We start from the raw sequence: 72,089 nt of genomic DNA, 5'->3' as shown, positions 1-72,089 counted from the left end.
ACAATAGTAGTTAGAGTGACAATGGTAGCAACAAGATGGTGAGAAAATGTCAGATACATTACCCACTGTATTTTGAACTTGTTCCATTTTACCCTGACAGCGATGTTACGGTCCGCTGTCTAGTATTCTTATACGGGAAAACGGCGAAGTTTACATGACGCCTCGGTATTTCGTCCCATCCGAACGACAACACATTCATACAACGGGAAACCACGCTGTAAAATTCCAAGGGTACTTTCTCGGCCCATCACCGGATGGACTGATCCACCGTGAGAAATGATATAAATGTATTTATGCTAATGAGATGACTGTGGCCAAATTAATGGATTCTTCGTGTCTTTAACATACAGTCGGTAGGGGTGGAGCAGATGTTTTAATATGTGTGGTATAAATCATAAGCTCAATCACTAAGTCTTGGTTTTGACCCACAGACATATGCGTGACAAAGAATGGGATCGCTTGCCTATCCTCGTGGGTGTTCTCCGGTTTCCTTCCACTGCTAAAGACCCTGTGATCGTTGAAATAAAGATATATCATTATATTAGTCACAAATTGGCATGGTTAGCGTCAAGAGATTGCGTGTATGTTTCTCTCTGACCCACAAGGATAATTTTTCATTAATATTTCCCAGGATGGGTTAGAAATGTATCCTGTATAGCATGAGATCACTGACCCATCCATCATAGTGTTGTCTGTACAGTATAATGCCATTTAATACGCCCGTAATCTGTATAGAGTTCCTTATCTTCATTAGCCCAGTCAGAGCAGAAAAGTAGGACGTTAAACCCCATTTCATTTCATTTTTGTATAGAGTTCAGTGGAGCAGTGAGGAAAGACACTGGCTCACTCGCCGGGAGGTCATGGTTTCGATCAGGGTGCGCGGTTCCCCTTGTCAGTGATTTAGGACGAAGGGTCAGGTAATGAAGAATGTCTAGTTGTTTGGATGATACAAAAAACGAAGTCCAGTGTATACATTGGCGTGCACATAAAAGAACCCTTGACAGTTGGAATTCGAAATTCCCCTCATAGCACACTGTATGGCATAATCCGGTCTTTATTAGCACAATCGGTGCAGAACAGTAGGATACTAAACCCCATTTCTTTTCATTTGGTAGAGAGTTCAAGGAATGCTTCATATTTAGTCAATCCTACAGACTTTGATACACAATAATATAACCGAATTGTAACACATGTAATATTAAAAACTCTGGATTCAGTTTGGAGGATTGTTAATCTATTGAAAACAAACAGTTGAATCTCTGAAATGAATATCAGTCCAAAAATGGTTCAATTCTCTTCATCATTTAAAAAGATATGATAAATAGAAAATATAGTAAACACAAGCCAGTGTCACCTATGAGTTTCGCTGAAATTGTTTTAATTGAATCAAAGTCGGGAGGTTATCTACCTTTGATATTTTGATTTCGTTTTTTTTTTAATTAAATGTTAGATTTTTTTTTTATATAAACAATATTTTTATTCAGAATGTCTGAATGGGATTGGGGAACAGGCTTAGTCTATGTAAAACCCCTCTCCCTCTAACCCCTCAAATGTTAGATTTGAGTAGCGTCGATTAAGTCATCATCAATTAGATATTGTCCCAAAAATGCAAATAGCAATTGATGAGTGACTTTAAATTCTTATATATGTGGGAAGGAAACGGATTATATGTCCGACTCTGGTATTGGTTATTAAGTTAAGAATTAATATGACGAAAAATTGAATTATTGTCGTCTGTGTGGTTATATAAAGTGGACTTGTTTCAAGATAATACCAGTGTCTAGTGGTAATTACTAAATGTATATTCTATGTTAGAAGCGGAAGTCTGGATTTGAAAGAATATTTCCAGATGAACGAGTTAGAGATAGATGGATATAAAAACATGAAGCTTGTTTTACTGTAGATCTGACACAAAATTGAAGATTATAACATACGACTCAATTTAGTATAATAAAAATAGAATCGTGTTAACATCTGTGATAGAATCTTATGATAGATTCTTATTAACATTTATAATAGAATTATGTTGACATTTATGGTAATTATAACAGAATCTTGTTAACATCTATGTTATTATAATAGAATCTTAAATGGTTCAATTTTACTTGAATAATTCGCTTGCGTGTAGGGGTCTTTAGCAGTGGGCGGAAACCGGAGGACCCGGAGAATACCCACGAGGTTGGGCAATCGACCTTAATCCTTGTCACTTACAATCCGGGAATCGAAACCATGTCAGTTGACTCAATGACAGATCTTATGATACAGCGCGCACGTACTAACCATTCGCCCCCCGCCCCCCATTGTGCATTAAAGTAGAATCATGATATTTATGATAATAGGACCATATAACAATAATTATAATGACTTTAATAATAGAACCAGGTTGACAATTAAAACATAATCATGCTAATGATTACGTTAATTATTATAGAATCATGTTACCATTTATAATATAGAATCATGTTACCAATTATAACAGAATAATGTTTTACATTTATAATAGAATCAGGTTACCATTTTTAATAGAATAATCGTAGGTGTAGAAAAGTAGGACGTTAAACCCCATTTCATGTCATTTCGACCTTCGATGTTTCGGTCACAGAGGGTTTCAACCGTAACAATAACCAGTTAGCTCATATTAGCCTATTTTACCTTTGTGTGGCCTTAAAACGTCAGTCTACCCCACTATTCATCTAGGCATTCATAGAAATTTAAGCATAAACAACGCTGCCAGAGCAATATAATAGTATCCTTTTTCGCATCGGTCATTCCAATCGTAGAAAGGAAATAACCGTATCGTTTTACTTTTAAAATGAACCCGCACTGATCCGTTACGAAAGAAGATTTCCTCGGTTGCGGATTAATTCACCTATTTTAAGTTCTATTTCCTGCTCACGCCATTTATTCTGGTAGTGGTAGATCTACCATTTGACCACTGACCAAGTTTCGTCTCTTGTATGTCATGTCCTCTCTTTGATTCGATTGTGGATTTAATCTCATTTGTCAATTTGGCCACTAGTGACGGAGGCGATCAAATTGGTATAAACCTAATTAAACAAAAACATGACCATTCTTACTTCAACGGTTCGTAATATAGTTTATAGTATCTCGAAATCAAAAGCGGTTTAACGTCCTACTTGTCTGCACTAGCTGGCCTAGTGAAGATGGATAGGGCCTACGCGAAGCCTTGTGCTATGACAAATAAGTTTGCGCGGGCAGCGGCGTCAATCTGATTAAAACACAGATCCTATTTCATTTCGTTTTTATAGTTCAAAATTTAGCTTTAATTGTCTTGTAGGCCATCGAAAGTATAAAAAAACGAAACGAAATGTAGATCTGTATTTAAATCAGATTGGCAGCGGCGTATCCCCCTAGGGCATACTCTTCGTCATATTCCAACTGTCATATTTTCTTTTGCGTGCCTGCCAATAGATACACTGGGCCTCGGTTTTTCGTCCCATCCGAACGACTAGATGCTTTCCCATGCAAGGTACCCCGTCCTGTACCACTGACAGGGGCAAACCACGCTGAAATATTCTGATGTACTTTCTCTGTCAAAACCGGGATTGAACCCGGAACCTTCTGGTTAGTCAGCCAGCGCTCACTGCACCGGTTTAAGGAATTTAGAGGCCCTAAACACAATCTGGTTAAAACACAGATCCTATTTCGTTTCGTTTTTATAGTTCAAAATTTCGTTTTACTTGTCTTTACTACTAGTGTTGGCCCAATCTGTTTTACAGACCTAATGCGACATCCGTCTTTTATCACTGTCCAAGATGACCGACCTTTAAAAGGTCAGACCGCTGTAGTTCTAAGGGTGACGTCACATCACACTGTTTACCAACAAAGCAAGATGGCATCGATAACGCCAAAAAAGATTACTTCTGTGGTTTGTTTTTGTTGTTTTAAAACAAACACGAGCAGGTCAATCAGATTAGACGGTAAAAAATGTACTTCTGAAAGAATTCAGAGTAAACAAACAGAAAAAAACCGTCAAATTGATGGTCACACGTGCGTTGTTTACATCGAACGTAGTAATATGAACTGGTACGGGCAGAATTATATCGTTTTACCCATTTTACGCCTCCGCGTACTATTTTCTGTACCTATTTACGCTAAATATGGAATATTTTTTATCAAGATATACTTCAAACACCTTTATTTATTTTTCTAATACTAAAAAAAAATGTTTCAGAATTTAATTTGTCGAAAGAAAAAAGTTAATATTTTGTAGTCATTAAGTCACATCGATGTCATCCTTATCAGTGATTGTAGCGGCCAAGCGAATATTCACTGCGGATCAGTGTGGTGTAGGCGAAAGTATAAAAAAACGAAACGAAATATAGATCTGTGTTTTAATCAGATTGGCCCTAAACACTGAGGGGGATCACGTGGCTAAGTGGGTAAGACGCTGGCTCGCTATCCTGGAGGTCGGGTGTTCGATCCCTGCATTGGCCGAGAAAGTTCATCCAGATTTTCCGGCGTGATTCCCCCTTGTCAGTGATGCAGGACAGCTGTCTAGTCCTTCGGATGAGACCAAAAACCGAGGTCCCGTGTATACATTGGAATGCACGTAAAAGATCCCTTGGCAGTTGGAATTCGATATAAGAGTAGGCATGGGCGCAGATCCCGGTGGGGACACCGGGACGCGTCCCCATGGACCAATATTTTGAATGGTGGGGACATGATATACTGTGTCCCCACCACTTATTTCCGATGTTTTGCTTACTGTTTATTTCTTTTTAAATTGAAATCATTCCAGAGCTATTATTGACATTTCAGAAAGTGTCGATTGGTCCCAGGCACTTGAGGCCAGGGTACTTGAAGTTGTACAGCTGCATCCGGTGACCGATTTTTATTTAACAGGGAATAAGTGATAATTCATATTATAACAGTAAATAATTAAAATACTCATGTATGTCATGTATGTGTGCATATCTGATACGCTGGGTATTAAAGGGTTAAGGAATAACTAAGATTTTGTTTTTATCTGGTATACTGGATGATAAATCTTCTAACTAAAGGATTTAGTTTGTATATCAGGAGAACGATTCGTTGCTAGATGTGCTGCCATACTAATTATATACGTATTTTTAAAGACTGATTTCTATCTCTCTTTGTGGAATATAGGCAATTAAATCTAAAATTTAAGACTCGAACCCTCTTTTTTTTGGAGTACAGTAAGCTGTACCAAGAATCGTGTAAAATTCTTACAGAACAATCCGGATACAAGAAGAAAAGTATTCGGACGTTGCAAGTGATCCGGATTGCTCTTCTGGTTCTTTTATAGCTGTAATTCAACATCGGCTTCTTTCAGGGCACACGCTACAAGTGATTGCCTCTTTAAACCTCTGAGCAAATTATAAAATTCCAAACACGTAATTTTTAACATAACATCACTACTGTCACATTCAAAATAGATAATATAATGCAACTGGTACTATGTGAATGATTAAAATGGCTATGGGAACAATTATAAACAGCTAGATTTAACTTTAAAAAAAGCGAAAAGTTATTATTTCAATGTGGTCGCCATTTTTTAATTTTAACGTGGGAAAATTCGCCTTTGCAATCGGATTTTTAATCACCAATTAATGATATTGGGATTGAATATTGATATGTTTAGCTGTGTGTGTGTGGCTTGTTTTAGTTTATATAAATTAAAACATTTGTAGGCCTGGGCCCTGTTTCACAAAAACTTAAATCCCCTTAAAATTGTCTTAAACTAAAATTCCATCCTAACTTAAGATAGATGCGTTTCACAAAACGATCTTAAGCATATTAGGTAAAATCCACTAAAATAATATTGTAAGTTAAAATTGTATCTTAAAGCGAGAATTTCATATTTTCTAAGAAAGTTAAAACATAATTATTTCTATGTCTTTTGCTCAATAGGTTGTCAACTCACTATTATACGATCATAGGCATTATTTCCCACACTTAAAATTCATTGACACCGGAAATAATAACACAAGTACCTCCCTTGTTTTCCTATTCCCCCAATGGAATAGCTATCTCCAAACGTTTGAATTTGAGTTGAAAATGATATTTTTGCCAATTTCTCAACTGGCAATAGTGAATTATAGGATAAATAGGATTATTCTTTAACAAGGTAGGACTTTTTATAGATACCATCTATTTTAAGGCTTTATTTTAATATATTTTAAAAATATAACTTAAAAATATGAAATTGCAACTTTAATAACTTACAATAGTGGCGTTTCACAAAACTATTTTAGAGACAATTTTAACTAAAATATATTGTAACTTAGGAGAGCCGTCACCCTCTCCTAACTTAAAATCACGACATTAACAAACATTAATAAGAGCTACCGTGTGAGATGTATTGCGACATATAGATATATTTGGAATAATGATAATATTGTCAGTGGCCCGGGTTATATAATTTAAACATACTTTCATTCATAAAAATAATTTTCATTCAATTTCTTTTCATTGCATGGGAAATATAGCTGCGGCCCACCCGTTTATTTTATTGTAGTTCAATAAGCAATTAGATGACGCCCCAAATTAAAACCCCAAGAACAAAAAAAAAACCCTCAAAACCCCAGTAAACAAAACTCTTAGTTACTATTTTATATATTACCATACGATTCAAGTATAAATTATACTATTTTCAAATAATTAATAGACCAAAAAAAACCCCTAAAAATATCTTTGTAAGCCTACAATTGTTTAAAATGAGAGAGAGAGAGATAGATAGAGAGAGAGAGAGAGAGGTGGGGTTTAACGTCCACTAGACACACACTAGGTGATTTCGAGACTATCACATGGTTCAATTTTATTTGATTAATTCGCGTAGGGGTCTTTAGTAGTGGGAGGAACCGGAGAAAACCCACCAGGTTGGACGGGCGACCCTACTCCCTGTCACGTACAACCGGGGAATCGAAACCCAGTCAGTCCTATAATACTAGATACGCCTTATGCAAAGTATTAATTATGGATTTGGGGTTATGATGATTTATTTTATGATCAGTAGTGGAATACCGAGTTTTATCAGTGAAATAAAAGTGTTATTCCACTGGCTAGAAGCGGACAAAGTAGTCCATGTTGTTTTTACCTAAAATAATTGTAAAATCATAAAATAAATAGAACATTTGTCGTTTTGTCGTGAATAACATATTTTATTTCATCTCTAAGCAAGAAAACGTTTATATTTTCACTCATGCTACGCATTCGTGAAAATATAAGTTTTCTTGCTTCTCGATGAAATAAAATATGTTATTCACTCTAAAACGACAAATATCCTCTATTTATATAGGAGCCAAGTCTAGGCTATTTTATATTGTGAAAAAAATCATTTTAATTTAATAAGATAAATAGGCATTATCCAATAAGGAGTGTGGCACTTTGGCATTTTCAAATTATTATTGAAAGGGTCCATGGGACTGACATTTCAAATCTAGGCATCGGAACATTGGTTATTTCGTGTAGTATTAGTTTAAAAGTTATTAAATACGTTTAAAATTCGACAATACTTTAGTCTAGATTTATCGCTTGAGTCAGAAATATCACATGTTTGTGACAATTTCTCAATAGTTTCTGTTATCCAAAATACCACAAAACTACGAAATTAAAGCCATTTAGTTTATCGATACGTATTATTTCCATTGAGGCCTGCGATTAAATCCAATGCCAAGGTCACGAAAGCGACATGCAAGTTCAAGGCCAACGAAATGATACATTTCAAAACAAATAACACGCAATAAACTTATTTATTTCATCTCTCTACGACTGTCTGACCATGTGCAGGCATTGTTACAACGTATGAAAATCTCCTCATTGGTATTGTAACGGTTAGTTCAACCTGGCAACAGTTTTCAGTTCCGAAGCGTGTATGCTTACACCCAAGTGCCCTCTCCGGAATTGTGCACTGCGCGAGCGCAAGAAATTTTAACTGAAATCTATTAAAACTGCATTTTAAGTTACAATGGATCTTCGTGAAACGCTTAAAATTTCAGTTTGATTTTAGTTCAAAGCTATTTTAGTGATTTTAGTTCAAATCTATTTTAGTGGTTTTAGTCTAAGTTTTTGTGAAACAGGGCCCTGTACATTTGTGTATCCAATTGAATACACATTTTGCTCAAAGACTTTACGTAGTCATCGAACACTACTGGGAATGGAGGCGGAGCTGGAATCTCAGCAGTGTAAATATTTCTAGTTCTTGTAGTGTACATGAGAGAATAAATCGTGAACGGTGGCTTGAAGATTTAATCTTTAGATCAGATTTCGTTTCAATTGCCGTCTCAGGGATTAGAATTTGTTTGCCAGAAAATGAGGCTGAAAATACCCACAAAGTGCGTTTTAGAGCGTCTAGTTTTCAAAGAATTTCGGGGGAGGACACCCTAACCCCCCTCTTTACCAATAGTCGCCCGCGCATGGACTGTCCCCACCACTAATTTTTGGCAATCTGCGCCCTGAGAGTAGGCGATAGTGCCGCTGCCCGGGCAAAATTTCCCACATAGCACACTGTATGGCGTATGTCCGTCTTCATTAGCCCAGTTCGGAGCAGAACAGTAGGACGTTAAACCCCATTTCATTTCATTTCATTTCTTAAACATTACGGGGCCTCACTCAAACCATTGCGGTTAATACGTGTGGCGGTTGTCAGATTCTAATGCTATAGTCTCAAGTTTAAAATAAATCAAATTGATTAAAGTCTTTTTGCGTCAATTTAGCACAACGGTAATCCCTCGCAAGCTACAATATAGTGAACGATAAATCTCTCATATTAAATATCAGTTCAAAAATGGTACAAGTCCGTTATGTATTTATAATGTTGAATTGTAAATTTCATCGGTCCATGCTGTTTGCTATGAAATAAGCCCATCGCCATTTGGTTGTGGGCGGACAGAAATGATAGGCCTATTTTAAGTCCGATTGAATCTCGGGAGGTTATCTCACGTTGGTATTTTTATTTTGTTTTCTTAATTAAATGTTAAATAATCAATCTGAGTACATATTAGCGTGGATTAGTGAGAAATTTGATGTTTTAGCCAAAAATACAAGTGACACATCATTAATTTAAAGTAGCTAAGTCTCTAACTCAATATCATCTAAAGTCTTCGACAATTAAAACACGAATTCTTTGTCAATTTTAATCCACATTGATGTTGTGATCTTACCGGGAAAAGATGAGCTTCTGATATCCAATATTTAAGACAAAATAAACATTTACCATTGCAACAGGAATCTTGTACCATAATGCGTTTCAGCATCATACAAGGGACTCGAAGAACGAGGCTAGACCTATTCCAAGAAGGCCTCCAGAAGTCATGTCAAACGATGACGCCATATTCCTCTCTGGAAAGCATGTGCAATAAATATACTATCGGTGTACACTGGAATAACCAGACGCCAGAGGTTGCCATTCGATTGAGACTTCTGACGTATTTTGTGGGACATAACTGATTTGAAATTAGAGTAAAAACGGAAACGATTGACCCATTTGTGTCAATTTCTAGGTCCCATATATTAGCAATTTAGCTCCTTTAAATACTATAAAATACATGTAATATACTAGTAATTAATTATTAATTAATGATATTCTAGTTGTATTATATATATATGTGTATATTTGTTTTATCATTTAATGATGGGTCCCTTGTAGGAGGGGGATTGGATGGTTGAATGGTTAGCGTGCACGCGCTGTATCATAAAGTCTGTCATTGAGTCGACTGGCGTGGTTTCGAATCCCCGGTTGTACGGAGTAGGGTCGCCTGTCCAGCCTCGTGGGTTTTCTCCGGGTCCTCCGGTTTCCTCCCACTGCTAAAGACCCCTACGCGCAAGCGAATTATGTAAATAAAATTAAACCATATGTTAGTCCCGAAATGACCTAGTTTGTGTCGAGTGGACGTTAAACCCCATTTCTCTCTCTCTCTCCCCTTGTAGGATATAGTTAAGCTTAACCATTCGCATCATGGTAATCTTTGTACTGGGAAAAAAATAACAACCTCGCCATTACCTTTGTGAACGAAGTACGTGTTTATTTAGTTTAATGGTTAATCCAGGATTCACAAAAGATATATTATTCCAAAACATGAATAGAGATAAAGCAAATATAAAAAAACTCAATCGACAACAAAAACCTATTAAAGTCGAGAGGAATTTGGATTCTCTTGAGAAAATCTAACCGGTTTTATTAATCCGTTGATGTTCAACAAATCTATGGCGACTTACAGCTGGCATTTCCGTTGCTATGGACCATTTCTGGAATAAAACCAAATGCAAAACTAGTGCAAATAGAAATTCTTGACATTGATAAAGAGCAAACGATTTTATCATTAAGTCTGTAGAGTTCTGACAGTCTGTTGAAAAGCAATCACTTTCTACTCTGATGAGCAATTGACAAGCTGTTCAAGAAAGCCAATTTACTCCTTGAATTTGAGAGATATAACATCTTATGCGTGTCTTTTAATGTCATTTTTCCCTGGGAGAAACTGTTATATAACATGGATTTAACAGACAAGAATCTGTCTACTGCAGTCTACAAAGCGGGCTACTATTGTCACAGTTACTTCTACAATCATCACAATGTCTTCTAGATTTACAAATAGGGGTTGTACCTTGATTCATTAGTTCGCCTTAAAGGGACTATCCGGATTTGAACAGAGTCTCAAAAATAAAAGTCCGAGTACGTTTGAAATTTAAACGCCAAAATATAGAGGAATGTTGTATTTACCCCCGTCTCAACATTTAAGCTCAAAATATTGAGTCGTTTGGGCGTGAACTTCAAAACTGCTTATCCGGACAAGTAACCCTTTTAAGATTTCGGGTCAATTTTTCGATAGGTGACCTGATAATCGATTACCGTTCCTTGTGAGGTTCATACAGTGAATGACCCATGTGCTATACTTGATAACGAAAGGTAAATTTCACTGACACATTATTTTTATAAAATAAAAGTCTTGGTTTTATCCAGACACCGCATAATACAGCTTGGGACCACTGGTTTCCATTTCCAGATGAAGATTGAGGGGTTTAAGTTGTTTGAAAACGTATCATACATATCGAGTTAGTTGCTCGGCCCTAAGGTAGAGGATTTTATGGGATTTTAACACAAAAGTAAGCAGTTTTATTCTCCAAAATATTATCGGGATTGACCCTTTAAAGCCACTGAACGTCATTACATTAGGGGATTTCGAATCTCGTGCAATATTGTGAATGTTAGATCTTTGTTCCGTTTAGTATTTACAAAGAAGTTCGCAGCATTCCTCTACTGACGATATAAAAGTTTTGGGTAAACTGTTTCAATGGGCCCGGGTCTTCATCAGATTGAATCTCAGCCAGGAAATATCAATCGTATATTTATTGGTTTTAATACTAAGACATTTATACCAAAATGCAAATGATGATCAGTATCAAAAGTTTACATCGCTATTCACATAGACATTGACGATCTGGGGTTTTCAGCTATGTACACAAACGGGAGAATGGTGCCCCGGCAGTGCTGTTTCCAGGGATCTTTCAATAAAATATTCGAATGATCATACGGCTTATCAATTCCAATACGCCGAAAATTATCGGATTTATCGAGGAATTTCTACAGGGAATCTTTTACGTACATTGCCAACGGGTACATGATGATAGTTTCGTAAGTAAAACTAATAAAGCTGCAATAGCAAGAGTTTCGGATAAATAAAGTTTAGATAACCAGTTCGTCACTGATCTGGCATTTCGTATATTTTAAGGGGCCAAAGAATATAGCCATACGCCGCATGCTGTTATATTTGACACGGTCTTGTTCAGTGATGGATCATGGCGAGGGCAACCGAGGCAAAGGCCTAAGGGGCCCAGCGATTTGGTGACAAATGTAGGAAAAAATAATGAAGGCCCATTTCCCAAAAATCGTAAAACAAAGCGGCCTTTTTTCGATGAGTTTTGAAATTATTAGGTCGAAATTTAAAACATTTTCCCGGGGAAGGACCCCGGACCTACTCAACCCAAGGATGTCATCTTGTCAATGGGGAAGGGCAGCTACGTTGTCCCAAGGCCCGGCGACCTCATGATCCGTCGCTTGTCTTGTTGCCTTTCTCATTGAACAGGCTGTAGAGAACCAAATCCACACAAACAGTTCCAGTACCTCTGTACGTTTGTCGTAATTGTATTGATAAATCATGGCGAAGTGATCCGACTGTCATGTACATATCGTAAAAATTACTACTATACTTAAATGTTATTTATTAAAATAGAACGAATAATAAAAAGTTATTTATTAAAACTGCTTCAGTAACTGTTCGATTTAATCTTATTTATTATGAATTATATATTTTATTATGTTCATATCATAATGTAATCGCAGTTATTTTAATATATTATAATATTTTTTCCATCCAATTATCATTATTTACGCGTAATTGGCAGGTTGAGGATATTACCAATGACTAATACCTGTATAAATTCTCTATTATTTTAATGAAGTAATATTATCATGACCATAATAGTCCGTTCTATATGTATGAATCATAGTTGATTAGGCGATTAGTTGTTGTATTATTGGTGATAAATTAGCATAACATAAACTGCCAAAGATTGACCTGTCTTTTACAACCAGCTGGTAAGAATAAAATGCGATGGGGTTTAATTTCTTACTTTTCTGAACCATCTCGGCTAACGAAAACGGAGAAGGATTCTTTTAGCACCAAGATAAATTGTCAATGAGTATTCTGTCTTTTACAGTGTCCTGGCAAGAATGGAACATAATGAAATTGGGGTTAACCTCTAACTGTTCTGCGCCAACCGGTTTAATGAAGACGGAATGTGCCGCGGTGAATCATTTTTCCGAACAGCGGCGTTTCCGCCTACTTTTCATCGAATTCCAAATTCCAACTCCCAAGGGTTCTTTTATTTTCTTTCTGCTCAAATAAGATCCAAACGCCAATGCTACACGTGAATATAATGTATATCCATAAACTCCATGATGACAAATATCAACACAAAACATCTTGAAAGAGATATAGCTACAGGTTGCCAGATTCGATTGCGGGACCTATCAAACACGCCCTAAAGCCAGGAGTCTCAGCGCCCCCCGGGGGGGGGGGGGGGGTTAACGTCCACTCAACACAAACTAGGTCATTTCGGGACTAACATATGGTTCAATTTAATTTCAATAATGCGCTTGCGCGTAGGGGTCTTTAGCAGTGGGAGGAAACCGGAGAAAACCCACGAGGTTGGACAGGCGACCCAACTCCTTGTCACGTACAACCGGGGATTTGAAACCACGCCAGTTGACTCAATGACAGGCCTTATGATACAGCGCTCGAGTGCTAACCATTCGGCCATCCAACCACCCTATACAGTCTTTATTGCTTTCTTTTGCTTTCTTTTTATACTAAATTTGGTTAAATTGCATAATGGGGAGAAAAAGTAAATATACTGAAATAAATATTATAACAAGCACAATTTGGGGCAAAAATATAAATCTGAGAAATGGGGAGGTCATAATTTAACAAATATTAAAGAGGCATTATTCAAGAGCTATATCTACCTATTGCAGGTCTTTCTTTAGACACATAAATGAAATATGAATTAGACATTAATTACTAACATGTCAGGACCATAATCAACCCCCGGTCATTTAATGATTTAATTTAGAAATGGAGAAGCGAGGCCAAACCTCGAATAACCCGCACTGTGCTTACCGTAATAAACAATCAATGCACACATTTTGTCAAAACTACAAACATTGATAACGTCCCTCAGAGTAAAATAATTTAAATAAAAATATATCCATTTTGCATTATCTAGTTTTGAACTATTATAGCAAGAAATGGCAGTTCTTTATCTAAATCTTACATAATGTATCTTTAAGGCAGAGCTCATGAGGGGCCATATTTTAAATAAATCACATATATTTACTTCCTACTGTATAGGTCTTAAGAACTTTTCATATCACACTGCAACAGATGAACCTTTCTGAGAACTATAAAATGGAGCAGCATGAATTTAAAGGTATATATGTCGCTCAAATGTTTGTGTTAAGCTGGTTTATATACGTTAAGCCAGAACGCAAAAGTTTAACAAGAAAATCAGTTTACACAGATCAGCATAAAACACCGGCGTTTTTTAAAAACTAGTTTTAATATAAGTGTCTGATGGCATAATAGAAAACCGTCAAAATAGATTAAACTGTTTTAGGTCCCGTTTTCATTCATAGTACAAGACAAGCATTTCAAAAACATTAACCATTGTTTTTAATAAAGTCTATGCTTAATATCCCGTAGAGAGTTTATGTGGTATGATTAAAACTCTCTTCTAAGATGTCAACGGTCTCGTATCTGATCATTATTTTGACAACGTTTCATGATTTATTCAAAAGCTATTCTCTTGAGAGACAAACTGTTTTGATTTATATTACGGTCAGACAAATCACTGAATATAGAATAGTTAGTGTTAGCTACAGGCAAGGCTTCCTGTTTATGATAACCATCCCCTGAATAACTCAACATCGTCTGTATGTGTATGTTAAAAGAATGCATCTGTCAAAGTCATTATGACGACATATTACGCCTGGTCATTTGCAATGAAATGAGGTGTAATGTAACGTCCAGCTTGGCGGCACCAACTAGGCTAATGAAGACGGGCTTCTGCCGTGCGGTGTGCTGTGACGGAAATTTTACCCCGACTGTCAATTCAAAATTATCAATGGGTATTTTACATGCAGACCAACGTGTACAAGGGGTTTCGTTTTTAGTGCCATCCCAATGACTAGACCGTGTTTCTTGCTAATCTCTCCGTCTTGCGCCGCTGACGCCGTCATTTACAATATTTGATAATATATCACAAAGCGTCAAAATATGTTTAGTACATACGCATATTTAAAGCGAGAATTTCATATTTTCAAAGAAAGTCAAAACATAATTATTTCTATGTCTTTTGCTCAATAGGTTGTCAACTCACTATTATACGATCATAGGTATCATTCTCACACTTAAAAACCATTCACCCCGGAAATAATAACACAATTACCTCCCTTGTGTTTCTATTCCCCCCCCCCCCATGGAATAGCTATCTTCAAACGTTTGAATTTGAAGTTGAAAATGATATTTTTGCCAATTTCTCAACTGGTAATAGTGAATTATAGGATTAATAGGATTATTCTTTAACAAGGTAGGACTGTTTATAGATATCATCTATTTTAAGCCTTTATTTTAATACATTTTAAAAATATAACTTAACAATATGAAATTATCGTTTTAATTTATGTACCGTATTCTTTAAAGCACACGCGGCACTTAGTCGTAGAAGTTTGTGCGCTATAAAAATGTGGAGACAAAATACGATGAAGAAAAAAGATCTTCTGAAACCTCCAAATATTTATGTGTGAAGTTGTATCAACTTTCTGGGCAAACGTGGGTTTTTGGGCATTGACAAACAGCTTATATTTTCTGACGGGTATGTCGCATAGCTGAGAGAGGCATGGAATAGTTGGTAAAATTACTTTTTTTTAAAAACAAAAAATATTCTTTAACAATACATGAAACCTCAAACCAATGCTTCTTTATCAAGCTAAATAAGTGGACAAGGAACATCGGTTTGTCATCCCACCCGAACGACTAGACGCCTATCGTATAGAGGTGGCGTAGTGGGGCGGTCTGTGTGTGTGTGTGTGGTGGGGGGGGGTGGCCTTGACATAATTCTTGGGCTTTACGTGGCCACTTTTCTGAGAAAAATTACTCATCTATCCACTGTATGTCCAAGCAGAGAATTTGGATGGAAAACAATTATTGGGCGGTGTTACTCTGTGGGTTTTTCCCCAAGAAAAGGGGGCATATAAAATCTAAATATCATGCCAACGTTCTCTCCTATGTCTCCTAGTACGAAAGTAGTCTAGTCATTCGTTCGGGACGCCAAACCAAGTTTGAGTTGATCCTCATATAAGTATTAATGTTTAAAAATATAAATACTTATGCCAGGACCAACTACAATTGGACTCCACACATTATTTATAGGCGATAAAGTTGGTTAGTGTATTCAAATTTTTAGGCAAGCAAATTCTTTGGCCATAGGCTAGATCGGAGATAGGATTGGGATTCCAAATCCATTCTGTTTTGTCGGAAAATATTTTATATAAGCCTAGATGGTTATAGTGCATAATTATAGCGAGGATATTTTTTATATCGAATCTACTTGAAAATATATGTATTCAAGGTCCACTGGTTAACATGCCTGGGGCTTATGTATTAATGATTTCACATTGACGTCATATTATATCAGAATGCACTCAACCATACCAATTTGTGAGCTTGATGACGAACAGAAAGGTCATTGGATCTATATGGCCTTCACTTTACGATATCGGCTTCCGTTTAAAAAAAAAATATATATGTTGCAAGTCCTCAATCCACACCATGCCTACATAAAAATCACATTATTACAACAAACATACGCAACCAAAACGGTTATCAGCGTATTAATAATAGCTTTACGGTATAATATGCAAATTACACTGTATCTACGTAAATGAGGTGACTAATCAAAAATTGAAACTGAAGTTAATAGCAAATGCTGAATAAACATACTGTACATGGATTGCAAATCTAAGAATTCGTAATGCGCTATTTTTGAACTCAGTCCAATTGGATTTGACATCTTATTCGTTTTGCTAAAAGTGTCGTCTTCATAACTTGGACGCAACCCGTTTGTTTACGTTCGATTGCTTTGGAGGTTTACTGGGCGTCGTTAAAAGTTATTTGAGTAAGGAATTAGTGGTTGTTGACAAGCAAGACCCCAAAATGAGTAAAGTTGTTGGAATACCACCATATACATTTATTCATATTTTAAACCTTGTAAGTAGATTCTAAATACACATCGAAAATGATGTGCAAACATGACAAAATCAGCCATGAAGTTAGACAGAATTATCCAGTGGGTATTGCGTCGAACAATTATTAAATCTTGTCATTGCGGCAAGAATTTATTGTTTTTTTCTTTTTAGTCTCACATCAGTCCGGCGGTTCCAGTGTGCACAATTGCTTGTGGACGCTCTAAAGAATAAAGTTAATATCCGATTTACTTTATACACAGTGTTTAAGGTCTCACATCAGTCTGGCGGTTCCAGTGTGCACAATTGCTTGTGGACGCTCTAGAGAATAAAGTTAATATCCGATTTACTTTATACACAGTGTTTAAGGTCTCACATCAGTCTGGCGGTTCCAGTGTGCACAATATTGCTTGTCGACGCTCTAGAGAATAAAGTTAATATCCGATTTACTTTCAATTTATACACAGTGTTTAAGGTCATAAGACACAGAATCCTATTGTCATTGATTTTCAACGATTTCCAATAATTACTGCCAGAGTTATGGCCCTTGGTCACTTTGAAAAATCTTGTAGACGCTTAAGAGGCTATAGGTAATATCCGATTTATATTAAGGTCATCAGGTCATGATTTTATATTTATACACTGTGTTTATATATAATTGTTTCGATTGACTTTAGATTGATACACAGAGTTTAAGGTCTTAGACGAACAAGTAGGCTATAGTGATTTTCAATGATTTTTGATAACATGAACAGCTAAATCCATGATATTAGATTAAAGCTACGTTCCCATAAAAGTATTTATCGGGGGGTTATTTCCAATAAAAGTATGGCAATTTTGCTATATATGGAAAGTAGAAATGTCCAATCTTACTAGAAAAATAATGGATTCCCTGAAAAACACCCATGGAGCACAAACTGGACAAAAATGTATGGGTTTCCCTAATCGACAGCCCGACGATTAGGAGCGTCTGCACGCGTGAAGTCGAAGGTTGCACGCAGAGATTGTGAGCACTTGATGTACATGTTGATAAACTTTTTGAAGAGTTAGACGTACAACACTTTCTGAGACCAAAATCATGGAAAAGGACGCAGGCAGTGGATAATCCGAGAATTTAATTAGGCTTCGATATTTGTAATAAATAGTCAGCGATCAAGGCAACATCGTCTTGTGTAGGCCTATGTGTCACTTGACACAAACATGATCTCTTTTGATCGATTTTTTTATAGCCGGCTATTCCCTGACAATTGCAATGTTTGGAGAAGGGTTTGAAGCAAAATTATGATAAATTAATAGTTTGAATATGTTTTTAGTCCAAATATATCATCAAATCACCCAGTTTGTACCCGGGAATGTATCTTTAAATGTTTTGTACATGTATACTAAATGTTAGCATGGGCCAAACAAATTCTAAGGATTTTCTGATAATTACTTAATGATTTGTTACTCTTAATCAGAGTTTAGTGTATTATAAATGTTTCATTACCGACAAAAGTAAAAATATGCGACAACTCTTGTTGACTAGCTGCCCGGATGATTTAGCTGCTGTGGGCGTATGTTTTGTTGCCTGGCAACCTATCTTTTATACCTTATATGTTGAATTCAAAATTAATTCGTGCTATGAATAAGAATGCCGCCATTTTGTTCTTTGCGAACATAATTGATTGGCCTGTTTTAACTCTAATTGAATCCAAGCACGGAGATTATCTGGTGTTGCTGTTTTGATTGTGTTTTCTTAATTAAATGTTAAATGAATTATCTGAGTACAAATTAGTATGGATTAAGCAGTGTCAAATTTGATATTTTAGCGAAAAATGTAAATGATGCACTGGGATTTTAATCTTGTTGAGTCATATTCTTTAGAATACATTTATTATCAGATATTTCCAACAGAGGGAATAGTGCCATCGATTTTATCAGATAATTATCAGCACCTCAACTGTTACGAGGTGTGGAGATGTAAGTCAACAGCTCCTGATGAGATTTTATAAATTTCTATTTGTTCTAAGGGTAATTATCGACACCTCAACTGTTACGAGGTGTGGAGATTTAAGTCAACAACTCCTGATGAGATTTTATACATTTCTGTTTGTTCTAAGGACTTAATTAACATTTAACGAAATTGAATTAATGTTCAGATACATATGGTTGTCTGAACTTATGACAAAACACTTTTGTCTTGAATTACATTTAATTGCCGTGAAATGTGCCTACAGCAAGCCTTCACGTTAAAGAAGAATGACCGCATTCGCTCTCCTGGATATCTTTCAAGGTGAACTTTTTATCGCTCGCCTCAATAGTTTAAATTGACCCTCATCAATGAAAAATAATAGTAAAAGTATAACAAATATACTGTCTGAGTCTTCAACATTTTTTACTTCAAGTTTGGCGACTTCAGTTTAAAGGGCCAATTTTGATTATATTTTGGAGAAGAAATCTGCTTAATTTTGTGTTAAAAGCCCTTAAAATCCCTTACGGCTGAGTAACTAACTCAATATACATGATACGTTTTCAAACAGCTTAAACCTGTCAGTCTTCATCTGGAAATAGAGACCGGTGTCCGAAGCTGTATTATACGGTGTCTGGATAAAACCAGACTTTTATTTTATAAAAATAATGTATAGGTGAAATTTACCTTTCATTATCAAGTACAGAATGTGGGGTCATGCATTGTATAGACCTCTAAATGAACGGCAATAGATTATCAGGACACCCAATAAAAAAATTGACCCGAAATCTTAAAAGGGTTATGTGTCCGGATAAGCGGTTTTGAGCTGAAATTTTGAGACAAGGTAAATCCATCATTCCTCTATATTTTGCCGCTTAAATATCATAGGAACACAGACTTTTATTTCGTAGACTGTTAAAATCAGGATGGTCCCTTTAATGCGAGTAAAACGCATTGATCTATACATGTATATCATACTGCTTACAGATCAGTGATAATGCAATAAAGCTCTCCTTAAAGAGGGGGGTTGGATGGCCGAATGGTTAGCACGTGCATGTTGGATCATAAGGTCTGTCATTGAGTCAACTGGCATGGTTTTGATTCCCGGGTTGTACGTGACAAGGAGTAGGGTCGCCTGTCCAACCTTGTGGGTTTTCTCCAGGTCCTCCAGTTTCCTCCCACTGCTAAAATTGCACCATATGTTATTCCCGAAATGAACTGGTTGGTATCGAGTGGACGGTAAACCCAATCTCTCTGTCTCTCTCTCTCTCTCTCTCTCAGTCTCTCCCTCTCTCCTTAAAGACTGTACCTGTATGCAAGATTTTGATATGTATAGAATAGCTTGCAAAATACAATATTATGAGACTTAAATCTCTAATATAGGAATATCAGATCGGTCCATTGATTTTTGAGTTAAAAATTCCATTGATCTATGCTGCTCCCAATGTAATGAGATGTCCGATATCTTAATTTGCCATGAATCAAATTGATGAAACCCAGTCGGGAGATTATCTGGTGTTGGTACTATGATTTTGTTTTCTTGATTAAATTTGAATTCTCAATCTGACTATATATTAGTGTGGATTAAACCATAGAAATATGATCTTTTTCGACAAAATGCAAATCACGCATCAGCAGGCCTGGAAAAAGGATTTTAGCAGCATCTGACATTACTGAAGTTAAACCTGACATTTTTAACTTTGTGCCAGACATGTATTGAAAATATTATATAAAAGAGAAACTGTACGGACAAGACCAAAGTAATGCATAGTGTCTGACAAAGGCTGAATTTGTGCCTGATATTGTCACTGACAGGTGTCTTATTTCCAGGCTTGTGTATCAGGAGAGCCTTTACAGGAGAGTGAGTTTACTTTTTTCCAATTTCATGAGAGCTTGTTATGTCTCTTTAGAAATTTTATCACATGAAGGCATGCTACTTATAAAACCAGTTTCAAATCAATGATTTCTGAAAGAGTTGATCAAAGCCTATGAACTTTATCACCTGTCCTATCCACTAAAAACTGAATCAAGTCTTAATCCGAAATGTCATTCTGTAGTTTTCTACAAGGTCATGTACTTGTGATTTTTTCTAAAAATCTTGGCTCAAAATACATGTATGTGTGACAGACTTGCTTAATTATTAAGACATATTATCCCGAGACCAAACCCCTCTGCGTATTCCGAATTGCTTAATCAATATTTCACACACCTACTGAAAATCAGATTGGTTTTGTCTATGACCTTTTTGCTGGGTTGTTGACATTTTCTTCCACCAATTTATGTGGATGTTAGAAAAGAAAAATCTCTTTATTTATGGGAACATTTTGCTGTGAAATCGATTTTACTAGAATTATTTATCTTAAAAGATAAAAAGAGAGATTATTTTTTTGTAACTTTTTTAAAGCCACTGTGCATCATTCGGAAAATTTAGAAATTTCCACAATTTAATTCATACTAAAATGTACTTTAATTGATAATATGCGACAACTCTTGTTGACTGCCCGGACGATTTAGCTGCTGTGGGCGTATGTTTTGTTGCCTGGCAACCTATCTTTTTATACCTTATATGTTGAATTCAAAATTAATTAGTGCTATGAATAAGAATGCCGCCACTTTGTTCTTTGCGAACATAATTGATTGGCCTGTTTTAACTCTAATTGAATCCAAGTACGGACATTATCTTGTGTTGGTGTTTTGATTGTGTTTTCTTAATTAAATGTTAAATGAATTATCTGAGTACAAATTAGTATGGATTAAGCAGTGTCAAATTTGATATTTTAGCGAAAAATGTAAATGATGCACTGGGATTTTTATCTTGTTCAGTCATATTCTTTAGAATACATTTATTATCAGATATTTCCAACAGAGGGAATAGTGCCATCGATTTTATCAGATAATTATCAGCACCTCAACTATTACGAGGTGTGGAGATGTAAGTCAACAGCTCCTGATGAGATTTTATATATTTCTATTTGTTCTAAGGGTAATTATCGACACATTTATCGACACCTCAACTGTTACGAGGTGTGGAGATTTAAGTCAACAACTCCTGATGAGATTTTATACATTTCTGTTTGTTCTAAGGACTTAATTAACATTTAACGAAATTGAATTAATGTTCAGATACATATGGTTGTCTGAACTTATGACAAAACACTTTTGTCTTGAATTACATTTAATTGCCGTGAAATGTGCCTACAGCAAGCCTTCACGTTAAAGAAGAATGACCGCATTCGCTCTCCTGGATATCTTTCAAGGTGAACTTTTTATCGCTCGCCTCAATAGTTTAAATTGACCCTCATCAATGAAAAATAATAGTAAAAGTATAACAAATATACTGTCTGAGTCTTCAACATTTTTTACTTCAAGTTTGGCGACTTCAGTTTAAAGGGCCAATTTTGATTATATTTTGGAGAAGAAATCTGCTTAATTTTGTGTTAAAAGCCCTTAAAATCCCTTAGGGCTGAGTAACTAACTCAATATACATGATACGTTTTCAAACAGCTTAAACCTGTCAGTCTTCATCTGGAAATAGAGACCAGTGTCCGAAGCTGTATTATACGGTGTCTGGATAAAACCAGACTTTTATTTTATAAAAATAATGTATAGGTGAAATTTACCTTTCATTATCAAGTACAGAATGTGGGGTCATGCATTGTATAGACCTCTAAATGAACGGCAATAGATTATCAGGACACCCAATAAAAAAATTGACACGAAATCTTAAAAGGGTTATGTGTCCGGATAAGCGGTTTTGAGCTGAAATTTTGAGACAAGGTAAATCCATCATTCCTCTATATTTTGCCGCTTAAATATCATAGGAACACAGACTTTTATTTCGTAGACTGTTAAAATCAGGATGGTCCCTTTAATGCGAGTAAAACGCATTGATCTATACATGTATATCATACTGCTTACAGATCAGTGATAATGCAATAAAGCTCTCCTTAAAGAGGGGGGTTGGATGGCCGAATGGTTAGCACGTGCATGTTGGATCATAAGGTCTGTCATTGAGTCAACTGGCGTGGTTTTGATTCCCGGGTTGTACGTGACAAGGAGTAGGGTCGCCTGTCCAACCTTGTGGGTTTTCTCCAGGTCCTCCAGTTTCCTCCCACTGCTAAAATTGCACCATATGTTATTCCCGAAATGACCTGGTTGGTATCGAGTGGACGGTAAACCCAATCTCTCTCTCTCTCTCTCTCTCTCTCTCAGTCTCTCCCTCTCTCCTTAAAGACTGTACCTGTATGCAGGATTTTAGTATGTATAGAATAGCTTGCAAAATACAATATTATGAAACTTAAATCTCTAATATAGGAATATCAGATCGGTCCATTGATTTTTGAGTTAAAAATTCCATTGATCTATGCTGCTCCCAATGTAATGAGATGTCCGATATCTTAATTTGCCATGAATCAAATTGATGAAACCCAGTCGGGAGATTATCTGGTGTTGGTACTATGATTTTGTTTTCTTGATTAAATTTGAATTCTCAATCTGACTATATATTAGTGTGGATTAAACCATAGAAATATGATCTTTTTCGACAAAATGCAAATCACGCATCAGCAGGCCTGGAAAAAGGATTTTAGCTGCATCTGACATTACTGAAGTTAAACCTGACATTTTTAACTTTGTGCCAGACATGTATTGAAAATATTATATAAAAGAGAAACTGTACGGACAAGACCAAAGTAATGCATAGTGTCTGACAAAGGCTGAATTTGTGCCTGATATTGTCACTGACAGGTGTCTTATTTTCAGGCTTGTGTATCAGGAGAGCCTTTACAGGAGAGTGAGTTTACTTTTTTCCAATTTCATGAGAGCTTGTTATGTCTCTTTAGAAATTTTATCACATGAAGGCATGCTACTTATAAAACCAGTTTCAAATCAATGATTTCTGAAAGAGTTGATCAAAGCCTATGAACTTTATCACCTGTCCTATCCACTAAAAATTGAATCAAGTCTTAATCCGAAATGTCATTCTGTAGTTTTCTACAAGGTCATGTACTTGTGATTTTTTCTAAAAATCTTGGTTCAAAACACACGTACGTGTGACTGACTTGATTAATTGTTAAGACATATTATCCCGAGACCAAACCCCTCTGCGTATTCCGAATTGCTTAATCAATATTTCACACACCTATTGAAAATCAGATTGGTTTTGTCTATGACCTTTTTGCTGGGTTGTTGACATTTTCTTCCACCAATTTATGTGGATGTTAGAAAAGAAAAATCTCTTTATTTATGGGAACATTTTGCTGTGAAATCGATTTTAATAGAATTATTTATCTTAAAAGATAAAAAGAGAGATTATTTTTTTTGTAACTTTTTTAAAGCCACTGTGCATCATTCGGAAAATTTAGAAATTTCCACAATTTAATTCATACTAAAATGTACTTTAATTGATAATTTAACATTAAAGCGGCATTAGGTAAATAGAGAATCTCCTACCAGTCTTTTTTGATATCAAAAAAGACGAGTAGGAGATTTTATTTATCACCCAATCCCTTCTTACATGCACAAATAGATAAATATAATTCTCTGCTGTAGATTTAACTTTTACTGAACATTATGGCGTAGAGATACATCATTTTTTGACAGAAATTCAACCATTGCAAAGTCCTTTATATTGACCCAGTGTTTCCATCAAGGTCAATTGAATAACAATAGTTCATTTTTAATATTAAAAAAAGTTACTTTTAATAAGAAATGAACTGTTCTTTGAAAATAAAAAAAAGTAGTTCCTTTTCAACTGACCAATCAATATCTCCTAAGGAGATATCGCAGTAGATTATGAAATATATCACACAAACGATATCTACTGTAATGTATTATTGGGTAATAAAATTAGATAAAGGGCTGACAGTTCTTGCTATAATAGTTAAAAGATCGATAATGTAAAGTGAATATGTTGAAAATTACAGTCAAATTACTTTACTCTGAGCTAAGCTATGGCCAAATCAATTATATATAGTCTAGCCTCGTTTGTCATTTAAAATACGGATGTTATGATAATAAACAAAGTCTCGATTATCCATTTTTACGGTAACCGCATCAACCACAAAATGTATTTAAATCTACTTAATATCACAGCCATCTGATAGCATCGAGAGTTGATTATGGTCTTGCCAAATTAATTAATGTCTAATTGATAATTTGTATAACATTTCAGGTCTAAAGAAAGACCTGCAATAGGAAGATTTAGCTCTTAAATAATGCCTGTTTAAGAAAACAGAATCTATATATCGGCAGTAGATAATCTCAACCTGCTTTGGATTCAATCAGATTAAAGAGAGGTCTATCAAAAGATATCAGCGAAAATAATACCTAGGTGACATTGGCGTGTGTTGACCATATCCTGTATGTCGTCTAGTGAATGCCAAATGTTGACAAATTTTACCTTCATCATCATTGTAAATACTGACTGGAATTGAACGTGTTTGGACTGACATTCTTTATAGAGATTCAACATTCACAATATTGCAGTTCACAAGGGATTTAAAATCAATATAATAACAATCTGTCTATCAGAGACATTAAGTTTAATCCATTCAATATTTGTATATATTTTTAGAATACCAACATTACAAGACTTGAAATTGGACCACAGAATTTTGTTCTCCAGAACAACGAGAAGTTATTAACTGAACCATGTCCTATGGTAAAAATACCACCTGGACACTACTGTATCATAAAGAATCCTATGAGGTAAGGGAGCCATGGAGGCTAAGTGGGTAAGATGCTGGCTCGTTAGCCTGGAGGTAGGGTGTTCGATCCCTGCATTGGCTGAGAAAGTTCATCAGGATTATCCGACGAAGTTTCCCCGTGTCACTGGTACAGGACGGAGGGCCTGACAAGGACAGCTGTCTAGCCATTTGGATCAGACGAAAAACTGAGGTCCCATGTATACATTGGCATGCACTTAAAAGATCCCTTGGCAGTTGGAATTCGATATAAGAGTAGGCCATAGTGCCAATGTCCGGGCAAAATTTCCCTCATAGCACACTGTATGGTGTATGCCCGTCTTCATTAGCCCAGTTCGGAGTATGATGTTAAACCCCATTTCATTTCATTTCATTTCCTATGAGGTAAGGTAACATGTAGACATGTACAAGAAATGTGTCTCTTCTATATAAATATTTTTCCATTATTTCCATCTTCATATAAATCCCAGTCGATGCAGAAAAGTAGGATGTTAAACCCAATTTCATTTTATTTCATCCATTATTAAACATTTTGTTGTTTTAATCTTATTATTTCTTTTATGAATATTTTCCATTATTAAAATGATTGTTAAAATTATTAAAATTTTTGATGACAATGGCAACTATTATACTTTTAGATGTAAACATACATAATTTATTTAGAAATTTGTCTTTTTAATCATATTGTTGATGATAACTATGAACCATTAGATATTTAAATGTAAGTCTATATGATTTATTGAAATAGAGAATAAATCCATTATTCTAACGGAAAATAATGTTTTAGTCACTTTATAAAATAACATATTATGGTCATTTTTCTTTTTCTTTTATAATTCTTAAGCTTAATATTGATTCGTGTGGTTGTGTGTGTCTAGGGAGGCGGGGAGAGGATCCGGTATTTCCGAAACATATGTAATTGAAGGACACAATGTTTACGTTTATTAACTCTTTAAGTTTCTTTAGCACTTTGTAAATATTGAGAAAATGAGAAATTGATATTTTTTACATTGAGTATTGTAGTTTCTTTCCAAAACTGCTTGATACTACTGCACCCTTGACTGTCTTAAATCATCTGAGTCACAGTATTAGTACGTATATAATTCACAACTATTCACCTGACTCAGAAAGATGAGGCACTAGAGAGGGCAGCGATTTCGTGTAATAAAGGGTTAACAAAAAATATTGCCATACTTTATTAAAGCAGCTAAGTCTCTAACTCAATATCATCAAAAACCTTTGACAATGAAAACACAAATTATTTGTCAATTTTAATCAACATTGGTGTTGTGATCTTACCGGGAAAAGATGGGGTTCTGATATCCAATATTTAAGACAAAATAAACATTTTACGATTGGTACACGAATCTTGTACCATAATGTGCGTTTCAGTGCAATTTGTAACAAGCGACTTGGAAGAGCGAGGTTAGATATATTCCACAAGTCATGTCAAACGGTGACCCCATATTCTTCTATGAAGAGCATGCCCAATAAATACTATCGGTGTAGACTGAAATAACCAGACGCTAGAGATTGCCATTTGATTGAGACTTCTGGCATATTTCGCCGATCATAACTGCTTTGAAATTAGAGTAAAAACGGAAACGATTGAATGGAAATCAGTTTTTTTACATTCATATTACATTTTTATCTACGTTGCGACCCATTTGTGTCAATTTGTAGGTCCCAAATATTAACGATTTAGCTCCTTTAAACATAAATAATAGTTTGAGAATTGTGTTTTCAGTAAATATAAAGCTGGTGAATATTGTGAACTAAAGTTAGGAGAATCAAAAGTTAAATTAAATGGGGTAAGTTGACAGTCATATTAACGTTGACAATAAACAATGTAGTTGACAGTAGTACAGTGAACAACAAAGTTGACAATAATGTAAACAATCAAGTTGACAATACTGCAAACAATGAAGTTGACAGAACAGTAAAATAAACACTCAAGTTGGCAGTCAGTACAGTAAACACTCCAGTTGGCAGTCGGTGCAGTAAACACTCAAGTTGATAAAGAACAATAAAGTTACCAGTCAGTACTGTAAACAATTAAGTTGACAGTAAACAATCAAGTTCACAGTCAGTTCAGTAAACAATCATGCAGGCTCAAAAATATTTGAACATGTTTTTTGGGAGGGGAGATGACTGTGTGTTTATAAGTGTATGCTGGACATTAAATTTATGTTTCATAGTCATGTCTCATTTTGAAAATGAAACAAGTTTTATTTGGGTGAAACCATGGCTTTTATATGACTATTGAGGGCAAATTTACTTTAAATTCAGTGAATATCAGCACAGTCTTTTCTGGCTAGTCATTTTGGAGTTGTCTCCCATATACCCTTACCAGTTAGATTTACCTCGCATCTGGGGCTTATTTTTCCAGTGCAGGCTTGTTAAGGTTCAAAGTTATAACCCTGATACAAGTTTTACCCTTTAGCCAATGAAAAGACTGCATTCTAATGACATTTTAGGTTAAGCTTTTGTGAATAAAGCTCCTGTGTGCAAACATGACAGATATTTAGATTGGAATTAATTGAATTAAAAACTGTCAATAGTAACAAATAAGCATCTTGTATGGTTACCTTTAATACAGATAGGTGTAGGAACATATGTCAAGGTTTAAAATGGTACCCAGTTTGGCATGGTACCCAATTACATGGTATCCGGTTTGGCTCTGTACTGGCAGATACCAGAGGGATTGTACCTGACAAAGCCTGAATTTGTGCTCGACATTGCCTGTGACAGGAGCTTTATTTCCTGGTTCATTTGCATATTAATATTATGTATCCTTACCCCTTGCAAATATGTAGCTGAATAATAAGGCAAACTTAAGTAGAAAGGGTTTACTTTTCAGACAGATCTGATGAAAATAATTGCAACGTTTCAATAATTATTTATTTATAATTACAGGAACCATTTCCATTGTATCCTGGAGAATCCCTACAAGGAGCTGAAAATTTTGGCATCTCTTCTGGTGACTATATGAAAGCTGTGAAAGCTTTGCCCGTTGTTCCTGTCAGTAATGCGTTAAAGTTAACTGCTATAGTTGATCATGAAGATGGTGATGTATATCGTAGAGCTGGTGATATGTGGCATGTAGAAGGTCCAGTAACCTACATTCCAACAGTACAAGCTGTAAGTACCCTTTCTGTCTTACTTTATTATAAATTTGTGGCCCAGTAGTGTATATGGCGTCAGCTTACAAACTAGGCGGTCATATTTTACTTTTTAGCCAAGAATGTCCCTTGGCGTTTTCCAATCTGGTTTCCCCTTGTCAGAGGTGCAAGATGGAAGATCTGGCAAGGAAAAATGTCTTGTCGATCAACTGTGCTAAAAATCCATGGTACCATTGGCAGAATTTTAAAGATCCCTTGACAGTTGTAAATTAAACTAAGAGTAGGCCGCTGCTCTCTTGTCCGCAACAGGTAGCTTATTGGCAGACTTGACATAGATATATTGGCAATAAAATGTGGACATTTGCACTGACGATAGAGCCAACCAAGATTCACAAGGATGAGGATGGTAACTATGAAATGTGTGATGATTTTTAAAATGAAAAAACATATTTTTCTACTTTTTCAGGAAATACTAGAAATGGTGAAACCTATTATAATACATACTGATGAAGTTGTTCGTTTGCGTGCTCTTCAAGATTGTATTGATAAAAAGGGGAGGTAAGTTTGATGACCATCATCAGATTTATACACCCATTTTGCTGTTGATTTGAGCTAACCACCCATAGATTATGACTACCACATTTCACCTAATAAGAACACATAGACTAATGATTACAGAAATTTTGTTTTGCGTAAAAGAATTCTAAAAATTGGTTTAAATGTTGCTTGACTCTTGATGATTTTCCTGTGTGTGCATGTGTTTAATTTGGGTACGTTAAGGTGCTGGCTCACCAACCAGGAGGTCAAGAAAGTTCCTTAGCATGTTTTCCCTTTGTCAGTGGCGCAGGACAGACTGCTTAGAAAAGAATAGTGTCTAGTTGTTTAAATGGTAGAAAAAACTGAGGTCCTGGGTACATAAAGGTGCCGGCTCACTAACCAGGAGGTTAAGAAGGTCAAGAAAGTTCCTAAGCATATTTTCCCCTCTGTCAGTGGAGCAGGACAAACTGCCTAAAAAGAAACAATGTCTAGTTGTTTGAATGGGACAAAAAACTGAGGTCCTGGGTACATTAAGGTCCCAGTTCACTAACCAGGAGGTTAAGAAGATCAAGAAAGTTCCTAAGCATATTTTCCCCTTGTCAGTGGCGCAGGACAGACTGCCTAGATAGGATGGTGTCTAGTTGTTTGAATGGGACAAAAAACTGAGGTCCTGTGTACCCATTGGCATAAACATAACGGAAACCTTGTCAGTTAGAGTGGAAACGCTGCTGCTGTTTGGACAAATGTCCTTCATATTGGTGTACGTGATTCCCGTGTTTATTAGTCTGATTAGTGCATTTCATTTATAATTAACGTTTTCTGACTATATTACACAGTATCTTTAATTATTTCAGTCAACGTGTAACTGGTGAAGAATGGATAATATCAGATCCAGGCGCTTATCTACCTGGAGTTTGTGAAGAGGTAAACATTTATAATATAATCATAATATTTACCTGGAGTTTGGGCACTAGGTAAATATTTATAATATCATAATATTTACCTGGAGTTTGTGAACAGGTAAACATTTATAATATAATCATAGTATCTACCTGGAGTTTGTGAACTAGGTAAACATTTATAATATAATCATACTGTAATATTTACCTGGAGTTTGTGAACTAGGTAAACATTTATAATATAATCATAATATTTACCTGGAGTTTGTAAGAACTAGGTAAACATTTATAATATAATCATAATATTTACCTGGAGTTTGGGCACTAGGTAAATATTTATAATATCATAATATTTACCTGGAGTTTGTGAACAGGTAAACATTTATAATATAATCATAGTATCTACCTGGAGTTTGTGAACTAGGTAAACATTTATAATATAATCATACTGTAATATTTACCTGGAGTTTGTGAACTAGGTAAACATTTATAATATAATCATAATATCTATCTGCAGTTTGTGGACAGGTAAACATACCTAAAATATATCTACCATGAAAGTAGTTTGTGAACAGGTATTCATATATAAAATAATATATATATATATTATATAATATCTACCAGGAGTTTGTGAACAGGCAAACATTTATTTATCAACCTGTCCTAATATTTGATATGTGTATATGTATTCTCCAGGTGGTTGTAAAAGAAGAAAAGATAACTCTAACACCTGAAACAGGACTACATCTAGCTGCTACGCAAACTCTTGTGGATATAACTGGAAAACAAAGGTAGTTATAAACTGGAATTTTATCTTGTACCAGTTCGTGATAGTCTTGTAATGAACAGTGTCCAGTCATTCAGATGGTACGAAAAAATGAGGTCACGTTCGAAAAATTGAGGTCACGTTCGTGTGCATGTGAATAACACTTCGATAAAGGATGTCTGTCTTCATTAGCACGGGTCATGCAGAAGAGTAAGACTTTAAGCCCCATTCATTTTGATATGGTTTTTATTTTCTAAATATAATATTTTCTTTTATCATTTCCTAAGGCAAACCGGAGAAGAATGGTTGATCACTGGAGAAGATGTAAATGAACTTTCACCTCAGATTGGCGTGGTATGTCTAGTTGATGAAAGTTTTTTGTTTAAGAAAGTATTCACTTACAAAACAGACCATTTCATTGCTTAATCCTTGTCCGGAAGACAAATATAATAAAATTTGAATGATAGAAAAGGAAACAAAATAGGATTTATGAATTAATCAGATATATATTTAAAACTTAAATTGATATTAATATACAGTGTTTACTTTCATTTTCATTTTAGGCTATTGTAAGAGAGGTATATAAGACAGTATTAAGTAAAGGTAAATACTGTGTTATAGTTAATCCCGTGGATAAAGATGGTAAACCTCAACATGGACAATTTCTGCTCAAAAAAGGATTAACTAGTTTCTTCTTACATCCAGGTAGGAATATATATATATCAATTACTGATTACAAAATTATAAAGTTAATTGTTCTGCTGTACTTTACAGGTAATAGTGTTTAAAACACTGTATTTGACCATAAATCAACATAATACTGATGTCCTGCTTCAGTAAGTGTCCACTGGATGATTATTTTTTGAACTATGATAAAGAACAAACTAACTTTTTGGCTGAAAAAGTAATTCAGGATGTAACATATTTCAATTTCTTAAAAGTAAGGGGGGTTGGATGGACGAATGGTTAGCAAGTAGGGTCGCTTGTCCAACCTCGTGGGTTTTCTCCAGGTCCTCTGGTTTCCTCCCACTGCTAAAGACCCCTAAGCGCAAGCGAATTATTGAAATAAAATTTCGACCAGGTGTTAGTCCCAAAATGACCTAGTTTGTGTCAAGTGGATGTTAAACCCCATTTCTCTCTCTCACTCTCTTTTAAATTTAAGTTTGCAGTGAACATAATTGAGAATCTCGTGAACAGATTTAATGACATAAGTCATCATTTGATTTGCTTAAGATTTATATACATTGTTCAGACTAGTGAGATGAAAAATATTACAACAATAAATGTCATAATCCCCACCCACTCTTCTTACGGATCCATTCACTTGATATGATATTTGTTCTTTACTTCTTGGCAGTGTTTGTGTCTTGTGTTCAGGTTTGTCTCTGCACTTACTATTAGATTCTTATCAAACCACCAATGATAGAATATCTTTATCCGACAACATCTGTGAACAAGCTACTCTGATGATTTAGTTGCAGTGGGCATATGTTTTGGTGCCTGGCAACCTATATTTTGTTGTTAAGGCTTATATTATGTAAATGTAATGAGTATTGACATTATAGATTTCTTATATTTCAGCTGAATATTTAGAAAAAGGAATTCAGTCAGCTTTTGTATTATCTAATAATGAATCTATAGTTCTACAAGCTGTTGAAGATTTTACAGATGATATGTTTAAAGGTATTTTAATAAGTTAATACGATTGTTTCAGGTGGTATGTTTAAAGGTATTTTCATATGTTAATATGATTCTTGCAAATCATCGGTTTAAAAATTCGGTTAATTGATGCTACAGTGTTTTTGAAATTGGATTATCTCTGTTCAGAATGAAGTAATTTGACTGAAATTTTCAGCATTTTCTCTTTAAGTTATCTGTTTTTTAGCTACAATAGCGAGAACTGTCAGCTATTTATCTAATCTTCCATAATGCCCCTTTAATAGAGAAAGAATAATATATCAGTGGTAGATTGACCTTGTGGCTTAGATATTATCTGATTAAAAAGAGGGCCATCAGAAGATTTTACCCAGCACTTATAACGGTGGTGCTGGCTTGTTTATATCATTGACAGGGGACGCTGAATGTTGGGAAGTTCAGAACCCCTTAAATGACAATCAGTGCCTTTAAAGTAAGTTATGAATACATGTTAGCATGGAAATTAAACTGATAACAACTTGAATTTGTCAGATAATTTACAGTATATGAATGCATGGTTCATGAAATATTATAACTATATTGCAGATGTTGTTAACAGAAAGGCTGGAGATAGGTGGATGTTATTAGGACCATTAGAATATATACCACCAATACACGTTAAAATTCTCAAACACAGGTATTCTTCCTTTCTCTATTTTGAAACACACGTATAACTATTTCTTATACATTGATCGCACAAATGAAACATAATGTCAGGGCACATTTTTTATCTTTTTATTCCGCACATTAGGGTTCGCATAAAAGTTATTTGAACTTACAAACTTATGCATTGCTGTATCAATCCTGGTTGCCCCTTTTCAGTTCATTTCTTCGTTAATGTTAATCTATGAAATAAAGTATTTGTAAAAACAAAATAAACCTGGAATGTTGGGCTGCACTTTTAAATCTATTTAACGTGCACATTTGGATTCCCATAAAAATTGTTTGGACTAAAGAAACTCATCTCTGAATGATGTCTGTTGATTTTACAAGGGTTGCTCCCCTTGATCTATGAAATATGGAAAATGAAATGAAATTGGGTTTAAGTACAACTGCACTGACTGGCAAAATGAAGGTAGACATATGCCATGTGCTACAAGGGAAACTTTGCCTCGACAGCAACACTAAAGCCAACTCTTATATTGTGTACATGGGACTTCAGATTTTTGTCCCATCGGAACGACCATACACTTTTCTTGCCAGGTCCACTGTCCTACACCACTGACAAAGGGAATCAAAAGTAGAAAATCCTGGGGAACTTGAACAACCAACACGAGAACCAAACCCTGGACCTCCTGGTTAGTGAGCCAGCGCCAGCGCCTTACTCAGCCACTGTGGTTCCAAATGCTGAATAACTGAAAGCAAATTGTTAATTATATACCAGTATTTATTATATTGGTAATTGATATATTACAGAAAGACAATACCACTAAGTAAAAATGAAGGTGTTTATGTTCAGAATATTAGAACTGGACAGGTGAGTGAGATTGACTGTGATGTAAAAGTTTTTTCCAAGCTTCATATTGTCATTTGTATTTATCTAAATCCATGCGTAAATGTACTCTGTTTGATTATTTAACTAATAAAACAAAATCAAAATATCAATCAAAGACAATTTCCTGGCTTTGATTCATTCAGATTAGGAAGTGGCAAATCAAACGATATCTGCGAAGATTGAGTTATGTGAAAAAAGTCATGGATTTATTCAATTGGATTACATGTGTGATTTTTGTCTGATTTTTTAAATTTATAATTGAACTGGGCAGTCCATCATACAACACTGACAAAGGGAAATCATGCCGGAAAATTTTGAGAAACTTTATTGGTCAACAGTTGAATTGAATGAATGATTTGTCTATGTCAGGTGCGAGCTGTAATGGGACCATGTTCATATATGTTAGAAGAATGGGAAGAATTATGGAAGAAACCACTACAGTCAGATGTTGAAGAATTACTCAGGTTTATCTTAAATTATTTAACCACAAATATACATTAACATAACCATATATAAACTGACATAACCAAATATACACCAACATAACCAAATATGAACTGACATAACTAAATATACACTGATATAACTAAATATACACCAACATAACCAAATATACACTGACATAACCAAATATACACTGATATAGCTAAATATACACCGACATAACCAAATATACACCGACATAACCAAATATACACTGACATAACCAAATATACACTGACATACCCATATATACACAAACATAACCAAATATACACTGACATAACCAAATATACACCATATTTTTCTAAAATATACATTATTATCACAAGGTCAACCCTAAGGGCATATATTGTATTTAAATTCTTCCTTACAAGATAGACAATGATTTAATGTCTTTGTTTTATTACAAGATGGATAATTAATGATCTTATGTAAAATTTGTTTTGTTATTAGATGTGGAGGTGGTACTGGTACAGGTGATATACGTAAACTAGCTTACTATGAACAATCTATAGACCCAAAAGTTTTAAAGGTAATATTTATAGAAGGATTTCTTTGTCTTATTATGATCATATATAACTTTGAAATTTAAATCATATGTATCCAGCTGTTAGGGTAATCTCTTCCATATTGTCATTGTATACATAGCTTCTGACATTGCATATTTTAGCTTTTGTCTCCATGATATTACGCATGTGTAGAATGTAGAGAGTTGTGTGGTGAGTGTAATGATTGAGTTGTAGAGAAATAAAATGAAAAGTGGTTAATGAACTACTTAATTATCTGCACTATGCAACTGGGCTAATGATTATTGGCATATGCCATGCACTGTGTGCATTGAGGGAAATTTTGCCCAGAGAGCTGGAAACTGTGCTGAAAAATCCCTCGGAACTTTTGTGACCAGCACTGGAATCTAACCAGGGACCTTTTGGTTTGGCAGCCAGTTCCTTAGTCACTGAGCCACCTTGGCTCCCATAGTCATAGAGACAGCTTGAAAATTCATCCGCATACCCCATCCTAATCTTAGCTACAGTAAGATACAATGCGGACAAGTTTTATCCAACTACTTCTCTCAATATTAAACATGAATATAATTTGCTTTATTTAGGGTAGAGATGAAACATGTGTAATAACATATCGTATTCCTGGTAACACCGCCCTACAGGTAATTGTAATCTTTGACAATTTTTATAAAAGTGAAACTCTTGATTAACTTGTATGTATTGCTGACTCTCTAAAAGTTATGTATGTTTGCGCTATAACAAGTTTTTTATCATTAAATTCACTATAAAAATGTATACCATGTGTTTGCACTCCAACAAGTATTTTATCATTAAATTCACTATAAAAATGTATACCATGTGTTTGCACTCCAACAAGTTTTTTATCATTTTAAAAATTCACTATAAAAATGTATACCATGTGTTTGCACTCCAACAAGTTATTTATCATTAAATTCACTATAAAAATGTATACCATGTGTTTGCACTCCAACAAGTTTGTTATCATTAAATTCACTATAAAAATGTATACCATGTGTTTGCACTCCCAACAAGTTATTTATCATTAAATTCACTATAAAAATGTATACCATATACTGTAATAGCATTATCAAGGCACATACAAATGGCTATGTCTTGGAAGGGCCTCCGTCGTCCTGCACTACTGCCAATGGGAAACTGTGCTGGAACATCCTGAGGAACTTTCTTGTACAATACCAGGATGGGACCCAGGACCCTCTGGTTAGTAGTCCAGCTCGAAACACACTAAACTACTGTGATGTCCTCGCTGGAAAGAAGTATGATATGTCAAAATGTCTGACCGTATGAATTGAACTTTCTTGTACAATACCAGGATGGAACCCAGGACTCCCGGGTTAGTAGTCCAGTTCCAAACGCACTAAACTACTGTTATGTACTCGCTGGAAAGAAGTATGATATGTGAAAATGTCTGACTGTATGATTTGTTCTTGTAGATTTATAACTACCAGAAGAAAACAGCACGAGTTATGTTTGGACCTGATCTAGCTGTACTTGGTCCACATGAAAACTTTAATGTTCTTAGTTTAAGTGGTAGGTTTTATTCTTTTTATCAAAACTCTGTTTGTTTACCTGCCAAACATGTACATTACCACCCTGCTATGTCCTCATACCAGTATTAAAGACTAGCATATGATTGTCTCAGTTCTCTACACATAGAACCTCTAAATAAAGTTTGAAACTCTGATGCTTAAATTGGTATTGGAAGGTTACCAAAGAAACATGAATTCACAGTACGTGACAGTATATTGAGAAGAATGCTAGTACTAGAGCTTAAACTTTGCAGTCTGATTCATTACAACAAATTGTTCTGACTTGGACTGACTTAATGACAAGACTTCAATTGTAACAGTAAAATATAATGATATATATTACAGCTGGGAAACCGAAGAAAACAAATGCCTTGAAGTCATTATGTTTGATGTTGGGACCAGATTTTATTACAGATATCATTGAGGTAAATTCTGGATAAATTTATTCACACATCAGTTGAAATAAATACAGAACTAATTCTTAGCATTTTACTTGATTACATGTTAAAACATTGATTACATACTATAACATTAATTACTTATAACATTTTTTTTATATATATATCATAATGTTGATTACATATTATAATGTTGATTGCATTTTATGATATTGATTACATTTTATGATATTGATTACATTTTATGATATTGATTACATTTTATGATATTGATTACATTTTATGATATTGATAATATGTCATGCAGTTTGATTATATGTCATAAGATTGATAACATATGTAAGATTGATTACAAATTGTAATGTTGATTACATATTATAATGTTGATTACAAATCATAACATTGAATAAAAATTATAATGTTTATTACATATAATGTTACTTAAATATTGATATTTACATATTTTCAAGGTGGAGACTTCAGATCATGCTCGTTTGCAAGTAAAAGTTGCCTTCAACAACCATTTTGAGGTATATTAATAATATGTATTATATTAATTTATGGCTTTAAAAGGGAAGGAGACATAATGTGTCCATCCCTGCTTTATGGGAAAGTATCACATGGTACTAAAAGCATGTAACACGCCAAATACTATTAAAAAAGTATTATTAAGATATGAAATTTTGGGTAAATGGTTGGTTTGTGATATGTCACAAATTTTCATTCTTTCCTAATTTCTCAAAGGGATTTCCCCTAAGGGGGCATGGTCTTGAATGTTTGATCAGTTACAGCTATTTTTTTTAAGACCCTCAGAAATGGTTAGATTCTGTCTGAAATTTCAATTTTTCGATTCCAGAATTTAGTGCTATTTAATGTAGTAATCTTTATATTCCCAGAATTTGATTTTGTTTAATGTAGTAATCTTTAGATTCCCAGTATTTAGTTTTGTAGAATGTAGTAATCTTTATATTCCCAGAATTTAGTCTTATAGTATGTAGTAATCTTAATATTTCCAGAATTTAGTTTTGTAGACTGTAGTAATCTTTATATCCTCAGTATTTAGTTTTGTAGACTGTAGCAATCTTTATTTTTCTAGTATTAATTGTACAGGATGTATTAATCTTTATACCCCCATTATTTAGGTTTGTAGACTGTAGTAATCTTTATATTCCCAGTATTTATTTAGTTTTGTAGACTGTAGTAATTTTGCATTTCCAGTATGATAGTTTTGTAGAATGTAGTAATCTTATATTTCTAGTATGTGAAAGGTGATAAAGAAAGTGAAAAGAAAATATTTGCTGTACCAGATTTTATTGGCTTTGCTTGTAATCAGATTGGTTAGTATCGATATACAATTATTAAACAAGAACAACACGCTTCGTTTGCTTTAAATACTGGTATTGTACTTAAGTTGGTATATAATGTGATTTTGTATTGCTATATAATGTATTTTTGTATTATTGTCTGATGTGATTTTGTATTGCTGTCTGTGATTTTAGATTGCTATATAATGTGATTTTAGTTTGCTATTTAATGTGATTTTAGATTTGAATTGAGATTAATATTAATGAGATTTTAGATTGCCAATATGTGTGATTTTAGATTGCTATATGATAAAAAAGAAACAAAGTATATGATATGAATTTTGGAAACCAGTGTTGACTAATTTTCTTTTTTTCCTATATGATTTAATGTATTAGCAATATGTATTTCATTTTACCTTCATGTATAAAAATTGTTTATTCTAGGTGGAAAAATCCGGGCAGCAATAGCCCAAGTTCCGTTTGATAAATTCCACAGAAATTCTCTACAAGTGATCCAGTATGCTGTGCTTGGTAGAACTGGAGGTCAAGTCAAATTTGAGGTCAATAATATGGTAAGGACATTGTTTAAAAACTAGTACTGGACATTATCAATAATTTCAACAGTCACCACGTGTTGAACTCTTTATTTGGTATTACTTATAATCACCTGCAGTGCAGAATGGTGGGCCTGCCAAGGAACACTGTCTAGTTGTTCTGATGGGACTAAAAACAGTGGACACGTATATAAAAGAACTGTGACAATTGTAATTTGACAAAGAGTAGACAGAAACTCCACTGTTCAGACTCAATTTCTTTCATAGCTCACTGCACGGCATATTACTGTCTTCATTAGCCCAGGCAGTGCAGAACAGTAGGAAGTTAAACCCATTTCATTTCATTTCTGAATAAAGTTCCTGCTACATTATAACACCCTCTTGATTCTATCTAATGTTTTTGCCTAATGTAAAGAATGTTGATAATTTTAGTAATTATTTTTGTGTTTGTAGGTTGTAAGTAGTTTAGATGTACAGAGTATTGAACCTGTTGATAAGAAGATGAGAGACAGTCTCAGTAAATCTGTACAACTTGCTATAGAAATATCTACAAGGTAACATTTATCTTAAAGCATTGCCAGTACCAAAACTCTTAGCAGTAAAATAACCCTAATATAAAACCCTTTGTACTAAAATAACATAAGCATTAAGTTGCTTGTTACTGTATCTATTCTATTCATATTTTTCCCTCTATGACTGTATATAAGAATTCTGAATAAATACTTTTTTAAATCAAAAAAAAAAAATAACCCCAGTATAAAATCCCGCTATGGTAAAATAACCCCAGTATAAAAATCCTCTATGGTAAAATAACCCCAGTATAAAAACTCCTACAGTAAAATAACCCAAGTATAAAAAACCCTACAGTAAAATAACCCTACAGTAAAATAACCCCACTATAAAACCTCAGGTAGTAAAATAACCCCAGTATAAAACCCCTCTAAGGGAAAATAACCCCAGTATAAAACCATCTGTAGTAATATAACCCCAGTATAAAAACCCTCTGTAGTAAAATAACACCAGTATAAAAACCCTTTATGGTAAAATAACCCCAGTATAAAACCTCCCCATAGTAAAATCCCTACAGAAAAGATAAACCCCAGTACCAAAAGGTCTTTGATACTGGTATGTGTCTCATTTAGCCAGAGATGGTCACATATGTGCTTCTTATATTTTATAGTTCTGTTGAGGCTGCAGCTTCTCATGAAGCCAGTAGAAATGAACAGGTTGCCAGGGGCAATTTAGAGCGACAGAAATTGGTAAATGAAAGAAACTCGGAACTGGAAAGGACCAAGTTGTTAGAATTGTGTGCTATGACGGCTGCTGTTGAATCAACTGGTCAAGCGAAGGCAGAAGCTCAAGCTATCGCTGAAAAAACATTGATCGAGTGTCATAGTGAAATAGAAGGTATGTTTCTGTATGAACATTAATAGACCATTTCATTTACTTGTGAACAATGGTGATTCATTGAGTAAGGCGTTGGTGTTGGGCTGGATTTTCCTGCCCGGTTTCTCCGTGTATTGGAGCGGACGGTTGACATTCATCTTGGCGCTCCTTGTAATGAAAAGAACATGCTGTCTAATATCTGTATATAGCTGGAATTTTAAGACGTTTGTTTATGTCTGTTAAATATTTTGGTTGACTATTGGCCAAAAATTAAATTACCATCCTTGTGAATTTGATTATCTTTTTTTGTCACTTTTTACTTCTTGCTTTTACCCTAATAATTTTCATTTGTATTACATATTGCAGCTGCTAGATTAAAAGCAGAAGCTCTGTCTATTGAACATAGAGCAAAACTGGAGTCACAAATATTGGTTTGTATTATTTCTGTTCAGGTTGTTATTTGCTATGCTAATATGTTCTTAACTGTATACATTGGATTACACCTATTTTTAATAAAAAAATTTTGTTTTTTTATTAAAGCTGCTTATTGTCACTTGCAGTTTACTAAGAAAAAAAAATATAACAGTAGATAATCTTCCGTCTTGGGCTTTTCACAAGATTATAGGTTAAGCTTTGATCATTTTCCATTTATATCATCTGCAGAGATTATCAAATGTTGTGTTGACAAATTTTCATATCTTTGTAAATACAAAGACACAGTTCTATGGACTGTTTATTACTAAGTGATGTTAGAACTAGGATGGTCATTGCTAGAATAACCTAGTATAAACTAGGATTATCATTGTTTGATAAAGACTACAGTAACCTAGTATAAACTAAGATTATCATTGCTAGATAAAGACTACAGTAACCTAGTATAAACTAGGGATTCTGGAAATTTTTCACATCAGACATTAACATAAGTCAGAGTTCTATCATTAGAAGTAATTGTCACTTTCAAGAAATATGATCAGTTTGCTTCCATGTTCCCTTTAAGGTACAGTAAAAGTAATTGTATTGCAAAGAATTGTGTCCGGTGTAATTATTTAACATAGAATACAAATTTATTTCAGATGAGAAAACATGAAATAGATTATGCCAGAAGACAAAACGAACTAGAACTAAACAGAAGTAAAAGAATTGCTGACATTGAGGTTTGTACTTTGTATAAGTTCCTTGTAAAGAAAGGTGTCGAATGGTTCAGGTATGAGAGAAATAAACCTAGGTCCTGCGCATACCTGTGGCACCATGTCAGAGATCCCATGACAGAAAATAAGTGTAGGTCATAGAGTTGCTTTCCAGGTAAATTTACAACAGAACCTACTAAATGGCATACTGCGTCAATCTTCATTATTACAATTGGTGCAGAAAAGTAGGACATTAAGTCTCATTTGTTTAATTGTTTGATGTAATTGGGGCATCGCTCTTTTAATCCGATTTGATATTTATTTTGTAGGTGGGGGGTTGGATGGCCGAATGGCTAGCACATGCGCACTGTATCATAAGGTCTGTGATTGAGTCAACTGACGTTTGGATTCCCCGATTGTACCTGACAAAGTAGTAGTGTTGCCTTTCCAACCTTGTGGGTTTTCTCCGGGTCCTCCGGTTTCCTCCCACTGCTAAAAACCCCTACGTGCAAGCGAATTATTGAAATAAAATTAAACTGTTGTGTTGAGTAAACTTTAAACCCCATTTCTCGCCCTCTCTATTTTGTAGGTGACGAGCTTCAATAACAAAGTACAAGTTTTGGGTGTAGAAACCGTGAAGTCCATGGCCAGAGCTGGACCAGAAAGTCAGGTAGAGTTTATAATACTTCATTTTACTATGTTATATCATAGTGATCATAATTTGAGACACGTCTGCCAATCCATTTTATTAGATCTTTCTAAGTCAAAATCTTATTTGTTCGAGTTTTATTGGATTTGTAGTGATAGCTAGAGGGCTGCAATAGTCGAACAATTAGGGCACTGGATTAATCTTGCGACTTGAATCTTGGCATGGGTTGAGAAGATCCTTTAGGATAATTGAAACCCCCAGTTCCAGTTTGTCAAGTGTAGAACCTGCAGTGCTGACAAGAGATGTTTTGGATAGTCATTTGGATGAGATGGAAAACCAAGGTCCACCCGTGTACACATTGGCATGCACGTAAAATACCCCTTGACAGTTGAAATTCAATGATGAGTAAACAGAAACACAACTGTTCTAGCAAAATTGACCTATTTATTAGTCTCAAAATAACCTAAGTATTGTGTTGACGAGACAGTACGCGCCAATACATTGTAATGATAGCAATATTGACATATCGCCTAAAGGGAAAAACCCATTATTAAGTTGGTGCCAAGATATGTATTTAAATTCCTAGTCAAGAAATCAGTTTGGTCAGATAGACTTCAGTTGAGTTTGGAGCTTAAACTCCCATTCTTTCACTTCCATGATTGTATAGTGGTCTAACAAGACATCATTGTTCATTGCTATTGTAACCAAGCCATTTGATGACCACTTATTCTATTAGTGTTTAACGTCTGCTTCCACTGAGGGTAATATCGCAGATGAACTGTCTTATTTTACTATGCAAAGTGCATGTGGAGGGGTCTTTCTTGTGGGGGGGGGGGGGAAACCAAAGTACCTGGAGAAAACCCACTAGATTGAGAAGGTGCTCCTATCTCCAAGCCACATATGCTTACAACAGGGATCGAAAGAACTGAAAGCCAGAGGTGACCGGCCAGCTAGAGCTCAAAGCGCGACACTTTAGACCATCCCCCCCTCCCCTTTGTTTTTGATGACCACCACATATAAAGAATTATATACTAATGTTTTTCACAGGTAAAATTGTTACAAGGAATTGGATTGGAGAGTGTTTTAGTCACAGATGGCAATAGTCCAATCAATCTCTTCAATACAAGTACTGGATTGATTGGTGGAAAATGCTAGAAGAGATTTTTATAATTTTTTGTTGATAAACCTGACCTCTATTTCTGTTTGAGTATTATCTGTTATACACAGACATTACTTGTAGACAGAAAAATCATTGATGCTTTTATGATTTATTTCTACTATTTTATTTTCATATTTTTTTTTGTTCGGAATATAATTTTCTTTCGATATATATTTACTTTTTGGTACCCTTTCCTACCTGTGATAAATATACATGTCCCATAATGGCCATGATTTTTGTCTATATAGCATAATTATGTTGCATAATAGACATGATTTTTGTCTATAATATGTTGCATAATAGACAAGTTTTATTGAACAAATTTGTTAAATTTTTAAGAAATATAATTATTTTCAATATACAATATGCATTTATCTATGAAAGATGCATTATGTAACATTTAGATAAAGAGCTGACAGTTCTTTTTACAATAGTTCAAAATATAGATTATAAAAAATGAATATATTGATAATTTCAGTGATATTATTTTATTTTGAATGTTAAAAGTTTTGACAAGATAGCCTTAATAGTCAAGTAGCATTGTTTCAATGATAATCAGACTCTTGATTATCCATTTGAACTTAAAATTATTAAATGGTGTGGGGGTGGGGGGTCTAATCCTTTTAATATCTCGGCCATCCTATGGCTTAGAGAGTGGATTATGTGCTTGTTGTGTAAATAATAATTTATATAACATTTGAAGCCAGAAAAAAGACCTGAAATAGGTAGAATTAGCTCATACTCAATGCATATTATTATTATGTAACAGTCAAATTTTGTTCTCAAACATAACGCATATCATTAATAGTTGATTAGAAGAATTATTGTCTCTACCTACAAATTATAAATAAATAACTATGTATTTTTGAACCAGGAATTGGTTGCATACACTAAGTAATTTTGTTCTTGGGGGCGACACTCTAAAAAAAAAAAACAGCCTATAGTTCCACCAATTCAAGATAATCAACATGAACCTCACATGCTTTTTCTTTAGACTTTTGTGCATCGACTGACAGACCTCCACGTTTGATATGTCATAATTCCAAGATGACTGGGATTAAGGCCATGTTCGGTTCCTGGTTCATATAGTATGCTAAGTTCTTTATTTAAGAAACAGTTTGGATAGACTAATAATCATTTATAAATAAAAATGATATGTCAGTAACTCATGTTTCTTAAACATGACACTTTAAATTATTAGAACATCTTGTAACCATATAGCTAACAAATATTTCTTATATTTTTGAATTTTTATATTCTTGTTTCACATGTATGAAATTTAAATTTACAGTCTGTTTTATTTTATTAAAATTCAAATTGTCAGAATATATTTTACTAATGTTTAATGATTTATATATTAATATTACTGTATATACTAGGCTATATAATAATATTTTCAAGTTTCAAACATACCCATCAATTTCTTAAGTGGTACTGATAATTAGATACATGACATAATTACATGGGATATATGTTACTTGAATGTACATTTCTGGGGATGTTTCCTCTCATCTTTCTCAAAAAGCATAGAACGACAAACCACAGTACAGCACAGGTATAAAAGATGACACAATTATATGGAATATAAGTTACTTGGACGCTTATTTCCTGGGAAGTTTCGTTGAGGTCCGAGGGTTTTCACATCTTTTTCAAACAAATACAGTGAAGGTATATATATATATATACATATATACAAACGAGAGAACAATGAAAACAATAGTTTGTTCAGCCAAGTGAAGGAGGAATCCTATTAAAATTGCCGTTAAAACCTTGTAAATGCTTTACAGATCAATGTCCGTGATTTTTTTTTTAAAAACTTGTGGGATTGTTCAGGTTAGTCCTTAGGAGAAATTTGTTAACAATATTCAGAGCTACACAGTGATATTTCACAGAGTTATTGCCCTTGTATTTAAAAACTTGAAAGCCACTCTTCATAAAGCTATTGGTGGGCATATATTGGTAGCTTGGAAACATACCATTTCTAAAATATTTCTTCTTCATATCAATAAATATAAGTACTTAATATTTCTTTTATCAATAAACAAGGTAAATTATATATCATAGAATCTTTTATTCTTTATAACTATGTATTAATATTAATGTTGTTAATATTTTGTTTTAAAATAAATTATTTATACCATGGAACATTCTTATACTTAATGAATGACATGATGTAATATGTTATTATTTTGGGATAAAGTTATTCTATGAGCACCACCCTAAAGTCCAACATGCCATTGGTCATCTCTGAGTAATGGCAAATTATTGTGATTATAATCATATAATTATAAGATACCTGTACTCCCAGAGTAGGTGCTAGCAGAGTAACCAGGAGGTTCAAGGGTTGATCCTGGTGTTGGCCGAGGAAGTTCATCAAGCTTTTTGAGTCTAGTTTTCCCTGTTCATTTGTGCAGGCCATAAGTCATGGCAAAGAAATGTGTTTGAAAAGGATGGAAAAACAATTAAATCCCAAGACAAAGACTGCCCAATGGTTGAAAATCTTAATATGACGGGCTGATCTAGGAATTTTTGCAGGAGGGGGTTTGCCAGGCTTCTGTTAAGAACATTTGACATTGCAGTGATGTCATCATCAATTCTAAATTACTTAACAGTAGGCGTACACATTGAGTTTTTTAAAGAGAAAAAAAAAACAACCGTTTGACTTCAATTTTTATAATAAATTAATAGGATCATATTGTGATTCAATTTCATTGATGCAAAGCATTAACTGTGATATCACATATGTCTATATCTTTATCTCACGCTTTGGATGCCCATCCCATCAACTGATGATAAAGGATAAAGCACACGACTGTGACACTTTTCTCATAAAAAGTGTAGTTTTACAATTTTTTTGACCTCCCCCCCCCCCCCGGCCCTCTGGATCGGCCCCTGTATGATTGAGTTGTAGTCCTGCTGTCCAGGTTTAAATTTGTTTCACAGCACACTGCATGGTGTTATATTGGCATATACCCATTTTCATTAAACTGGCAGATACAGAATGGTTAGAATGGTTAAGAATTATTTTCTTGAGTAACAAGTTAATCACAATAATTTATATTAATTTATTCATATAAATCAAATCAATACTCAAAAACAATACATTCTTTTAATTTAACACATTGAACTATAAATATATTAGCACATCATTTCTAACCTTTGTTTAAACCCACTTGTCATCATTCGAGGGATTTTGTATCCCTTAAAAACTACAATACATGAATTATGAAGGTTAAATCTCTAAAATGAATATCATTCCAAATATTGTTCCATTTCACTCAGTGTTTACAAAGAAAAACAAATGATATAAATAAACCAGCACCAACTTTAAGTGGTGGGGAAAATCTGCGGATAGGTTTTTTTTTTATCTATCATTGATATCTTGGTTTTATTTTCTTCATTAAATGCTAAATAATCAATTTGTGTACATTTTAGTCTGAACCAAACCATGTACAAATAAGTACAGTCCAAAAACTGCAAGATCACGCCATAAGATGGATGTTTAGATCTCTAGCACTAGATAACAAGAATTCTATGAATACGTCATGTTAATATAATTCAAAATATTTCCCTGATAAATGTTAAAGCCTCAACATGCCAGAATAAAGACCATATACAATCAAAAGAACTATTAATATGCTACCACATAGTTTGCACACCCATAAGAAAAATTAAAACGAACAGCAAAAAAATGTCCTGTTAAATTCTCTCCCTTTTTAAGGCTAATACTGATTTGTAAGAACAATATAATCCACAGATTAAATAAAGCCAATATAATTAATCTAGCGCAAAACATCGGACATGTATCCTGTTGTATGATGTACAGTGGAAGATTATACTATTGAACAAGTTATTGTATACCTTATATCTCGAAATCTATCTTGGTATAACTGTGGTCTAACATATCATTACTATCCTTGGCTCAACACTGCTCAGTAATATTGGGTGTCTGGATAATCACCTTGACTAGGACATATTATTAAATACCATCATTCTTTATACAATATAACAGAAATATTCAACTCCTGTGATGATTTCATAGAAATGCACAGGCATGATAGTGTATCTTTATTTTAGGATGTTTAAAGTCCTTAAGCCAGACATAGATTAATATACTGACAGCATCAATATATTACTTAAACATCTTTGATGCTACTGGCATGAATTAATCCGTGCAACTACATATAATATTTTCTGTTTATATAAACAAACTAGTTATATTTACACACAACATAATATATGGAAACTTAAGCCAACACCACCTTTTCATGGGCCTCTTTTAAATCTGATACGATCCAAGATGGGAGATTATATCTACTGTTGATATTTTCATTGAATCCAAGATAGGAGATTATATCTACTGTTGATATTTTCATTGAATCCAAGATGGGAGATTATATCTACTGTTGATATTTTCATTGAATCCAAGATGGGAGATTATATCTACTGTTGATATTTTCATTGAATCCATGATGGGAGATTATTTTCTTTATTAAACATGCATTATGCAACATTGCAGGTATGTCTTTTAGGCCTGAAATGTTATATAAATTATTTTAGACATTAATTTACATACTAAAACTATAATCAACTCTCGATGCCATCTGATGGCTGTGATATGGGTAGATTTAAAAACGTTTTGTGGTCAATGCAGGTACCGTAAAAATGGATAATCGTAATAAATTCTTATTAAATATGGAAGAAAAATATTCCCTTGATGATACCCTCCAATTAAAGTGTATACAATTTCATGAGAGTGGGACCATGCATAGAATGATGATGTAGAACTCAATATATTTCACTCTAGACAATTTTCACAATATATTATACGCCTAGTTCAGCTCTGAACGTAAGTTCTTGTTACATGTGCCTTAAGGTCAGAGCTGAACTACATTAAGCCATACAAAAGAAATATTCTGGCTCAACAATCCTTCCCAAAAATATGATGCAAATGGGAGGTTTTTATTTTGTCAAAGGATCATGAAGTAAATGACATATCATAAATATCATATTTCAAGGCACTATGTATACATTAATCTCATCATTTTGTTTATAGTAATGTATGATTATCCAGTATCATTTATGACTCAACAGCAATTATCAGTGTTGCATACTCAATAACTGAGCCTATGGTATACATTTGGTTGTATTCATATTTTTGTATAGAGTTCCTGTAACCAGGGGAAAAAAGTGATGCATAAGTTTCCAAGAACCAGAATATTTGTTTTTCAACGACTTAATAACAATTTATGCATAATTAGAAACCGGAGTATTATCATTATTAAGATTTTTTTTATCTGGACTGTTTGCAACACATTTTGGCCTGTACCCTTTCTTCATTTTCTCATCCATAGCTTTGGCAGCTTTATGGAGATTGTTTACAAATTCAGGAACACCTAAAAGGGAAATTTTTTTTATTAAGTTCAGTTTTTGATTGAAATTTTGTTACAGAAGTAGTGCTGATTTTCACAGACTGTTTTTTGTGTGGTTTTATTTTGAAATTCTTTTTCAATTTGAAAGGTCGAATATGTAACACTATGTACTGTTTATGGTATATCAATCTGTTCAATTTGATTTCTGTTTTTCATTTTAAGTTCCCACAACACAAAACCATGCCATGCAAGGACTTTAACACTTTACTATGGAAATCATTCAGTTAGAGAGAGAGAGAGAGAGAGAGAAATGGGGTTTAATGTCCACTCGACACAAACTAGGTCATTTTGGGACTAACATATGGTTTTAATTTTATTTCAATAATTTGCTTGCGCATAGGGGTCTTTAGCAGTGGGAGGAAACCGGAGGACCCGGAGAAAACCCACGAGGTTGGACAGGCGACCCTACTCCTTGTGACGTACAACCGGGGATTCGAAACCACGCCAGTCGACTCAATGACAGACTTTATGATACAGCGCGCGCACGCTAACCATTCAGCCATCCAACCCCCCTCAGTTAGAGAGAGAGAAAGAGAGAGATTAAGGCTTAATGTCCACTCGACACAAACTAGGTCATTTTGGGACTAACATATGGTTCAAATTTATTCCAACAATTTGCTTGGGGTAGGGGTCTTTAGCAGTGGGAAGAAACCGGAGCACCCGGAGAAAACCCACGACGCCCACAAGGTTGGATAGACCACCCTACTCCTTGTCACGTACATAACAGGGGAATTGAAAACCTATGACGCCCACGAGGTTGGATAGATGACCCTACTCCTTGTCACGTACATAACCGGGGAATCGAAACCACACCAGTTGACTCAATGACAGACCTTATGATACAACGTGCATGCTCTAACCATTCGCTCCGACCTCCCCCCCTCCAAATACAGTTAGGTTAACATGTTCATTTGTATGACTAACAGTATGATGCCCCCAACCCTACACTCTTTTTAATTGTCATGGCTAAGGAAAATGTAAATAAAACAGATGTAATAATACCTGAAGATGCCAGCCAGTTGTAACAAAATGAAGGAAAAGCTGATTGAGGATCATCAAAATAAGTTAAAATATAATCAAAACCATTCTAGAAAAAAAACAAGTCACTCATATTTACTACATACAGTAATATTCATTTGCCATTTAATATATTCTGAGAAATGTGGAAATTTGTAAGTTTTTAGCTGTCGTGTTTGTTTTTATCAATTGATTAATTAAATACAAAAAAATATGTAATTAACAAAAATACACAATTACCATAATGGCCCCGGACACAAAACCGGGATGAACAGAACCAATTTTAATATCCCTCCCTAATTTTGTTTTTCTTGAGTTAATTATGGTATCTATTTCTAGCAGGTTGGAAGACTTTCAAGTCGTGCCGACCTTGGTGTATTACAAAAACTACTCTACACAGTGAACAATGGTATAATAACATTCCCATGTATATTTAAATATAATAAAGTTGGGAAACTTTTTTCCACCAACGAGGCTCTTGACAATATATAGTACTATATGAGGGAAATTTTGTCTGGACAATGAAGCTTCAACCAACTCTATTACAAATTCCAACATTTTAGGGATCTTTTAGGTGCAAGTTAACACTGGACCTTGTTTTTTTATATTGTATCCGAAAATGACTAGACCCTGTTCCTTGCCAGACCCTCCCTCCTGCACTACTGACATGGAGAAATAATACTGGAAAATTGTAAGGAACTTTCTCGGCTAATCCTGGGATTGAATGTGGTTAGTGGGCCAGCGCCTTACTCACTGAGCAGTACTTACATCATCAAAGTTGGTATGGGGTTTAATAACAAACTGTGAGACATATTCTTTAACTCGGACATACTGGTCTGTTATAGGTATATCAGGATGTTCAATAGCTTTACCAGATACCACCATTACATTACGATCATTATACTCCTACAATAAACATAACAATAGTGCCAGGTAATTATATGTAGCACAAAATATTTGTAACTTACAGTCACTGACTATCATTTGCATTTACAAAATCAACATATCAACAGTAGATAATTTTCAGGCTTGGGTTTTGTTTTCTGTTATAAAACTTAGAATCTTAAACTGATTGAGAAACAATTTTGTGTTAGAAACCAACTGAAAGTGGTTCTGAAGAAGAAATCGAAAAAACGTAAATTATTTACTTGTAATGGTCTAAAAAAAAAATAATACCTTGTATCTTCTAACATAAAGATATTCCCTGGAATACATTGGATACTGAAAAATATAAATTTCAAAATATAGATTATTATCCAAAAATATATAATATGATCAAATAAATATCATACCTGAACACATATCTGTCCAAAATCAGTTTTCACATATTGCTTATTATACTATATAATAGAATTACTTAATGGATTCCATTTTAAAATTTTGCCGGTCAAAATGTTTTATTTAAGGTTCATAAAAAGGCCAGAAATGGTCACTAGAAAGGGTTGTCACTTTTGAGAAATATGGTCATTCCCTTTTATGTTAATAGATTCCACTTGATCTATATTTTCCATATTTAATTCATGTACCGGCTTCAAGTTCAGGACAATAATATTCCTCAATAATTATAGTCCTTCATTTATACATTAGAAACTGCAAGGTTCACGATAACAATAGTTCATTATGTCTATGTATCATCTTCTTTATAAAAAGGTATTATAAATAATATAAACACCAATAGCTCAATCACTCGCCAAAAGGAATAGCAGATTTTCACTTATTATCAGGTTTTGTTGTGTGCTATTTCAGTGGTACATATATACATTAGATACTGTGACAGGGTATATGTAGACTGTTGAAAAGCTTATATTAATAGACACATAAAATTTATTCAGGAGGAGGACATTGTACAGTTACTACAGGGACATAACTCTAAATAAATTGGTCTCAGACTACTAATTCTGTTTGAGAGAATACTCATACACATGAATGAAATTGACAGAAATATACTTACAGGAAACTTAGTTAACCAGTGAACTATTTCAGATCCAGTTTCTTTATGTTTATCAATAATATTTATATCTAAAGCCATTTTCTCCCATGACTGCCAAAACTCTAGATCAATCTAAAATTACAATAAATACATCCATGATCAAATATTTATATGCATACATTATAATATAATATAATATATGATTCTATATTCGTTATATAAATGCCTACCTGTCAAATGTAAATACTGCATGTGGGAAGACTATCTGCTGGTGTAATTGCCATATCAGATAAACTTAAAATGAGCTGTACACATGCCATTCAAGTATACCAGCACAATAAAACTGGATTTTGGTTTAGTTACATGTACATTTGAATATGTGACATTTTTAAAACAAAATCCTCTGAATGTATGCCAAAGTGTCAAGGGATAATAACTAAACTGAATGATTTATAACTTATAAATCATTTATAACTTAAAATATTAACATCAGAGTGGCTATGGTCTAGAAATTAAACTTTTTAACAAATTTTGTCTTCTACCTTCTTGTGTAACTGGAAAATCCCCAACAATCAAACATGCTTGATATTGTGTGTACTGTTTAATAATAAAAATATAATCTTGTAACTTTTACCTGTATGTTATAAAATGCTCTTGCAGGAATATCATCAAATGAACCATATACTGAAAAAAGAAAGAGAAAAATAGATTGCCAAGCAACGAAACATATGCCCTCACCAGCTAAATCTTCTGTGATGTTATATAGGGTACATTTTTTTAATTCTTTTGTAGGTACATGTAATGACAGCATTCACAAGACATCTAGGCATATAAAAGACTTTTTTGATCAAGGGGAAAAAGCAATTATCAGAAATAATTTGATAAACTTCTAATTCTTATAAACATGTAATCAGCTTCTTGGCTTGTCATAAATCACTGAAAATTTATAGGTATTTTCTGCTAATGAACCAAAACATTACATCAATAAAAATCAAGTTAATCAGAATATAACTTTCATCTCTAGAGTCTAGAAAAACCAACAGAGGTCGTGGAGTGGAATCGTGACGTAATTAAACACAACAAATATGTTTCAGCTGTCCTGGTTTGTTGAGATATTTCCTCATGCAGTTGGAGTATGCATTTATTACAGCTTGAATTCCTCCTTTTTACTTGATTTGTCACTCGTTGTGGGATTGAGAGAATTTAATTCTGGAATGTTCAATCAAGTATCCCCCAAGTATTATAAGTGATCAATAGCCATATCTATGACAGTACTTCATTATTTGAAATTGTTCAAAATCAATATTTCAACGTAGGCAAATAAAAATCATTTATAGACATGTGTATACTATAAATATAATGCCTGAAAAACAAAGAAACAATCTCAATTTACATGTACATATGTAATTAGGCAAAACCCATTAGCCTGACAACCATTTAAAGGACAATCATTGTGTCTGCAATGTTTGAGATTGGGGGGAGGGGGTCAAAGAGATTAGACCCATTCATTATTTTCGGAATAATTTCACAGCTAATGACATATTAAAAAGATAAAATTGAGTATGGTACATGACCCTTATGGTTTAATGTCCTACTAACATGGCAGCCCACTATCTGTTGGTGTGGAGTAATTTAACTTGCTACAGATTATACAATACCCTGTTGCATAATTTCTGACCTTTGAAATCCAATTACAGTACATTGATATAGGTTTCAGGCTAACTAATCTGGTACAAACAAATTGAGTCATTCTAGTTACAATAATTGGGAGATTAGGGTAATTAGTTTGAATATGTTTTTAGTCCAAATATATCATCATCAAATCACAAGCCTATTCTAAGTACGGTACAGAAAACTGAAAAGTTAATTTCAAAATGTTTATTTCTCTCATTAACATTTAATTCTTCTAGGCCTGGAAATACTTTGTACCTGATAAAATGAACTAGTATCTGCCATTGTACTTGATGAAATAAACTGGTATCTGCCATTTTAACTTTGTGTCAGACATGTTTTCAAAAAAGATCAATAAAAACGACAGACAAATAAATATTGTCCAAACAAAATGACAGACAGCGATTGAACATGTACCCGACAAAGCCTAAATTTGTGCCTGACAATGTTTGAGGCACTTGTCTCATTTCCAGGCTTGTAACTCTCCTATATTTTTTTTTGGCATCATTTTGTATATATTTTTTTAAAAAAAAATACAACATTTGAAGATCCCGTTCATTACCTCCTGCGATGTTCCTTACATTCAATTGCACGAACAGAAACCATAGACAAATTACAACAGGATTTTAAAAATATAAACTGTCTTTTATTCAGCTCCACAGCCTACAGTCTTGATGTTAATTCTAATATTTTTAATCAGGTCCATAAATTTATAGATATACTGTATCAAACAGATTCTAATCTCATCTCGATCAAATAATATTTATCTTCTCTTTTATGTATGTATAGTCTCTCTAATGCTGATTATTATTAAAAGATTCTTACTGTGCTTGCATATGTATAATTATTAACTACTATATATACTGTACATTTTCACCCATTGTATTATATTTATATAATATGTATGTGTTTGCCATTTTAACTATGTATATACACCCTTTTTGTATTAATAATATACATATACAAATTATTATTTAGGGAGAGCGGTTTTACATAGGCTAAGCCTGTTCCCCAATCCTATTCAGTCAACCTGAATAAAAATATAGTTTAAAAAAAAAAAAAATTGTCAGTCGGCCCATTACATACCTCTGTATTCATATAAATGACTATTTTCAACTATAGGTTTTCTCCACACTTTGAGATGTGGTTTATTAATAATAGATTCCCAACCACCAGGTAGTGTGCTATAACCATTTGCATTAGCATGGCTGACTATTTCACTCACTGACTCCATGTCATCTATACATCTGAAGTAAAATCACAAAAATAAAAATAGCTTCATTAGGTAAGAAATATAATATGATCTTATAAAGAGATTTCAGACTTCCAAGAATCAAACCAGTCCTTATTCACATTGACTGTGCATAGAAACCACAGTGGCTCTGTGAGTATGGCCCTGGCTAAATAAAGGTCCTGGATTCGATCACGGTGTTGGCTAGGAAGGTAGTAAAGATTTTCCACTTGGTAGAAGTGTGCAATATGGACTATGGAGGGCCTGTCAAGTAAAAGCATTTAGTCATTCGGATGGGACAGAAAAAAGTGTACACATATATATTGAAGTGCCTAGGCTTGGTAAGCTTATAGCTGGAATTCAATGAAGCAGAAAGACCATTAGCTGTTCTAGCAAAATACTAAAATAGTAGTCGGTGAAATCTGTTATTCTTTTACTGATGACTGAAATACATGTAGATATACATGTACATGTACTGTAAAATTTTACAATTAGGGCTGGCAATCGATACCGATTTTAAATATCGATATTGGCAACCGTTTTGGCAATATCGATATATCGGAAAATATGAAGTTGAAAGAAATAACTATTTGTAAGCTAATAATGCATTTAAATGTGTTATTGTGATCAAAAAAAAACAAACTATGATCCTCAAACTATGATTTCTTAATGTTTGTTTCGTTCACAACTTTAATCTGATGGTATTCGCAGCTTTGCAGTCGCCATCAATCGCTGTTGACAATTTTCCTCAGCCGCTTATTACAATAAATAAATTTCTATTAAAATCGAGTTATTTCCCCTGAACAATTAATTAACTATTCTTTGTCATTGTTGTAAATGCCGCAAAAATTACCGGTGCGGTAGTTGTATCTTAGTGTGTGTGTTTTTAGTTTTAACATGTTTTGAATGATATGACGGTGATTATTTGACACAAAACATTCCGTTAATTTCATTTTATTGAAGCTCCTTTATTTTATATACGAGTATCGATATCAAGAACTGAATAGCAATATCGATATTTTCCTGTAGTCGCCGGCGATTATCGGCTATATCAATATTTTTCGCCAGCCCTAATTACAATTCCTTCACAATTTCTTGGATGAACAATCGGATTAAAACACAGATCCTATTTGTTTTTTATAGTTCAAAATTTTGTTTTACTTAGTCTTGTTTTTACTACACTAGGATCTGGAAGAATTGTTATATAATCCATGTTCTGGTTGATGTGATGGATTGGCCAATGAAATGGTATGTTGTGGCGAGTTCTTGGCGTGCGGTGCACGGAACTGTAGGTACAATGCATCCCACTAGAAACATCAAATGAATGCTGATTGGTTAATCAAATGTCTGACGCGACTTTCCACAACAACCGATCAGATCTTCATCTACATGTACTAGTGGGGGCCATCGAAAGTATAAAAAACAAAATATAGATCTGTATTTTAATCAGATTGTTGAATGAAGAAGTAGTTGGATAATTGAAAGCTTTGCGCATGATCTGTTTATAAACTGATTGAAAACGAAGTCCATTTCACCATTTGTATTACCGTACCATTACCGTAACATTTCTTTGATCTTATCCAATCATTACCAATAATTAACTATGACAAAACCTGATACCTTTCAAAATCTTCATTGGTTATATTGTCTTTTTGCCAGGAAAATAAACAAGCACTTAAAAGCACACAGAAAGGTTTATTCCTACAGTTTTGTAACACTAATCCTGCGAAATTATCAATAAATTTTGACACCATTCTCTCTCCATACAAATATCTATAAAACGTTAAAGCTTGTTGAAGTCTTTGGATTCTCTGTGCCATTACAACATGGCAGTAAGCAGAGAACAGTTTGCATAATTCTTTGATATTGTTTTTAATGTCTGATGACCAATTCTTTAGTCTTCCGCTAGAAAAATTCCTAGTTCCTGTCATTATTCCATCGCAAAAACTAGGTGGTCTTATTCCAGGCTGATGTATTTTGAGAAATAGTGCTTTCTGCACAGGTCCTCTATTTAAATGTCTATAATTCAATTGAACAATTCTTGAAAACATATTGTATCGATATACTTTTAGATCCAATAGCAATGTTTCAAATATTTTAACTCATAATGCCCCGAAATCCACTCAATGTTTCACGAAATTCTCACATGGCAATAGTGGTGACCTTCAGTACGGCAAAACTAAAGATAAAGAAATAACAATTTGTGTTGTGAATTGTCGTTTGTATGTTTCCGGTTTCTTGTCAATGGCTCCTTTGAAGCCCCTGATTTTACTGCTAGGGCATTCACAAAAATCATGGGTTTATCTTCATTACTCCATCATTCAGTCTAATTCAAAACTTCCTTACATAATTTGTTTTATCGCTTGGTTCTGCTTAACTGTATAACTTTACGACCTTGACCCAATAACCAAAGTTCAGCATGAGAATCTCAAAACATTGCGAGATTTACCGTTATCTCCATCGTGGCAACGGTATAGTTACAATATGGCCGTCGTTTGTTGAAGGAAGTTAGCACTGGGACTTTATGTTTAGAACTTGAGTTTAGATATTTCCAATAATGGACAATATAGGCACACTTGAACTAGCGTAAGTATAAGATAAATTAATATTGATATAGAGTGACTTGTCTACGTTTCCTTAATAAAATTCTTTGGAAAATATTGCACAAAATAATAAATTAGGCTACTAAATTTAAAGCAGCTAATCATGAATTAAAATCAATTAAAACATACTGATTTTATTATAGATCTATAGCCTATAGAAGAATAATACTGCCTTTTTTCTGTGTTAAGTTTATATTGACTTTATTATGTCCAAAATGTCAGGTATATGTAGGCGCATGTCATATCAGTACATTTATTATTTTTATTTTTTAGAAGAGGTTCAAAACAACTTACTGTTTAGGCTAACAGCAGAAATTTCAATTATTATTAATACAAATTTACTTTATTCTTCGTTTTGAAGTTCAACTCTACTCAAGGCCTATTTAATTTTTAGCCATTTAATCCAATTTACAGTCTTTTTAAAAAAAAACCCATTCTACCCGTGCCCGTGTGGAATAACAGCTATGTGTTTTGATTTTATTTATAAGTTATAAGGGAATTGTTATTTCTTCTTGTTTAAATATCAATAACTGTACTGATGCCGGTACCTTCGTGGTTTCCATGATCAATACAGTATTGATAATATTGTATTGATCAGTGCAACCAAGCAACTTTAAAGATGCATTATGTAAGCACTAAATCTGCCCATTCTTTTGGCGTCAAGTGTAATATAAACTATTATCTAAGCTCTTTATCTAACTTTTACATACTGCATCTGTAAGTGTAGTTAGTGTTTTTTTTTTTTATGCACACTTCTAAATGACTTAAATTATTATTACTATTACAGGTGGTCTCAAGGCTATAATGGAGGCCAGGTATACTATGTGGATTCTGATGTCTTGTGTTATCAGTGTGGTCGTAACATTAAAATGGTGGCAGAAGATGGAGTTGAGACAGTCTTTGCATTTAAAGGAAGAGGAATTGGTCCCATCACAGTCCATAAAATCAACAAACATATTGCTATAGCTGAACAATGTTTGAATCCTAAAATATACATCTATTCATACCCCACATTTAGAGAACATGTTGTCATTGAAGGTAAGACTTTCTTTTGTAAATGACCTAATGATAAGATGGTATCCATGATCTCATGCCCTCTTTATCCACTCACCCACACCACAATACCTAAACTATTTAAAAAAGGGATAAAGAAATAAATCAAATGTTATAAAATGATGTAAGCTTACCCTAGTACACAGTGCACAACTTTATGGAATGCAGTCACTGTTTCTTGACTGAGCAATAATAATTGCTTGATAAAGACTAGAGAATCCTAGTTAGAACTTCAGTAAGTAATAAACTGTGTTCTACAGAATTTGAGTTCTGTGTATTTCCAGTGCACTAACTTCCTAACTAGATGCCATTGAAGCAATTTAAGCTCCATCATAGTTCATTCGTGAGGAATTTAATGTCCACTGTCACCAAGAGTTATATTGCAGACAAAACACAGTTTGACCATACTATACCCTAGTATATTGCAAATTTTAAGAAGGTGTTTCAAAATTTTATTTCAGACGCAGCTCAATTGGAATATCAGAAACTGGTATTTTCAAGCAGTGAATATATGGCTGGGTTATCTGGTTTACCAGATTTTGAACTTATCTTATGGTAAAATAAAATTATATAACATATTACTTTTTGATTGTCTTGATATCAGTCAATAATGCATCACAGCATGTATGATAAAATTGAGTTTCCTCATAGGATTGCAAAAGGTGACAGAGTTATCTCCCCTGACACATCAAGCTCCCCCACACCCACACTGATCCGCAGTGAATATTTGCTAGGCCACTACAATCACTGATTAGGATGACATCGATGCGGCTTAATGAGCCAGAAATATTAACTTTTTTCCTGCGACAAATTAAATTCTAAAACATTTTTTTTATGTATTGGAAAAATAAATAAAGGCGTTTGACGTATTTGTAGGTAAAAATTATTTCCTATTTAGTGTAAATGGGTATTAAAATGACTAAAATGCAGCATTCTCTCCGAAGCAGTAACGTCTTATGTAAACAATGCACGCGTCATTCAGCCAATGATTGACGCCGCATGCTGTGACAGCACGTGGTAAGGCAGTCATCTTTGACAGAGATATATCACTAGACTCCTAATTCTCTGTGAAACAGATTGCCCCACACCCTGTCAAGTGGGCAATAATACAATAATTTACTCTTTAGTTAAGGATATTAATATAGATTTGTTATATATTATATGACAGTTTCATCTTTAGAAGAAAATTCTAAGATAGAAAACACTGAACTTCTGACTAAAATGTGCAAGATTGTTAATAGATTACCTCCCTTGAATCAAATGATTGTCGATTTTTGGAGAAGAGAAGAGAAGAATATTTAACACGTTTTTGGTCACTATGGTCACCAGCTTCCTGTGCCCATTTTTATTATAGGATAGTCCTGGAAACTGGGCCTTACTGAACATTTTTAAGTAGTGTGGCATGACAATTCTGTATTGATCGATATAGTTATCAGCTTACTGTGATGATTGCTATTTTAGGCTATTTTAATAATAGTAAAATGGGGCCTCGGTGAACTGATCCCATGGATAGTTTATATTGTGTGTGACCACCCAATGACAGGGTTCTACATAGTAAAATGGTTAGCAATCTATACAAAGATAGGATGTAACTTAATGTAAACAATTTTATTTTAGGAATTATGAGAAAGGAATTAAGCTGTCATCAGTTAAAGTTGGTTCGTCATTACCCACAAGTTTTTCATTTAATCCGTGTAATTGGAGAGAGATCTGTCTAACTACCAGTGATAGTATTACAGTATGGATTACAGAACAATCACATGATAAATATGTAATGCAGCCACAGTAAGATTAGAACTTTTTTATTTTTCAGTAAGGGGGTTGGGTAGCTGAATGGTTAAATTCGTGCAAATTTGATCACAAGGTCTGTCATTGAGTCAAGTAGTGTTGTTTCAATTCCTTGCTGGTACGTGACAAGGAGTAGGATCCCCTGTCCAATCTCGCGGGTTTTCTCCAGGTTCTTTGGTTTCCTCCTACAGCAAAAGACCCCTACTTGCAAGCAATTTATTGAAATAAAAAGACCTTTTCGATCGTATCTTTTTCATACATTTATGTGGAGCCATTGTGGCTCTGTGGCTATTGGACTGGCTCATTAATCAGAAGATCTCAAGTTAGATCCTGGTGTTTGTCGTGCAAGTTCCTCAGGAACAAGCATGATATGAAAAATTGAAATCCTGTGTATCTGCTGTGAGGACAAGTTTCTCCTCCTAGCTCATGCATAGTGTTACCTGTCATCATGTCAATTATGTGTTATGCTTAATCAATCTGATTAAAATATAGATCTATATTTCGTTTCATTTTTTTATACTTTCGATGGCCTACACTACATGAAGATCTGACAAGTTATAGAGATAGGTCACGTCAGGGGTCAGACATTTGATTAACCAATCAGCATTGATGTTACTAGTGGATTACCCACAGTTCCATGAAAAACACACCTAAAGCTCGCCCTAACAGACCGTTTCATTGGCTTATCCCTGACACCATTCAGAACACGAGTTAAATAACAACTCTTCCAGATCCAAGTGTAGTTAAGACAAGTAAAACGAAATTTTGAACTATAAAAACAAAACGAAATAGGATCTGTGTTTTAACCAGATTGATGCTTAATAATTTTTTCATTTAAGTACTCATTTTTAAGGTTCGTTCTGCTTTTCAAACTGCAATTGTTTTTTTTTTTGTTTTTAAGGAACGTCAGAATTCCAGTAGCAGATCCCAACTGTGTTGAGGATGACGAAAAAGACCATGATCGAGCACCAACCCGAGCCTCAACACGCATGACACGTTACACAGTAGAATTACCTAAAACAGCTGTAGCAGGTCTAGTTGGTGATAATACAACATATTTAGAACATATAGAAGATACAACAGTTAGATGTTCACCTGTATCACAAGCTTGGACACCTAGTGGAGATATTTATATAGGCTGTGATGGGGGACAATTGATTAAGGTAGTTGTACGTTTTCTGGCCGAATGGTTCAACGTTTGAGTGTTGGATCATCAGGTCTGTCATTGAGTCAAATGACGTGGTTTCAATTCCCCACCTGTATGTGACAAGGAGTAGGGTCACCAGACTAACCTCGTGTGTTTTCTCCAGATCCTCTGGTTTCCTCCCACGGCTAAAGATCACTATGCTCAAGTCTCGAAATGATCTAGTTTGTGTCGAGTGGATGTCAAACCCCATTTCCCTATCTCTCTCATTTTCTTTAAAGATTGTCTTTGATATCTTTAATGTCAATGATTGTAAAACATCATTGTATTATATAAAAAAGTCTTTATGCCGTAGTCTAAAAATTATGTTCCAACTTCAAAAGCTTATTATTTAGAAAAGCCTATGGTAAACTCATGAAGTTGGGAATTGAAGGTACCTCTATCACATACGCTCACTCCAAGGATAAAAACCACGACAACATGCCATAGGTGACCGTCCTGCTAGAGCTTGAAGCATGACACTTTAGACCACTTGGCCATGCTAACCCCTAAATAAACTGAAGTAGTTTTGTTCATTAATAACTAAACTCTTTGATTTTTGTTGATGATGTATGGTCAAAAACTTTTTTTTTTTTTGATGAATTTTAACCAGGTAAATGATGAAGTGTTTAAAGCTCGAGTTATTTATTACCCACCTCAAAGAGCAGAAACACCACATTCCCGAGCTTCTAGTGCTGTAGAACCAAGCAGTCGTAAAACAACACTAACAGACATTCAACCTGTTGGTAAGTATTAATATTATGTTTAAAGTAATTTGCATATATATTTTTGACAAAATATCAATTTTCACTGGCTTAATCCACACTAAAATATACACAGATTATTTAATTTAACAAGTAATTAAAAATAAAAATATCATCGATAGATTATTATATTCTGGTTAAAAGGAAAACACAGTTTTGGACTGATATTCCTTTCAGAGTTTCGACTTTTGCAAGGGATTTAAAATCTCTGAAATGCTGATCAGGGACTTGAGATCTTTGGTGAGATCTTTACTTTAAAATTATATATGGAATCTTGTATTTTTGTATAAATTTGATCTTTAATTTTATACTTTTTTTAAATTGTAAACAGCTGATGATGTTGGTAATTTGATACTACAAGGTTGTTTAACAACTTTAACTTTACACAGAAAAGGTCTTTATGCTGCTGGAGAGGTGAGTGTTCAGAATAGTTTTAAATTAAATATAAACATTGTTCTATTTGGAAAAATCTCTGTGAAAGTGGTGCTGTGAGTTGCTGAATTACTAGCCAGAAAGTCTCTGGTATCATCCCACTGTTGGCCAAGAAAGTTCTTTGTTTACTGTTATTTTCAAGTCCATTTCCCTATGTTGGTGGCCTGCAAGAAATAAATGACCAGTTGTTTGGATAGTATAGTGTAGACCTATACCATTGGAAGCATGGTAAAGACCATTTGACAATTGTACACTGCATGGCATAGGTAGGTCTTCACTATCTCTGTTGAGTAGAATTAGTTATAATAGTGTATGCTAAATAAGTTTTTTTGTGTTTTTTAGGATGGAATTTTACGATTGATAGATATAAAAGGAAAAGAGTTTCGTATTTTAGAACATTGTAATATTGGTGAAGATGTAACCAGTCTTAGCTTCTCTCCTAATTACACACATTTAGTACTTGGGACTAGTACAGTAAGTATAGTTTATTTCAATATTATTACATCCAACTTTCCTCTCTTTATCCAGGCAGTTGGGTGGCCTAATGGTTAACGTGTGCTCATTGGATCAGAACGTGTGCTCATTGGATCAGAACGTCTGTCATTGGGTCAAGTGGCGTGGCATATGTGACAAGGAGTAGGGTTGTCTGTCCAACCTTGTGGGTTTTCTCTGGGTCCTCCAGTTTCCTCCCAGTGCTAAAGACCCCTACACGCAAGTGAATTATAAATAAAGAATTGAACCATATGTTAGTCCCGAAATGACCTAGATTGTGTCAGTGGACATTAAACCCTCTCTCTCTCTCTCTCTCTCTCTCTCTCTCTCTCTCTCTCTCTCTTAGCATTATTTAGCCAGATAATTTATTTCTATGGTGGTAGTGAGTTACAAATTTTTGGCCTTTTTGAAATATGGAAAATCAAGTCTTTGGATATAAAAGAAATATGGTAAGTTTGTATCTGAAGATGGCATAAAACATTATTTTTCTAAAATACATCTAAAATACATGATATGGTTTCTTTCAGGGATCACTTCATATGTATCAGCCTGGTGTTCCTGATAGTCTAAAACTTCTAAAAAGAAGCCATTTTGGTGATTTTGTTGGTATTGGTTGTCTAGCTCAAGCTTCAGATTGTATTATTGTAAGTATTCATTTACATATAAATTAATATAATCTTTAAAATTCTTGATCGGCCTTTGAAGAATTTTGATTCTCTTGCAAATTACAATATTGTGGGGGGGTTGGGTGGCCGAATGGTTAGAACGTGCGCGCTGTATCATACGGTCTGTCATTGAGTCAACTGGCAGGGTTTCGGTTCCCCGGTTGTACATGACAAGGAGTAGGGTCGCCTGTCCAACCTCGTGGGTTTTCTCCGGGTCCTCCGGTTTCCTCCCACTGCTAAAGACCCCTACGCGCATGCGAATTATTGAAATAAAATTGAACCATGTGTTAGTCCCGAAATGCTAGTTTGTGTTGAGTGGACGTTAAACCCCATTTCTCTCTCTCTCTACAATATTGTGAATGTATAAAAGAAATGTCAGTCCGAAAAAGTTTGATTCCATTCTGTATTTACAATTGGAAATTTCAAAACATTCATCCTCTGCAGACAATGTTAACAAGCCAGTGCCACCTATAATTGAAATAATATTGTAAAAAGAGAATGGGTGAACTTGATAAAGAAATTTTTATGTGAGCTGCGCCCACAGTTGCCTACCTTTGACTACAGCCCAAGGTATCTGAGTAATATTTAATGTATTTTAAATGTAATATTTGTAGAGTGCAAGAGAAGATGGAGAAATACAAGGATGGTCCTATGATAAAGGTTTATTAATGTCTTCATTATCTGTTAAAACACCGGTAATTATAACATACTTTTCTACTTTTACTACTTTAAGTTTTATGATGGATGATTAGTGCATGCACTAACCTCATCTGTGAGGTTATATTATGGTGCTTCTGTTGAATTTAATGACGTTTTACTTAGGCCATCTTGTACTTAATGTACGATAACTTTATGTGCATCCTAGAGGGTGGATTTTTACCTGGGCAGAGGTGTTCCTACCTACTGGTACCACTGCCGCTCCCTCCCCCACCTAAACCTTACTGAAACCATGAAAATCATGTCAAATGAATTAAAGCTTAATCTTTTATTGCTTTAAAAGTATTCAGCTCCTTATATCCGTCCTTCACGGTTTTGTTGCTAAAGTATATCTCAGGAACAATTCAAAATATTTTTATAAAAATTGGTACAGACATCAACCTGTTATAGTTTTTGTGCCTTTTGCTCGTTAGAAATTTCTAGAAGTTTAATGAATTTGTTTCTGCAGAAACAAATTTTACTTAGGTTTTATGCAGAGACACAGGATTTTGATGACTATATGCCATCTTGTATTATAATAGTATTCAATGTGACAGCGTTTTTTATAATTATATTACAGGTTGTTAGTTTATCATGTAGTCCTATATTACAGGTTGTTAGTTTATCATGTTGTCCTATATTACAGGTTGTTAGTTTATCATGTAGTCTTGTATTACAGGTTGTTAGTTTATCATGTAGTCCTATGAGTCATCTAGTTGTTGTTGGTACAGAAGGTGGTTATCTATATTTCATAGATTACACAAATATTGAATCTCCTAGAATAGTTGATAGATACAGAATAGCTAGACAACCTATTATACATCTCAGGTACGAATTATATTATTTTATTGTCAAATTTTACCTAGAACCTCACCGTTATTGAGAATATTTGAAACAATAGCGCCTCAGGCCTCATTTTATTTCATGAATTCGCTTGCACGTAGGGGTCTTTAGCAGTAGGAGGAAACCGGAGGACACACGAAGAAAACCCACGAGGTTGAACAGGCGACCCCACTCTTTGTCACGTACAACCGAGAATCAAAACCATGCCATTTGACTCAAAGACGGACCTTATGATACAGCGCTCACATGCTAACCATTCGGCCATCCTCCCCCACGGTCATATTAGAATGTTGAGAGGGTATATAATGGTATGAATATTGATATAATGATAAACATTTACTTGGTGATAATCAAAATTGAACAATTGGTCATGGCAATCTCTTGTATCTTCTTGTAAATTATGTATATATAGCATTTCAAGTATAATGTTGCTTTATTAACTATCGTGAAATCTCATAAACAAACTTTATCTTTTGTTTTTTTCTCTTCAGTTTTTCTCCAGAGGGACAGTATCTATTCGCTGCTGCCAATAACTCACATGTCATTGTGATTGATGGACGACCGTCAACTAAATTTGAAGTACTTGGTTACACAGGTAAATGAATGTAGAAATTTACAAAAAATACAGGAAGGATCTGCAAGGGACAGTGTTTGGTGGTTGTGATGGTCCATAAAATGAGGTCTCATATACACATTTGCGTGCACATTAGCCAATCCTTGAAAGTGAAAATTATCCCTTGTAGCACACTGCATGGAATATGCCCGTCTTCATTAGCCCAGTTGGTGCAGAAAAGTAGGATGTTAAACTCCATTATATATATTTCATTTTTTTCTGAAAAACAGAACAAACAAATTTTATAAAAAAAAAAGTATTCCCCAAAATTATTTTGTATTGTGGATATTTGTTTTTGTATTGGAGGAATTTATAAAGATATTTGTTTTTGTATTGGAGATATTTATAAAGATATTTGTTTTTGTATGGAGGTATTTATAAATATATTTGTTTTTGTATTGGTGGAATATATAAAGATAATTTGTTTTTGTATTGGAGGTGTTTATAAAGATATTTGTTTTTGTTTTTAGACTTTGAAGGAGATATCTTATCTTTATCATCTATAAATAAAGATGAAGATGTGAAGGTTGTCGTGACAACAAGTACACAAACAGATAAACGATCTGGAGCCAATAAACTGATATATTTTACTATTCCTTCGGATATTACGAAAGGTAATGGAATACATTGATTCGATTCACATATGACACCTTAGTGGGGTAAAAATAATTTATGGTAGGAATTTGATCTGATGTGTATTTAGAAGTCGGATAGAGAGAGTGGATAAGTTGGATAGAAAGAATAGATAATTCAGATCACGATTTATGTAGATTCTGAGGTTCTTGTTTCTATCTCATTTCCCAGTCTTGACTGACTGGTTGCAAAATTAACTGGAAAATTTACTTGCTTATCTGAAATAAACAAACTACATGCAAAATTAATTGGAAAATTTACTGAACAGTCAATTTACTTGGCATGAAATTAGATTTTCAAAGAATTTAACCATTCTTTTAAAAAAAAAAAAAATACTTGCTTATCTGAAATAAACAAACTGAATGTAGATCACAAAATTGTCTTTCTGGTAAAGTGAAAACCTTAGTAGATTTAATTTTTAGACATAACTACCCCTTTCTGGAACTGGATAAAGTTGCTATTGAATATAGCAAATTATTATGATTATGTTTATTTTCTATTATCAATTTGTATATTTTTGTTTTTCAGATTTTAAACTTGACTATCTCTTTCTTGAACTGGAAAAAGATGCTATTGAATATAGCAAATTATTATGATTACCTACGTTTATTTTCTATTATTAATTTGTATATTTTTTAGATATAAGAAGTAAACATGCTAGTCTAAAATGTGATTTTAAAGCTGATTGTATTAAGAAGATGAATTTACATCTAACTATACCATCATATGGTGGCGCTGTTGGTATAGATAACACTCTCTATACAATATCACAAACATCGAAAAAGATAGTTGCCATGAATCTACCTGATGTTAAACCTAAAAAGGTTTGTGATTAATTATTATGCATTCTTAAGCATCTTTAGTGCAGTTTTGATTTTGTGTTTTATGAATTGATTTTAAAGATCGTACATTGATTATTTTGTATTTAATAAAAAAAAAAAAAATATCAAAGGGAGATAATCTTCCAGTTTGAATTTGGTGGCACTGGCTTGGGTATATAGTCTGCAGATTATGCTAGATGCAATGTGATTAAAACACAGATCCTATTTCGTTTTGTTTTTTTATAGTTCAAAATTTCATTTTACTTGCCTTTACTACACTAGGATCTGGAAGAGTTGTTATCATTGACGTGTTCTGAATGGTGTGAGGGATCAGTCAATGAAACGGTCTGTAACGGCGAGCTTTAGGTGTATTTTGCACAGAACTGTGGGTAATCCACTAGTAACATCAATGCTGATTGGTTAATCAAATGTCTGACGCCATAGGGTCAAAAGCTGCTCATTCCTTTCACAGTATTGTAGTTTGTAAGGGTTTCAGAATCCTTCAAATGATGATTAGCTTTAAAATACAAAAAAAAATCTTTGTTAAATCTTTGATATTCAATTCATTCTTTTCATTAATGTTTTTATTTATAAATTATTATTTTTTTTATTTGTGGCACATAGTATATCAATGCATTTTTTTTTTTAGCTGACGAGTCCGGAGTCATATTTAGTTGCCTCATCTGAAGTAAATGGACATCAACTTCCTGGTGGGGAGATAAAGTTATCACCTCATGGTAAATGGATAGCATCATATGGTACAGATGGTACCGTCATAATGAGATCTGTTGGTAATATGGTAAGTCGTTACAATCTTTTATATTGAGCCAAGGTGGCTTGGTAAGTAGAGTGCTAGCTCACTAACCAGGATATCCCAGTGATGGCCAAGAAATTTCCATATGATTTATTAGCCTGTTTTCCACATGTCAGTCATGCAAGATGGAGCCTGGCAATGAGTCTAGTCATACGGATGGGGTGAAAAACCAAAGTTCCATTAATACCTTTGGCAGCATGTTATCGATTCCCTGGCCTTTGGAAATTGAAATAAAAGTAGACTGGAGACTGAAAAATTTCACTGATCACAAAGTATTTCATTTAATGCTTTGTTATAGAAATTGATAATAGAGATTGATGAAAATTTTTCACAAATTAATGTATGATAATGTAAGATGTTAATTGGATGGATGTCAATCTATGATAATGTAAGATGTTATAATTGGTTGGATATTAATGTGTGATAATGTAAGATGTTAATTGGTTGGATATTAATGTATGATAATGTAAGATGTTAATTGGATGGATGTCAATGTATGATAATGTAAGATGTTAATTGGTTGGATGTCAATGTATGATATTGTAAGATGTTAATTGGATATTAATGTATGATAATGTAAGATGTTAATTGGATATTAATGTATGATAATGTAAGATGTTAATTGGATATTACTCTCAAAGTTTTTATGTTGTCACGTTTTTTTTGGCAGGAAGCAACTGTTTCAATTACACCTCATGAATATCGTAATGATGGCGTCAAGTCAGTTACTTTCTCTGAAGATGGCCAGAGAATATTTACAATAGGACATGATGGTGTACTCACAGCTTATACATGGCAGTAAGTTCAGTACTTTTCAAGATTTATTTAAACTTCTTTGGGGGTCACGGTGGCTAAGTGGGTAAGACGCTGGCTCGCTAGCCTGGAGGTCGGGTGTTCGATCCCTGCATTGATCGAGAAAGTTCATCCAGATTTTCCGGCGTGGTTCCCCCCTTGTCAGTGATGCAGGATGGAGGGCCCAACAAGGACAGCTGTCTAGTCGTTCGGATGGGATGAAAAACCAAGGTCCCGTGTACACATTGGCGTGCACGTAAAAGATCCCTTGACTGTTGGAATTCGATATAAGAGTAGGCTGTAGTGCCGCTGTCCGGACAAAATTTACCTCCTAGCACACTGTATGGCGTATGCCCATCTTCATTAGCTCAGTTCGGAGCAGAATAGTAGGACGTTAAACCCAATTCCATTTCCATTTAAACTTCTTGGGTTCCAGGGTCTACGGCATGCTATATTGCACCCTAGGGAAGTAACTACTTGCACGCCCCCTCCCTCAACAGAAAAGTGCCAACATCAAATTACAAAGACAGATCTTTTGTAGGAAGAATGAAAAACACATAACTTGAAACTACTAAATTTATTTTGAATTATAAGAATGAGTAACACGTCAATAATTTGAAAACAAAAAGTTTTGGTTTGCTGATCTCAACGGCTTTTAGTTCCATATTTTAAGTTTTTTCATTTCTTGCCTTTATTTTTTGAAAGTCTAAAATCCTAATATTTTAGAATATTTATTTGATATAGTTACACCTCCATTGGCATGAGTAAAAGTAAATCAGCTATTGAAAGTGCCCGAGCCAGAAAGATGAGATTGATGGGACCACAGAAGTTAGAAAATGAAGCATTAACTTTAATGGCTGAATGGACAACACCGATGTCTGCTACTAGAACCAATTCAACATTAGATAGAGAAGAGCGTGTAAGACAGTATTTATATTTTTTTTTCCCAATTATCTTCAGTTGGTTTTAGTTTACATTTTAAATACTTTCTGGAGTGGAATCTGGACCGCTCCAAAACAATTTTACAAAACTAATAACTCAAAATCAAAGTTGAAGCAACATTATGGAAGATTCGATAAAGAGCTGACAGTTCTCACTACAATAGTTAAAAAATAGATAATGTATAGGGAATATTATGTTGAAAATGTTAGTGAAATTACTCCACTCTGAGCCGAGAAATACTCATTTTAATAACACTGTGATACGATACAAAATGGTTTTTTTTACCATACTTTATTTTTTATTCACCCCAAAAGCTCATAGGAGAATTCCCCGGTTGTATGTGACAAGGAGTAGGGTCCCCTGTCCAACCTCGTTGGTTTTCTACAGGTCCTCCAGTTTCCTTCCACTGCTAAAGAACCCTACAAATTATTAAAATAAAGTTGAACCATATGTTAGTCCCAAAATGACCTTGTTTGTAGTAAGTTGACGTTAAACCCCATTTCTCTCTCTCTCATAGGTGAAATCTGTTTTCTGTTGCTATGAAATCTTGCTTACTTCATTGCAGTGATTTTCAGGTATTTGAATACAGACGTCAAATTTACACATAACTTTGTTTTGATTTCTTGATTGATGTTTCTCAGTTAGCCAGAGATGGTGATAAATTGTTTATATTTGATATTTATTATAGGATAGAATAGAGAAGAATAAACAAGATGCATTATTAAATGAAGATATATTTACAACTCCAACACCAACACCCCGTGCTGATAATACATGGCTAGAAGATAATGAAATTTATGTAAGTCTGTTTTTAATATTTAATTATATTGCTTAAAGTTATGAACAAGTTTGTATTCTTACTTATGGATGGTTGGTGGCATGATCATGATTTGCTTGTGTTTTATTTCTGTTGTTTAATGGGTGTTAATTAAGTTTAGATCATTACTGATAAGATGTCTGGTGACATCAAGGCCAATGTTTTGATTAAGCCAACCAGGCTTCTGCCTAAGATCCAGACATCATTTGGGATGCAGTACGATGAGTCACAGGTTTATCCAGATTTTGTATTTAACAAAAATAATCAAGATTAATGTTTCTTAATTTTTTTATTTTTTTTTAGCGGTTTCAATTGCTTTTTATTTTCTTATACATTTGAAGTTTGCAATTTGTTTTTTTTCGGCAGGAGATCGTGTGTGGCATGATCATGATCTGCTTGTGTCCAATAATCTTCAGAATATCTGAAAAATAAACATTTATTTATCTAATAATAATGTGTCCTAAATTCAACTTCAGTCTGCTGTCCACACATTTATATTTATGGCTTGACAAAATAGAACAATAAAAAAACCCCGAAAACTGTTTTGGCCAATCACCATTAGAAATGGCTATTTAAATTCTTTTATTATGTATATTATAGAATAAACAAAGACTTACATGAAGTTATTAATATTTTTATAGATTGTAAATTGTTTTTTTTTCTAAATTTTAGGCTATTAAAGAAGAAGATAAACAATATGCTGATAAAAAACATGATTTACGATGTCAGATCAGAGATATCAGAAAATCGGTAAATATCTATATTATTCAAATAAATCAAACACTGGCCAATGGCATTTTCTTTCAAAACAATTTTTCTGTATGTTGTTACCTTTAGTTGCTCACACAATCTGATTAAAATACAGATTCTTTTTCATTTGGCGTTTTATAGTTTAAAGTTTTGTTTTACTTGCCTTCACTACACTGGGATCTGGAAGAGTTGTTATATAACCGGCATTCTAGTTGATGTGAGGGATTAGTTAATGAAACAGTCTGTTGTGGCGAGTTCTTGGTGTGCTGTGCACATAACTGTGGGCAAACCTTAGCAGCAAAGGCAACGCAAAAATTGTATTTCCAAATACTCACTTGAAACATCAACATTGATTGGATAATCAAATGTCTGACGACGTCATAGGATCAAGAGCCGCTTGTGTGCCACCTGACGTGACCTCCAACTATAACCGGTCAGATCATCGTATAGTGAAGGCCATTGAAAGTATAAAAAAATGAAACAAAATATAGATCTGTATTTTAATCAGATTGGTGTTCACACAAATATTTGAATATTCAGGTTCAAATAACTTTTCATTCGAACTCATTTTTTGGTAATTTGTTAATTGATGGCAGTTAAAACTAATGAAATTAAATCTAATTTTTTGTTTCCAATTGGAAATGTTAAAAACTATTTCAGTAAAATCAACTAATATTTTATAAAAAATAGAAAAATAAACAGATGAGGGAAATATGTTGATGTGATCGAAACATTCACAATTTTTCTAAGAATGCATGAAAAAATGCAAAAATGGATTATATGCATGTAATCTAATATTCAAATAGAATTTGAATAATGACTTAGATTATTTGAATAGTTAAATCAGGCATTTGATGGGACCATTAATTTGTCTTTGTATTTTCTGTTTAGATCCAGAAAATGATGTCCATGAATGAATCACAGCCTGATATTGAGAAATTAAACCGTCATGAATTTGATCTTGATATTGAGGAACAGGCCAGATTACAGGGACTCGGAGAGGCAGAGGTTCAAAGAGTAAGTAAAT

General features: G+C 34.1%; 3 protein-coding genes across 4 annotated transcripts; 2 read left to right on the top strand and 1 right to left on the bottom strand.

Annotated features, from left to right (window-relative positions):
- The first annotated feature begins 16,564 nt into the window (after positions 1-16,564).
- Positions 16,565-45,225, top strand: LOC126814315 (major vault protein). Of its 2 annotated transcripts, XR_007677534.2 has the most exons (27): positions 16,565-16,808; positions 25,306-25,439; positions 27,183-27,246; positions 28,352-28,576; positions 29,024-29,115; positions 29,949-30,018; positions 30,690-30,784; positions 31,047-31,113; positions 31,323-31,464; positions 32,341-32,442; positions 33,001-33,091; positions 33,871-33,931; positions 34,319-34,413; positions 34,886-34,964; positions 35,541-35,597; positions 36,408-36,504; positions 36,849-36,928; positions 37,372-37,431; positions 38,160-38,238; positions 38,650-38,777; positions 39,213-39,313; positions 39,940-40,166; positions 40,512-40,576; positions 41,219-41,299; positions 41,862-41,942; positions 42,969-44,913; positions 44,960-45,225. XR_007677534.2 is itself a non-coding variant. In XM_050539397.2 (26 exons), exons 1-26 carry the CDS (start codon positions 16,755-16,757, stop codon positions 43,074-43,076), a joined length of 2,535 nt encoding a protein of 844 aa, XP_050395354.1. In that variant the 5' UTR covers positions 16,565-16,754; the 3' UTR covers positions 43,077-45,225. The 2 variants fall into 2 exon arrangements, 1 of the variants encoding a protein (XP_050395354.1); XM_050539397.2 differs by having other exon boundaries at positions 42,969-45,225.
- Positions 45,226-46,130: 905 nt separating this feature from the next.
- On the bottom strand, positions 46,131-56,733 carry LOC126814329 (stAR-related lipid transfer protein 7, mitochondrial). The gene is made up of 8 exons (XM_050539422.2): positions 55,982-56,733; positions 54,217-54,377; positions 52,094-52,143; positions 51,481-51,591; positions 50,706-50,750; positions 50,298-50,435; positions 49,515-49,599; positions 46,131-48,476 (listed from the first exon to the last, which is right to left on the bottom strand). The coding sequence occupies exons 1-8, from the start codon at positions 56,410-56,412 to the stop codon at positions 48,328-48,330; spliced, it is 1,170 nt and encodes a 389-aa protein (XP_050395379.1). The 5' UTR covers positions 56,413-56,733; the 3' UTR covers positions 46,131-48,327.
- Positions 56,734-56,831: 98 nt separating this feature from the next.
- Positions 56,832-66,771, top strand: LOC126815281 (cilia- and flagella-associated protein 43). The gene is made up of 12 exons (XM_050540847.1): positions 56,832-56,947; positions 57,752-58,002; positions 58,479-58,572; positions 59,635-59,802; positions 60,707-60,968; positions 61,602-61,734; positions 62,084-62,166; positions 62,527-62,658; positions 63,204-63,320; positions 63,956-64,036; positions 64,618-64,650; positions 66,766-66,771. The coding sequence occupies exons 1-12, from the start codon at positions 56,919-56,921 to the stop codon at positions 66,769-66,771; spliced, it is 1,389 nt and encodes a 462-aa protein (XP_050396804.1). The 5' UTR covers positions 56,832-56,918.
- The last annotated feature ends 5,318 nt before the right edge of the window (positions 66,772-72,089 follow it).

This window comes from Patella vulgata, chromosome 3 (assembly GCF_932274485.2).
Source record: "Patella vulgata chromosome 3, xgPatVulg1.2, whole genome shotgun sequence".
Classification (NCBI taxonomy): Eukaryota; Metazoa; Mollusca; class Gastropoda; family Patellidae; genus Patella; species Patella vulgata.
This window is presented reverse-complemented; position numbering and strand designations above follow the sequence as displayed.

Coding starts and splice junctions, on each gene's coding strand:
- LOC126814315 (XM_050539397.2), top strand. CDS start 16,755: ATGAGTAAAGTTGTTGGAATACCACCATATACATTTATTCATATTTTA. Junction 34,414..34,885: donor GATGTTGAAGAATTACTCAG/GTTTATCTTAAA, acceptor TTTTGTTATTAG/ATGTGGAGGTGGTACTGGTA. Junction 37,432..38,159: donor CCTTCAACAACCATTTTGAG/GTATATTAATAA, acceptor TTATATTTCTAG/TATGTGAAAGGTGATAAAGA.
- LOC126815281 (XM_050540847.1), top strand. CDS start 56,919: ATGGACAATATAGGCACACTTGAACTAGC. Junction 61,735..62,083: donor AACAGACATTCAACCTGTTG/GTAAGTATTAAT, acceptor AATTGTAAACAG/CTGATGATGTTGGTAATTTG. Junction 62,659..63,203: donor TAGTACTTGGGACTAGTACA/GTAAGTATAGTT, acceptor GGTTTCTTTCAG/GGATCACTTCATATGTATCA.
- LOC126814329 (XM_050539422.2), bottom strand. CDS start 56,412: ATGTTTTCAAGAATTGTTCAATTGAATTATAGACATTTAAATAGAGGA. Junction 51,592..52,093: donor GAGCATTTTATAACATACAG/GTAAAAGTTACA, acceptor TTGTAATTTTAG/ATTGATCTAGAGTTTTGGCA. Junction 50,751..51,480: donor ACTGGTTAACTAAGTTTCCT/GTAAGTATATTT, acceptor TATATTTTTCAG/TATCCAATGTATTCCAGGGA.